General features: G+C 37.7%; 1 protein-coding gene across 3 annotated transcripts; it reads left to right on the top strand.

Moving 5' to 3' along the window:
• The first annotated feature begins 10575 nt into the window (after window positions 1–10575).
• On the top strand, window positions 10576–33140 carry Igbp1 (immunoglobulin binding protein 1). Of its 3 annotated transcripts, none has more exons than XR_010046583.1 (7): window positions 10576–10809; window positions 11171–11464; window positions 19140–19335; window positions 21311–21390; window positions 22188–22300; window positions 22387–22490; window positions 32656–33140. XR_010046583.1 is itself a non-coding variant. In XM_003471014.5 (6 exons), exons 1-6 carry the CDS (start codon window positions 10619–10621, stop codon window positions 32799–32801), a joined length of 1020 nt encoding a protein of 339 aa, XP_003471062.1. In that variant the 5' UTR covers window positions 10580–10618; the 3' UTR covers window positions 32802–33140. The 3 variants fall into 3 exon arrangements, 1 of the variants encoding a protein (XP_003471062.1); XR_010046584.1 differs by having other exon boundaries at window positions 22716–32716; XM_003471014.5 differs by lacking the exon at window positions 22387–22490 and having other exon boundaries at window positions 10580–10809.
• Window positions 33141–72089: the final 38949 nt, after the last annotated feature.

Consider the following 72089-nt stretch of genomic DNA (forward strand, 5'->3'; position numbering starts at 1 on the left):
AAACTCTTTGGTGGCTCCCCACTGTCCATTGGGTTAAGTCCAGTCTCCTTTACTTGGTACATTCACCCCTTTGCTATCTGGTCTCTGCTTATCTTGTATTTTTTCTTTCCTTTCACTCTGTCCACAAGAAACTTACATTTCAATCAAAATTACTGACAGTTACTGAAATGACTGTACATAATTATTGATTCATATATCTTTTTATTGTATATACCATTCTTCCATCCTGCAGTGTACTTTCTAGCTTGCCTCCCTGGCATAATTTGACCTGTGCTACAAGCTGCAACTGAAAGGTGATGTGTTTTGTAGACTTCTTTGATCTCCCTTGCCTTTGGCCTTCTGGTCATCAAGGTAGCATCACCCTCATGCTCCCTGGACAGTTCCTGCTGTCTAGTGTGGTTTATCCCCACTCCTTCTGATTTTTCTTTAATTGGATCTTATTCTATACCAAACACCCTGTAATGTTTTACATGTTATCTTATGGAATTTTCACACCTACCCTGTGATTTTGGTACCATAATTATCCCTATCTTATGGCTGAAAAAAAATAGGCTTGAAGATCTAGGTCAGTTGCCCAACATCACCTAGGACAGTCAATCAGGGAATAATGGAGCTCTAAACCCAGGCTCATCAAAAGACTTAACAATGGGTGCTAAAGTACTTAGTCTTTTCCTAGCAGCGGACACAGTGACTCCAGAAGATGCTTGCTGAAGCTGAGTAGGTGTAGAGATGAAATCACCTTAGAATGGACCATGTGTCCTGATATCTTATGAAATGCAGATGGTACATTGGGGCAGCCCAATGGCTAGTACCTGTGAGTTCTTTCATCTGAGACAGAGAGCAGGAACAAATTATTGCATTTCTAAGGAAAAAAGATAGGAAGCTTCAGGTACCGACCCTGCCTATTTGAGAAGTTCACACAAAATCCTTTGGCCTTCCCTAGGCAGAGGAGGTCAAACAGTCCTAGACAAAACTGAAGAGAGAGATTAGAGGAAATGGGCGGGGTGGGGGGGGAATGGGAGTTGAGGCAGCCAGTCAGGCTCCAACTGCCGCCTGCTGTTTAGCCTATGAAAGATAAGTGATTAAGTCTAGGTCACAAGCTTTGGGCATAAACTGAATGAACTGGGGCCTCACTGCACTCTTTTATTTACTTTTTCAGCCATCTGTTTACCTATTCATTCTTTATTCATTTAACAAAAATGTGTTGTACAAGACACAGTCTGTACACTAAGAATATAGCAGTGAACAAAGCAAATTACTATTCTCATTGACCTCAGACTGTATTGGTAGGAGACAGGCAGAGACCTGGAGGAATAGCTCAATGGTAAAACATGTGCACAGTATGCACAAGGCACTGGGCCCAAGCTTCCACATCAAAATGATAAAATGAATAAGTAGGTGACAGTGTGTTGGATGGTGATAAAATCAGGTGGAGGAGAGGGACAGAGGCTTTTCCATTTTAAATAAAGCCATATTTAGAAGGTGGGATTTGAGAAAAGACTTAAAGGATGTAAGGAAGGCAGCTATGAAGATGTCTATGGAAAGCTGGTTCCAGAACAGGCAAGCAGCCTGGGAAAGATACAAAGGTATGAGCATGTATAATGCAACCAAGAAGCAGTTAGAAATTCAATGAGGCTAAACAAGGAGTGTGAGCAAGAACAATAGGAGAGGAGCAACAGAGAGGTAGGCAGGAATTAGATCATGTGAGCTCTGGAGACCTATTTTACATATTGAGTGAGCAAGATGAGAACCCATGGAGGGTAATTTGCCCAGGATCACCAGTCTAGCAAGCGGCACTAGATATTTTGTCTCAGAATCCTTTACTCTGTGGTACTGATAGAGATAGACATATAGATAAGTAAACAGAAATGGTAACCTGAAGTAGAGCTACCCAACTCAGATCTGCCCAACTGAGTTTTGAAAAAGTACAAAAGCAATTAAATGGAGGAAGCTAGATAGTCTTTTCAATAAAGAACGCTATGGCAAAATTGTACCATCACAGACCAAAAAATATACCTGGCCTTAATTAACCTCATACTTTTTACATAAGTGAACTCATCATTGACCATGAACTTAAAATACAAAACTTTCAGAAAAAAAATAGGGGAAAAACTTTGAGACCTAGAGTTAGGCAAACAACCTAGATGACCTGGAAATAATCTATGTATCTTAATCAGGTGACTGAGTAAACAAACTATTATACATCCACACCATGGAATATTACTCAGCAATAAAAGGGGATAAAGTGTTCAGTCAACAACATGGATGAGTCATCAGGGAATTATGTTGATTGAGAAAAGCTACTCTCAAAATGTTACATACTGTACATAACATTCTTAAAATAACAAAATTATACAGACAGAGAGCAACAAATTATTTGGTTGCCAGAGATAATGTGTGAAAGAAAGAAGTTTGATAAGTGTGGTTATAAAAGGACAATATGAGGAATCTTTGTGATGTTTGGACAATTCTGTATCTTGCCTAGGATGGTAAATGCACAAATCTCCAAATGTAATAAAATTTTACTGAACACATACATGCATAAACACACAAATAAGTGCATATGAAACCAGTAAAATATGTATAACCTCTGTAAATTGTATCACTCTCAGTTGATTGATTTTGCTGTTGTACTGAGGGATACAAGATGTCATTGTTGGCACAAAGGTAATGGTGCACCGGACCTGTCTGCAACTTCCTATGAAGAATTTTAAAGTGGCAATGTAAAACAAATACAACTTAGAAGAAACTGAGAGAGATTCTAAACAATAAACTTAGAAAATTAGGAAAAAAACCAACAGGACTGGTACTCAGTGATAGAACTCTTGTCTAACATTTAAAGAGGCTTTAGGTTCCAACACCTAAAAAAGAAAGGTTAAACAAATAAAAATCTTAACCGATTCACTGGCATTCATACCCCCCAAATCAGTTCTCCAATCAAAGCCACTTATGATCTGATCTTAATGAATGTTCAGGACGATACTTAGCTCATCACTCTTATTTTACAGATGGGGAACATGAAGCACAGAAAGACAATATACTGCTTGTCCAAGTTCACAGAGCAAAGGAAAATGGTGGAAATAAAATGCACTTGGTTCCCAGTTTCTGTGAGGGTGATATGGAATTCAGGGTGAGGGGTGGGAGAAAATAAGGCCAAATGTCTTTCTTTTTTTAGGCCTCTCTTATTTAAACTCTGTGTTATGAATTCAAGTATGTAAGGTTCTTAGCTCAGTGCCAGGTTCATAATCAGCACTCTGTAAGTTGCCATAATTTCCTCCCTCCTTTGTTGAGAGAGGGACCTCTAGGTAATCACACTTGGGAGGAACAGAGAATAAAAGTGCAGTCACTGCAGGCAGCCACCTCACCTTCCAGTCCTCTCTGAGTTCTAGATCTCTAGTATAGATTGAACCTGATGATGTCCTGGGAGTAAGGTTGAGACTGTAACCATGGAGATGAACGGGGAAAGGGGTTGCCGTGGTGACAGTCTGCAAAGTAGGGGTGTGACTTGGAAGAAAGGTTGGGGAACATAGAGTTATTCTAATGGAGATGGGAAAAGGGCTTTCTGAGGCTCACTCAAGGTTGGGGGCAGGGGAATTAGAAAAATGAGGCAGCTTATCTCCATAGTAACAGATGGGAAGTGGTGGGGTCACTCAGTGAAAAGCTGGAAGTGAAGCTTTCTGTCTCTGATTACAGAAAGCTGCTGGAAGTTCTGTTAATTTTTTTAAATGCTTGTATTTAAAATTATTAAGTGTCCCTCTATGCACTACCGAAAGTCATCTTGTTATTAGGAAATTCCTTTAGAAATGGCTTGTCAAACAAAAGTATTCCAAGTCCTTCTCATCTCAAACAAAGAATTGGACAAGACAAGCCAAAAACAGTGCCAAAAGTTGATTTCAAATGAGGAGTGAATGGGTAAGGGGAAGCTCTACAGAGCAAACTTAGACCAAACACAGAGTGAAAAGGATAAAAGGTAACAGCAAAAGTACTAGGGCAGGCTATTGTAAGAAATGTCAATAGCGGCTGGTCCGATGGCAGTGGGTTATCCGAACTTATTAACATTAGTGTCACTAAAGTTGGTATACCACCCCCCCACACTGCTAAATTTGACTGGCTTAAAAAAAAAGAAATCTCAATAGCAAGCTCTTCCTGGTGTCTTATCTCTTTTAACCATCCACATCTTGTAAGAGCTTACAAGAAGTTCTACCTACCAGGTCCTGAGAGTTATCTGGCACCTGGTATCTTATAATTGACAAGTCCTGCTTATTCCCCCAGCCATGCCCTACCTCCTGTATCAGTCAATCTCTCTTTTCACCAGTGTGCTCTAGTGTATCTACTATAGATCCATTTTAGAACTGCTGTGGACAGCAATTGAGATGTTTATGTAAGCTCTTTGGAAACAACTGCTCTACAAATAGGTGTGCAATATTCCCTACTCACTTTTCATAATCCATGAGGGGTGAAATTTTTGTGTGCCCCATTTATTCCAGGCCTAGAACAATACCTTGCACATAATAAATATTTGATAAATGTATGTTCAATGAATTAATCATCTACTTCTTGCTGCCTCCAATGTAAATTCCAGTAATTGTGAAATGCTCCAAGTTTCCTGCATATGTTGTAATTGTTTGAGACTCAGTTTATGCATTATTTCCTGTGACAGGCTTTCATGAATTAACTGGCACAGCTCCACCCAACCTTGTTTCCATCATACTCTTGGTATCACTGTAACAGCATTTGCCACATGACGTTGAAATCACTTGTTGTTTGTCTCTCAGTCACCTAACAGTTCTAGGCCTCAGGAGCAATGACTGAATATTTCTACCCCAGAGGCTTAGGACAGTGCCTGAAACAGAAAAGGTCCTCAGTAAATATTCAATTGCCTTCCTGTTGCTTATAACACAGCTTTGTCTTACCATTTTCTACTACCATATACTTAGTACATTTTCATTTTCTTCTTTATCTTTCACTAGGTCTATAATGTCCCCACTTGTATGGTAGTGCATAATGGCTAAAAACATGGGCAAGGTTGGGCTCAAATCCTAGCTGAAGGTACCACTATTGGACCAGTCACTTTAACCTTTCTGAGCCACAGTTTCCTCATCTGTAAAACATGAGTATAAAAACACTTTTTATTCATATGGCATCTGTGAGGATTGAGAAAATGCATGAGAATAATTTAGGACAATCACCTGGTTGAAAGCGAGCACTAAGAGGTGACGTATTATTATTACTGTACAAATTCAGTCATTCAACACTAAGTCTTACTTAATAGATGTCAGGTACTGAGCTGAGGGAAGCCAAGATGAAGAAAGTCTTCTCCCTGGCCTCAACGAGCTCTAGATCTATGAAAAACAGGCAGAGATAAAGTAACCATTGTGTAGTACCATCACAGGGAGATGAAGGAAGTACTGTAAAAGCTAGGGTGCATTGCTTGCAATAGAAACATCAACAAATACTTCCCAGAGGAAGTAATTATTGAGCTAAGTGTGAGTAATGAATAGAAATTTGCCAGGTACATGAGGAAAAAGACATTCCAAACAGAAGGTACTCATGTAAATACTTGAAGGCCTAAGAGAACGTGATAGATTTGGAGAACTAGGAGAGTTCCCTAAAGAGATGGCTTAAGAGCCGTGAAAGAACAAGAAAAGTATGTCCATAGGCAGATCAGAAAGGATCTTATCAGTTGAGTCAGGGAATCTGTTCTTTAACAGAATATCCTTTTGGTCCAAAGGATATTCATTTCATTCTTCTGACACTTTTTTAGTTTTTGTGGTATTAGTGATTGAACACAAGGCCTGAAACACTGAACTACATTCTCTGGCCTTTTTTTTTTTTCTTTTTTTTTGAAGAGGGCAAGATGTTGAGACAGGCTGTCACTAAGCTTCCCGGGCATGGCTCAGACTGGTGTTTCTCCTGCCCAACTTCCTCAATAACTGAGATTACAGGCATGTACCACTGAACTCAGCTCTTGTAATATTTTAAACACATTTTAATACTGACAAGTTAGTACTTGTTTCTTTCATTGAGCTCTGAGCCTCTTAAGGGCTCAAACCCTGTGTGATGTTTTTCAAATTTGCTGTGCCTAGTTTTCACGTAGAATACACCAAATATAGAAAGGTAAAAGTGAAGGACTTCTCCAAGGTAACATAGCTACTTGGTAGCAGAGATAATGTAATACGGGTGGTTAGGGTATTTTTAAGTGCTGCTTTACATTCCTCAGATTTGAATAAGAAGTAGGAACTGAAATATTTCATTTAATGCAGTCTTCACTATATTGAATTTTTGCTGTTCATGAACATTTTGTCACTAGTCAGGGACATTCAAATCTCAGTTATAATTCATGAGAGACTTTAGAAACTATGGAGTAGGTAATACATAAATTTTGGTAAGTTGTAGTGTGGTCTTGGCATTACATGGATACAATTTGATTTCATTTAAAGTGGTACCTTGGTGCTTATTGTTAATCAATCAGAAGGCTCCACAAGTACCAAAAAAGATGAGCAGCAAACGAATTATTTTGGCTGGAAAGGGTAGCGTATCACAAGGCCATCGACATTAACAAGTTTTAGCTTGCACCTCAAATGACAAGTTCTGGGACAAAATTTTTGTCTCAAAATGTGCCAAGTACCAAATTTGATGAATTTCAAAGCAGTCAAGTGCCAAAGTATGACAGTAGTGCTATTGTTAGCATCAGAGGAAGTATGACCCACTTAAAACAGCAATGGACACTCTAAGGCAGGCCAAGGCAAGTCTAACCTGCCAATCCAAGATAACAAATCTGTACTAAGCTCCAGTATAATGAATGGATACCCATCATTACTGTCAGAAAGTATCACTGGGAAATACTTGAAAGGTCATTTATCTAATTTCTATAGCCATCCGTTAAATACTTTCTATTTTTCTCCCATACTCTAGTATCTCTCCATTCCAACTCAGTCTACAACCTATTGCCCAATGAATCTTAGCTGTGTGATCGTGAGCAAGGTGCCTGACTTCTTGGGGCCTTAGATGTCTTATGTGCAAAGTTAATGGACTGTGATAGGTTTAGCATCAAGTCCCTTAAAAGTACTTAAGGTGGCCAGGGGATTAACTCAGTGGCTTAAGTGCCTTCTTGGCAAATACAAGGTCATGAGTTTGATCCCCAGAAGAAAAAAGCCTAGGGTGTCACTGAGCAGGTTGAGGAAAAGATGGGCCATCAACTGAATTGGCAGGCTTCCGTGTATTCTTTTTAAACACATCAGTCCCAACTTTTTGAGAAATCTCCAGACAGACCTCCACAAAGGCTGTACCAGTCTACACTCCCACCAACAGTGCAGGAGAGTTCCTTTTCCCCCACAGCCTCTCCAGCATTTGTTGTTGGTTTTCTTGATCCTGGCCATTCTTTCAGGAGTGAGATGGTATCTCAGTGTGGTTTTAATTTAAGTAAACATTACATTGTCTCCCTAGTGTAACAAACTGAAAGAGTAAATCGGATCCAAGATGTACAATAGATATTGTGAAAGTGAAAAGGGAAGAAACTACTCAAAAGGAAAGACCAACTGGAATGAGGGAAAAAAGAAAAGAAAGAAGACAAAAGAAAAAAATATATATACATAAACACACAAGGTACTAAGACAATTGTACTACTAATTTCTATTAGTTCATTGAAAAGAAAGATTGGTGCTTATATTGTTTGATCAATTTTTATAACTATACTTAGTAATCCAAGCAACTACTTTGAAGATATGCAATATATTAGCTATTGTTAATCCCCTACTAGTTTGTTTTGAAACTCTATCTCATTATTTTTGTTTTTTCTCTTTAAAATAAAATAAAATTGATATTTCAAAAAAAAATAAACACATCAGTCATTTTAGAAACTACAGTTTTCTTGAAAATTTAGTTTGGAAAAGAGTTATACTACTACAAAAAGTTTAAGTACAAAATAGTTTTATAATTTCTAAGGACCCATTTCCTTTAAACTAGGATTTTGAAAAATCTCACACACAAAAGAAAATTAATATGATAAAGTTTTTATGAACAGAAATATAATAAATAACTCATTTGTATTCCTTTTTATCACTTCTTTTTACAGTAATCTTGAGGTCCTTTCAAAGATGAAATGCAATGCTTAAAATGAAAATTTTACTATGTAATAGGGACTCTGAAAGTAATTAACAACTCCCACAAATATTTTGAAAATCGTAGAAAATGGTTTGTAAAGTTCAGAACCATTCAAATTCTGCATATTTTTCCACTTAGGTAACAGTAAAAATATGTATTAATCCAAGTAAATGCCAGTAAGTTATTAGCGTCACAATTATTGTTTTCAACTCTCCTCCACAAATACTGTGTTTTTATTCATGGTCAAGGTTGATCCTTAAAGTTCAGTTTACTAGAGTGACTACAGGTACTGTACCAGAAAACAAAATAAGTAATTCACCACAGCCTCACTTGTTCCTCATATGATAAAGCAGGGGTTGCAAGGAAAGGTTTAATAGAATCACCTGGGAAGACTTTTCAACCTTCACATAGGCCCCAGTGTTCTCTCTCTCTTGTAAAGCACGATTCTAGCTTGGAGCTTCGCAGTGTCCTACATGAAAGTTTTTCTTCATCTTTCTAAATCCTACCCCAAGGAAGGTTAATGGAGTACAAATAATTGAACGCAAAAGACAGCAGCTTTGTCACAAATTGTTGGGTAAGTCATTAACCTTTCCTCTGATAATTGAGGTTCCTTCTTTCCCCTTTGAAATTCTATTTCTTCATGTCATGTCTGAGCAGCCGTTTGAACTCCTAGCATGGAATGATTTGTCAGTTCTTGGATTTCCAACAGCCTATGCAACACTATCCTATATTGTCCTCTACTTGCTTTTATATAAAAATGTTTTTCCTTCCCAACCATATTTAATTTTTTTTCTAGTACTAGGGATTGAACCTAGGACATGTTTTATTTTTTAAGATCCAAGCGCATTTATTAGAAAAGAAGCAAGTGATTATATCCCCATCTTTCCTTGAGAAATAAAAAAATAACAGAAAAAAACTCAAAAATGAATAGAAGAAAATAATAAAGATCAGAAAACATAACCCCTTATCAAATTGCCAACATCAGTTTTCCACATAGATTAACATTTAGTTTAAAATATATTTTAAAAAGTTTATTTTGGGCGCAGGTAGTGCACCTTCTATCCAAATCTCCTAAGTCAACGCAGGGAATATCTGAAGGTAATCAGTTAAGTATTTATACTGATTTGCTGAAAGCAATGATGTCTTTCCTTTCAAAGTCCTGGAATTGTATTTTACATCAGTATTGTCTAGTAGAAATATATGACCCACAAATGTAACTTTAAATTCTCTGGTAGTTATTCTTTTTAAAAATGGAGAAACAGGGGTTGGGGATTTAGCACAGTGGCGTAAGGCCTGCTTGGCAAACGCAAGGTTGTGAGCTGTACCAAAAAGAAAAAAAAATGGATAAACAAGTGAAACTAATTTTATGAATATTTAACCCAACATATTAAAATATTATGATTTCCACACAGTCAATGTAAAAAATTGAAATAGTTTACATTTTTTGTGTGTAATGTCTTCAAAATCTGGTTTGTAGTTTATACGTACATCACATCGCAATTTAGCCACATTCAAATAATAACCACATTCAAATGTTTCTTAGCCATCTATTAAACAGCCTGCATGATTGGGACACTTTCCAAACGGATCACAGTACTCCTTTTTTAGAGGTCCAAGGATGAATTAGATTCGTTTTAGTAAGTGATATAATCGCTATTATACAATGTGGTGGGTGCTGTGATAGGGACGCACAGAAGAAACCCTAACTAGTTAGGTCAGGTGTGGGGGGGGGCGGGGAGTCAAAGAAGGTTGCACAGAGGAAGTAACTTTTGACCTGCGAACTAGGTGGCCTGAAAGAGACCGGCTGTAGGGAGATATAAGTCCCAGGTTATCCCTTTATCTGCGCTAAGGAAAGGCTCTACAGGGTGCCAGCCCAGAGGGCGTGAGGGAGTATGTGGAAAGGAAAAGGTAACTTTAAGGGGAACAGGGTAGGGGAGAATTGGTTGGGCGGAACCCGGAGCGCTATCTGGTGGGTGATGAAAACCGGAAGATGGCGCCAAGTGTACTTCGCATTCGGGTGACCAGACCTGCGAACTGTCAGAGCGGCGTGGCAGCTGGACTGCCTGCCTGTCGAAACTCCTCAATTTGAGGAGCCATTCGCGAGGTAAGGCACACTCCTGACTTGTTCGTAAAGCCACCCCGTCCCCGCACTCGCCCTCACACGTTTTCTCGTGCTCGGAATTAAGGCTTGCCACCCCGGAGTCTGAGACCCCACGAAACTTCCCAGCCCAGCGTCAGTCACGAGATCATGAAATTGTGCCTAGGGTTTTGCTTGTGTATTTGTTTTTAACAGACGCCTATGGCTTGTAACAGGTTTCCTGGTAAAATGAGTCTGTGGAAACGGTTGCTAGGGCCGGCGAATTGCTGCTCCCAGGAGTCAACCAACGCTTTGGTAACAATTAAGGGTCTGGCCAATGCAGCGCCACTTCCGGTGTCTTTGTTGCTCGCGCGATTCACTTTAGCGAGGTTGCCTTTGACCCCGGAAGTCAGCCTCTCTGGTTCCTCCCTCTCCAAGATGGCAGCTTCTGAAGACGGATTAGAGTTACCTCGACTTCCTGAGCTGTTTGAAACCAGCAAACAGCTTCTGGAGGAAGTAGAAGTAACGAATGAACCCACTGGCTCCGGGACAATCCAGGATAAAGTGTTCAAGGGACTGGACCTACTTGAGAAGGCTGCCGAAATGTTATCGCAGCTCGATTTGTTCAGGTATGGGGGAAAGGGTAATAACGGCAGAGAGCGAAGATAATACTGATAATTATCAAGGATGGAGCCACTGTGGCTGGGTGTAAAGCACCTTTAAGACCTTTATGTATCTACTTCTAGCTGCGATCTTGTGTACATTGTTTACATTGTCCATCTCTCATCTGAGATGGTTGTTAACCCTCGATTCTGCTCCCTAGTGTCCTCTGACTGCATAGGCATTGGGTGTGAACACAGCCACTTAAATTGAAACTGGCTGCTGTTGACTTTGTTTCACTCTCTCCCAGTCCTCCTCTTTCCGAGCAAGCAAAAGTCACAGTTCGAATGCTAAACCAGGCTTTACAGCCTCCTTTTTTGCTCTTTCCAGCCGAAATGAAGATTTAGAAGAAATTGCTTCCATCGATCTGAAGTACCTGATGGTGCCAGCGTTTCAAGGAGCCCTCACCATGAAACAAGTCAACCCCAGCAAGCGTCTAGATCATTTACAGCGGGCTCGAGAACATTTTATAAACTACTTAACTCAGTGCCATTATTATCATGTGGCAGAGTTTCAGCTGCCCAAAACCAATAACAACACAGCTGAAAAGAACACTGCTAGTTCCTCCGTGGCCTATGCTAACCTCGTTACTATGGCTTCTCAAAGAAAGGCTAAAATAGAGAGGTGGGTCAATAGCTATGATTCAAGGGTTACCCAGGGGCAATGCACCTAGGCTGGGGCAATGCGTGTGTTTTTGTGTGTATGGGAGACAAAATGGTGTATGCCTTGGTTCTTATTGAGTATAAGCTCTGAGGAGAGCAAATTTTGCTGAGTTTTTCAAAAAGCCTCTGCCTTTGTTGAAGTGATTTTTGTCTAACCACTAGACCTCTACTAGCTTATGGTTTTGAATGGCAACAATGTACTTTAGCAAAATGTTTTGCAACCTCTACCACATTACAGCCTGATAATATACATACACGGTAAATATCTTTGAAGGGCATACATCTCAGAGGTGTTGTCTATTAATGTTTTATTTATTGAGTAGCTCTCTTCTAACAAGAAAACTGAGGGGCTGGGGATTGAGCTCAGCGGCATAAGCGCCTGCCTTGCAAGCAGGCAGTCGTGAGTTCGATCCCTGGTACCGATAAAAAATGAAAAAGACAAAAAAAAAAAAAGAAAACTGAATCAGAAATATAATAGCTTAAACTGGGAGGAATTCATAGTCTGGTGAAGAAAATGCATATAGAAACAATATCAGAATAAATTTATGTGATAGATGGACAAGGTACTAGGAGGGCACATATCCAAAGGTGCAGGGGAGAAAAGGCTCCCTGGAAAAGGTAATTCCTGTCATGAGTTATGGATAAATAATATTGTCCAGAGGAACAGGAGAGGAATGCATTCGGCCAGCAGAAGTAATGGCATTAGTAAAATCACGGGGACGTTAACCACTTACCAGTCCAATTATTTAAATACAGGATGATCACAAATTGCAAATTTTGTGATCACAATTTTTCGTGATTTTTTATAAGGTAACAGGAAATATAAAAAGGATATTTATTGAGTACACAAATCTACTGGCTGTCATCACACCTGCCCAAGCAACCCATAGAATAATCAACATGTAAACAAATGTGTTGCCCAAGTAACCATGGGGTAAACAGTTAAGTGATGCTGAAGCACAAAGGATATGAAAGAGAGCAGGAAGGAATGATGTTGAAGAATATAGGGTCAAGACACATGTGATTGGAATGCGAGAAAGACTTGTTGCTAAGAGTTTGGGAAGGTGTTTGAATTCCAATTTCGTCATTTAATTACTCTTGATTTAGAGCAATTTACTTGCTTTCCCCAGCTGTAAAATTGAAATCATAATAGTTCCTTCCTCACAGAGAGTCTTATGAGGACTAAAAGAGAAATATATATAAAGCATTTCATACAGTATCCGATAGAATAACCATTCGAAGTCACTTATGATTGTATATTTGTGGCTAAGAGTTGCAGAATCAGAAACCTGGGTTTGAGTCCCAGCTTATTTATAAGCCTTTGGATTTTGGATAAGTTATTTAGCCTATCTGAGCCTCAGGTTTCCTCCTATGTGAAATCTAAGTAATAATGATACATATTTTGTAGGGTTAAGAAGCATAAATGAGATAAACACTTAAAGCTGCATAGTATCTAATACCTAGTATTTTATAATTAACTTATAAATTATATTATTATATTAACTTACAAATTATTATTATAGTTCATTTTAGATTTGTCACGCTTTTTAAGTTGGTCTTTCAGGTTGGTTGGGCTTACTTAGGTTGGTAACTGGGATCCACTGAAAAATTTTATTTCTTTTATAAAAGTAACATGGTTATATTTGCATTTTAACTATCATACTAGACCTAGTTAGATCACATATGATGACAGTTCACCAGGGCAATGACAGAGCGATACAGGAAATATATTTAGAAGGAATGACTGCAGAAAACTTGATGAACTAATTGACTGTGGGAGGTAAAATAGAAGGAAACAGCAAGGAAGATGTCCATGTTTCTGATTAAGGTGGATAGCTGTGGAATTTATTGAGACAGAATTGAGGAAGACCAGATCAGGGGATGGGGAGAATATACATTCAATGTTAGCACATGTTGAACTGATATCTGGAAGACATCCAAGTAGAGGTATCTGATAAACATGAAGCTCAGAGGTGAAGTCTGATCTAGACTACTAAAAATTGGTTGATTTATTCAAGTATTTATTTATTGAGATCTTCTCGTGCTGGGAACTGTTTTAGATATTAGAGAATCAGACAAAATCACTGCCATCAAGGAGCTTATATTCTAGTGGAGACAGAATAAGCTACTAAATGGTAAGGTAAGTTCAGGAGGTAAGGGCTGTGAAGAATAATAAAATATGGTTACAAAATAGTGATTGACAGTGAATGACTTTTTGGGAATATAGGATAGACTGTATAAAGTAGAATTCATTATCTCATCCTCTATAAGAAATTGAGAGCAGCCCATTAACATAAACAATGAATTTTGTATCCATATAATTATTCAAACATGACTAGAGGGCTGGGCATTTAGCTCAGTGGTGTAAGGACCTGCCAGGCAAGCACAAGGTCATGAGTTCAAGCCCTGGTACCAAACATGATTATAAATACCACAGAGATACAGTGTTGCATAGAAAGATAAGGGAGTTATTATATTTTATTGGAATGAAGAGATGATGTTAGAATGTCACTACATATAAGTTGAGTCTTAAAGATGTCCTGAATGTAAAAGTATGCAAAACAAGAATATTTTAAAAATCAAGAATAAGCATTAGCACTCATAGATGTTATTGTTACCTTTTTGGTCTATTTTCTTTCAAATATATAGTTATTTTAGCTAATAAATTGGAATAATACTGTAAATAGAGCTTTTTATCTTGTTTTTTAACCTAATATAGTTCCCAATGTATTTTGAAGCCATCATATTTAATGGTTATGTAATATTCCATTCTGTAGTTAGTTGTACCATAACTATTTAAGCTAATCTGTTGTCAGATATTTAGAATATCTTTTTGCTATCCTAATACTATCAACAAACTTTTTTTTTTGGTATGAAGATTGAACCCAGGATCTTGTGTACTTCTGTCATTGTTCCCTGGGGATAGATTTCTAGAAAGATCAGTGACTAGATAAAAGATACTTGGTAACAATGTTGCTTCTACAATAACAAAGTTTCATGGCATGTGGCTCTGCATTAGTCCTGGATGGTTATTTAGAAAGTTAGAAAATCTGTTTAGGCAAACAGAAGGTATCTTATGTTTCTTTGGCCTGCAAGCTTGATCATTGAATGAACATTTTTTAAAGCTTACAGATAGCAACACATTTATGCTATTGGTTCCCATGTTCATATCACTAGCCCAGTCCCCAGATCCATACTTTAATACCCTTGAGTGTTTCAGACATCTCAGACTTAACATGCCATACAGTTAAACCCTTCACTTTTTTTGTGTTCTTGATGCCTCACACACAACAGGTGAGTGCTCTACAGTTGAGCTAAACCTCCAGCTGAAACCCTTGACTTTGTGAACCCAAGTGTGCCCCCCGGTCCAGGTCTTTACTGTCTCAATAAGTTCACCACAATTTGCCCAGATTTGTAAGCAGTAAACCTAAGTGTTAGCTTCAACTCCCTTTCTCCAGATTTCTTCATCCAGTCTATTAGTTCTATCTATACAGGGTATCTTCTGTCCTGTCACTCTGCATCTCCACTAGCGTATTATCAGAATGTCTCTCAGCCAAACCACTGACTACAGTGCCCTCCATGATCTGGTGCCTGTCTCTTTAGTCTCACTGAGTGTCATTCTCCCCTAATTCATTAGTGCTTGCCTTTCAGTTCTTTAGACTGATGCATCTCTTTCCTTCTAAAGACTCTCTACATGTTCTTTTTGCATGGCATGCTGTTCATATAGCAAATTCATATTTTTGGTTACAGTTTAAATATCACTCTTCGGAGAGGCCTTTCCAGACTAGTCTCCTTAAGGAATTAACATATTTCATTATTTTGTTCCATGTTTGTTTCTTTAATGGCAGTTATTTCATGTGAAGTTGTTTCATGTGTGTGTCTTTCTGGGGTTTTTTCTCCCTACTAAAATACGTACTCCATGAAGGCAGAAGCAATTTCCCTCTTCAGTGTGGTATGGCTGGCACAGAGTCTGGCCTGTAGGAGGTCCTCAAACATTATTTACTGTTTAACAGGAGAAACAGTGTGAACAAAAGCCCAAAGGCAGGTAGATTAAAATACATTTAGGGAATGGATAATAGTCTAGTTTGGCAAAAGCTAAGAGTAATATAGGCAGAGGTCTGCATTGGGAGATTATGTGTATATAGAATATTGAAAGAAAAAGGAGGCAAAAAGATAAGTTAGCAGTACTCCTAACTAGGATCAAGTGACGCAAATGAACTTGTAGCTGTTGGAGACTAGATTTGCAAGAAGTATTTAGAAAACATTGGGAGCTGCCATTTCCATGATCAGGTAGAAATCTACAATTAAAACTTAATAGACTGCTTTTTGATTGATGTAAAAAAAATTAGGAGCCTCTTTGGTGAATATGGATGACTTTGCCAAGGTAAACTTTGTAAAAGATAAAAAAGATAAGGACTAAACCTTGGGCCAAGCTAAAGGAGAAAGAAAAAGGAAAGAACTCAGGTAAGAGACTCACCAAAGTACAAATAGAACGCTTTACCGAAGCATGGGGCAAGACGCAGATATTGAATCCACTGAAACCTCTTCCTATGTATCTTTCCATACTGTAGCATTTAATTCATGTTAATCATAGTGTACCAGTTAGTCTCTAGATTTGCAAATCTTCAAGGTCAGAGACCTTGACTAATTGTATCTTAGTATACTAATTGTATCCCTTGGTGCCTAAACCAGTAATTGAATCATGGTAAGAACTTGTAGGTGTTTCGGGAGGGACAGATAAAGTAGTAATCTGAAAGATGGAAGCAATATGGTATAACAGGAGAAGATTCTTTGGAATCACAGTCATGAGATGACCAATATCTGACACAGTTTAAATGGGGCATCGTATTTCTTTACACCTCCTAGCCTCAATTTCCTTATGCCAATTTCTGTATTGCTGCTTACAAAGCATTTCATATGCATTTTTCCATTTGATTCTCTTACCCCATGAAGTAGACCTTCATTTTCAAGATACAGAAATGGACTTTGAGAATTGACTTGAGTGAACTTTTAGCTAGTATGGTTTAAACTCAGGTCTTCAGTTCTCATACTTTCTAAAGCATAGAAAAAGAAGAGTCCTCATTTGTTTTTTGTTTTGTTGTTTTTTTGAGACAGGGTCTCACTGTGCAGTTCAGGCTGGCCTTGAGCTCATTTGTAGCCCAGGCTGGTCTTGAACTCAGAACGATCCTCCTGCCCCAGCCTCCCAAGAAGAGTCCTCATTTGAAAAAAAAAAGTGTTGAGTAAAAGTGTTTCTAAGATGAAAAGGCACCAGTTGAGGGAAACATTGTAGCTGCTAATGACTAGGAGGTGAGAATGCAGCCTGGAAGGATATGAGTAGGAGACTAGATGGATAAGAAAAGTGGAGTAACAAAGATAGCTCCTTTAAAGACAAAAGAGTAAGGAAGAAAGGGTGAGCAGATCTCTGTGGCACACCTTTGCAATTTTAGCTGCTTGGGCAGTATGGAGTCTCCATAAAAGATGAACAGAAAGGTAAAACTTGATCATAAGGGTTTGTAGTTTACCTATTTGACATAAATTTATAATTTCTTACCTCTCTTCATTAGCTTGGAAACAGAACAAGGGAATAATGAAAGTTGCCCAGTGTCAGAAGTTTCATAGGGATAGGAGAGATTGTAAATTTCTGTATCATGTCCTACCATGGGTGATCTAGGACAGAGCCAAGTCTAGAACAGTGAAGCCTAAGTTTCCACCTTGGGTAGTGTTGCTAACTGTCCTCTGATTTCACTAAGGCAAAGTTTATCTTACTAGTTTTCAAAATGAGCACTCATTTTAAGAAAGGCTTTTTTTTTGCCAAGATAAAAAGATTTTAAAAATATACTTAAAAATTAGGTACTGAGGAGATGGAAGTCATAGAAGCAAGGAAGAGAAAAGGAAAGGATCAGAGTATGAGCTATACACAAGGAGGATGGAAAAAGCAAATGAACCTTATTCAGAGGACCATTAAATGATCCAGAATCTACCTTGGGTTGTACACATTCCTGTTGTTTGTCCTGTGATGTAGGTCCCTCCAGGAAAGAGTAGGGGGGTAGCAGTAGAACTGATTTTGATTTAAGCATCCAGAAGTAATATCCTAATAGCATTCATGAGCTAGAAGTTGACCTTTGTAGTGTTTCACTCAGAAGGCTCCCATGATGATGATATAAAAGTTGTTTGTAACAGAAAATACTAATGCCTTCTGATTTGGGTCAACATCTGCAGAGGAATTTATGGTTCTGGAGGTCTGGAGTGGGGTTCTGAGCAAACAGATCAAGATATTTTTCTTGGAAATCTTGGTGTTCTTTGACTCATCTCTGTCTCAAGCCCTCACATATAGTAGGTAAACTTGACCTGTTTTATATTTTAAATAAACCTACATTTCACTGCTTCCAACACTGCCTGCCTATTTCAAGTCACTGTCTCACGTTGTTTGTGGCATTATCCTCTTAGTTGCTTTCCTTTCTTGTACCCTTGTCTCCCAGCCCTCACTCCACCCAACAGAGTGGCATTTTTAAAAAAAACCTTAATCCGTTCTGTGCAGGTCACGTATTCTATTGAGAAACCTCTAGTGACTTTCAGGTACCATTCAGAATACCTCGTGGTATTTGGTGTTTGGATATCATAGCTTATGAAGTTCTACATGTTATTTTCTTGGCTGCCTTTCTGACCTGATTTCCTATTAGTCCTCATTCCATTCCACCTACACCAGCCTTATTTCCCAAATATGCCAGGCCTGGTACTCTTCCCTCCCCAGGACCTTTGTGTTTTAGAACAATCTTGCACATATTGGTATAGCTTGCTTCCTGGTTTCCTTGAAGCCTTTACTCAAGTATCATTTCTTGAGAGTGGTCTTTCCTGACCACCTTATATATAATAACATTCCTATTTTCGCACTATCACTATCCACTTCACCATGCTTTTAACTGCTTTATAGTACTTATCACCACATGACTCTTCTATTTTTTCCTACTAGAATGAAAGTGAAAGCAAGGATGTTCTTTTATAAACTGTTGTTTCCAGCACTAACAGTACTTGTCACACAATAGGTACTCTGGAAGTATTGAAAGGTGGATGATGATTATGATAGAGTGTATCCTGAAAGAGGCAGCCAAGGTGGTTATGAGTCCTTGAATTTTAGATAAGGATGAGTCAGAAGAACTGGGAATGTTTTGCTCTGAACAAGAAAAGAAATGACCATTTTTCAAGCTGTTTCACAAAGAATTCCTTTATCAATGGCAGATAAAATGAGGCCTAAGATTCTATAATGTTTTGAAGGTAAAACTTGAATAAAACACTTAATGGGGATGCACTGAGTGATACTAAACACTCAGCCAAATAAAGGATGATAGAATCAAATGGCTAAGATATTCTCATCCTTTGATTGCAGGACTTGTTGAGATCAGGTCACATCTATATTTTTCTGGCTTCAGAATGTTATATCTCAGTTGCTCCTGGCCCTTCCTTGACTTTGTGGTCTGGTTAACTCTTGTAACAAACTCTGGGTTATAAAATAAGTATTCCTGCCGATGTGGAAATCTACATGCTGGACATTTGGAAAGGTAAAATATTACTGTGGCTTTCTTTTGAAATAATTTCTCTTTTATTTTTAAGTTCATGAGTAATGCTTTTCTGTGAAACAGGTACAAGCAGAAGAAAGAGGTGGAACATAGGTTGTCTACACTAAAATCTGCTGTGGAAAGTGGTCAAGCAGATGATGAGCAAGTTCGTGAATATTACCTCCTTCACCTTCGGAGGTGGATTGGAATCAGCTTAGAAGAGGTTGAGAGCATTGACCAGGAAATAAAGATCCTGAGAGAAAAAGACTCTTCAAGAGAGGTAAGCTTAGTCACTGCTCACATAAGAAAAGCTGCTGTCAGAGATTTGAATATTCTTTGGGAAAGTAATCAAATTTAAATCTTCATAAGTTTTCATAAAATCATTGTTCATATTAGCATGAGTAAAAAAGGCTGGTGGTTTACTGAAGTTTCGTTTTCTTTAGGTTATAGTAGTATTTCCAGTGCTTTCTAATCTATACACACTTGTAGTTATTTTTAATTTTGTGATGTAGCATGGGGAACAAACCTTCCTGAAATAATAAGTGGTTTTGGCTGTGGGAGGTTGTAGCTGTTAGAGGAAGGCGTAAGGAGGGAGAAAGGCCTTGAAAATGTGCTTAACTGTAGTAGAAAATGATGGGGATGTGTAAAAAAAACTGGAGAAAACAGAAAGAAAAAGGATAAAGCAAAAGACCAGGGAATGTGTTTAAGTTGTGGAAGAAATTAGAATTCAACCTTATATAATAATTTGCTCATACCTTTAAATCTCCCAAGTAGAAGGCTAGTAATAGAGGAGTTATATCTTCATTGACAGAAGGCCCAGAATACTGGTAAAGAAAATGATATAACACATATTGGCTGTCTTTGAAAATAACCCTTTCTTGGTGCTCCTGCTTCAAAAAAACAGGCTCTGCTTCCACTTGGCCTTTGGTATAGAATACAGTGTGAATTGAGCTGAGTTTGTCAGTGGGTCACAGGCATTTATTTAAATCCTCAGAGAAGCCGCTTCCAAACTTAATTTGTACTAACTAGCCTCTGAAGCGCTTGCCTCAAAATAATGTCAACCTAATTCTTTGAATTAAAGGATTAAAAAATGAACAATTAGTATTCTAAGGCCATGTAAGGCCCCTTATCTAGATGAGTAGTTTTCAAATATTTTGAGGCTGGGCTCTTCTAAGTCCTACCCTGTCCCCTTTGGTGTTTTGTTTTTTTAAATGCTCTTTCATGTGGTATTGGAATTGGCTCTGGAAATGTTGGAGTTGGAACCAAGTGAGTACCTTTGCTTTAGCCATGCTTTGTTTCAGTCTGCCCCTAGTAGGCCAAAGTTCCATGAAATCTTTTTTGTATACCTTCATATAAAAACTGCTAATCTATCCTTCCCTCTTTTGTTTAGGAGCATCCATTTTTAAAACACCTAAGACTTCTTGACAATTAATAGTTATAGTTCTATTGGAAAGGGTTGTAGAAAGGTCTTAATAATTCAGCTTTTCGGGCTGGGGCCAGGGATTTAGCTTAGCAGCGTAAGTGCCTTGCTGGCAAGCACAAGGTCATAAGTTCGATCCCTGGTTTTAAAAAAAAATGATGCTTTCTTGGGCTGAGGATTTAGCTCAGCTGTATAAGCGCCTGTCTGGCCAGTGTGAGGTCATGAGTTCGATCCCTGGTACCAAAAAAAAAAAAAAAAATGATTTTCCTTTGAAAGCCAGGCTGAGGAAAAGGGCATCAAATTTAGCTCAAGGCATTTAGATAGATCATAGAAGGGGACTCTAGAATTTCCCTTTTTCGAGAGGGTATTTTAAAGCCAACCAGTTTTTCCCTTGTGGTAAAAAAGATCCCTAGGAGACGTTTTCCTTTCTGTCTTCTTAGCAAGCTATTCAAGCTCCCTCAGGAGAATTATATTTTAAAGACTACTAAGTAGAAAGCAGGTGAATCTTGAGCTTTTGCTCACTAGAATACTTTTTTCCCCTTAAATCAAGAACAGATTTATTTATTACTTATAATTTCTAGAGGCTGGTAAGTCAAGGGGCCCACATCTGATACAAACCTCCTTTTGCAGCCTCTCATGGTATAGAAAAGGCAGGAGAACATACATGGGCATGTATGCACACATGAGAGGGGCGGGGAACCCAACCTGTCTTTTCATCAGGAACCCACTCCCATGCTAACTAACCTGTTTAACACCAGAATACTTTAGAGCAAGAGTATGCATCATAGTATGGATCAAATGGCAAATGTACCTCTGAAATTAATTTTTTTATCAGGCATCAACTTCTCACTCACCTCTTCAGGACAGACCTCCAGTGAAATCCTTCATACTCACTCGTGACAAGGCCCAAGCCAAGTAGGTAGTACTAGAAAGTGGTTTGCGTTTGCATTTCCTGTTTTTGTGGGTTTTGACAATGCATGAGTAATACATGGAATGCACATTGTGGGAAAGTTATAACTTCACCTATGGAGGCTGTTCTGTCATGAAAATCATATTAACTGTACTAATTGGGTATGGTGGCATAGGCCTGTAATGCCAGTACTTGGGAGACTGAAGCAAGATTGCCATAAGTTCAAGGCCAGCCTGAGCTACATAGTCAAGGCTAGCTTGAACCATGTAACAAAACCTTGTCTTAAAACAAAACAAAAAAACAGAGTGATGTTTAACATCCCGATACTTTATCCAAGTTATCTTTTTCAGACATTTGCATAAGGAATCTAATAAAGCAAGAAGATAAAGAATCTAATGATGTACTTAGAAAATTTTTCTATTATTGTCATTCTTGATACCTTAGCTGCAGTTCTCAAAAGGGCATTATTGCATATTTATTATTTAATTTTGAGTTATTGATGCTATTCCTTAAGTTGGCAAAAAATTCTCTGAACTTTTCAGAGCAATTAACTACAAATTCCATTTCACAATGGCATCACTACTCTGTGGGGCTTTAGTTTCTGGGATTACTTATTGTGAGATGATCTGGGCTATTTTTCTTTTCATGAAAAGTCTTTAATGCCTCTTTTTGGTGCCTCTTTTTATACATCTTCATAGGAGGGAAACAAGGCTGAAACAGATATAGACCTTGTCATTTAAAATGAGACTTTTTAATGCTACTATTTTTCTTTAGTTTTCTGAAGGCAATGTGATTTTTACAGAGTATTTGGAGCTGGTTATCCAAGTCTGGCAACTATGACAGTGAGTGACTGGTATGAACAGCATCGGAAATATGGAGCATTACCAGACCAGGGAATAGCCAAGGCAACATCAGGTATGAAGAGGGGGGAGGCAAATACTTGCTCTATTGTCTCCTTACTCCCTCAAATTAAACTCTGATCAAGTATTGTCACCCTTTAGGAACAGAAGTAGTCTGGGCAAAGATTCTGAGTAATTGAAAGATTCTAGGCCAAAAAAGAAGAAAGAAAGAAAAAGAAAAGAAAAGAAAAGAAAAGATTCACCAGGTATGCTGGCACATGTCTGAAATACCAGCTACTTGTGAGCCAAAGACAGAAGGATTCCAAGTTCTAGGCCAACCTGAACAACTTGGCAAGGCCCTGTCTCAAAATAAAATTTAAAAAAGACTACACATATAACCCACTGATAGAGTGCCCCTGCGTTTGATCTCCAGTATTACAAAAAAAAAAAAAAAAAAAGAATTTGTATTTGTTTTTGTTTTTGTTTTTTAGCAGCATAGTTTTGGAATCTTTCTAAATATCATGACATAAGAATAACAACCAGATAAAAAAACTAAAATCCATGGACAATAGTTCCATTTCTGGTATGATGGAGCAAGTTGTACCAGGCCAACCCCTCCAGGTAATAATTACAAATTGAACAAAATACATTTTTTTAAAAAACACAATTACCTAAAGACTCTGAGGGTGACTAAAAGCAGGATAAAATGGAAGGAAGTCAGCACTTAGGAGAGAATGGGACTTGAAATTGCTTGAGAACAGGGACTTTGACTTCTTATATCCTTGGTGTCCAACTTGGTGTTGGGATCATAGTAGGAACTCAAAAGTGGAAGAGTTGTAAGAAGAGAGTGGCCATCAGAAAGTTGAAAGCACTCTGGTAAAGCAGAAAAATCATACACAGATCTGGAGTGACCAGTCCTTTTCCTGCCACGTAACAATTGACACATCAGCCTCTCTGAACTTGTTTTTTTCTTCTGACCCTCGTAAAAGCAGACATTCTAATTCCGACTTTAAAGTGAGAGCATGATCTCTGAAAACTGATTTACCACACCATAGTTAATAAATGATTGGGCTAGGATTTAAATTTAGACCTTCAAAATCCTAGTTTTAGTACTACTTCCATTTTAGCATAGAAAAGATTACCATTTAAAGAGTTTCCTGATTTTTTTTTAATTTTTAAAATTTATTTTTATTATTACTGCTTTTAACCTGTGGACAGACTGCAGTTTCTGTGATGCAGATTAGCTGAAATGTAGATAGAAACTTGTGATCTTATTGTTTGAGGAATAAGAACTGAGTTCAGGGTAACCATAGCAGCTAAAAATAAAGGATGATATCCATCCTGGAGAGGAGAGAACTACAAAGGAAGAGCCTTATTTCTGTATATAGACCACATCAAAATCACTGGCTGACTCCTGAACTCTGTTTACAGAATGGACTCTCTATGCACCTTAGCTAACACTAAAATAACTCAATGGAGAACTCAACTGTTTCCCCATGCAAGATAGAACTTGGCATTTTGGTTCTAGACAAGTTAATTGCCTTCTAGAATTAAAAAATCTGTATTCTAGAGCAGTGAAACAGTACAGTGCTCCTCAGCTTAGGATAGGTTCACATCCTGATGAACCCATCATAAACTGAAAATGTTGTAAATTGAAAATGCATTTAATACACCTAACCTATCAATCATCATAGCTTAGACACAGCACTCTGGAGTACAGATCAGTTAGCCTTGTGATCTCATGACTGACTATTTGCCATGGTTTATTTCTGCCATCAACAGAATCATACTGCATATTGCTATCATGGAAAAGGATCAGTTTAAAATTCAGAATAGTTTTTACTGAATATGTATCACTTGTGTCACTGTGTAGTCAAAAAATAATTTGAGCCATCATAAGTCAGGGGCTACCTGTATATTATTCATAATGTCTAGAATTCAATCTTAAGCTATTAGACATGAAAAAAAAAGCCAGAAAATGTGACTTATTTAAGAGGAAAGGCAATCAATAGGTACCAGCCCCAAGATAATTCAGGTGTTAGAAATAGCATACAAGGACTTTACATAGCTATTATTGTCCTTAAGATCAGAGTAGAAAAATGCTTGTAGTGAATGAAAAGATAAGTAATCTCAGGAGAAAAACTATACCCTAAATATTCTGGAACTAGAACATAAAATCAACTACATAAGGTTCTACAATAATAACCTGGGAGAAGAGAGAACACAGTCAGCTCAAAGTAAATAAAGGAAACAAGAAAGAGAAGTCTAGAGGTGGTGATGGTAATCCATAATCCATGGAAATCGAACATGTATACACCTCCATGACTTAATTGTTTTACTCCTCAGTATATATGTAAGCTAAAGGAGACCATAATTTTTCATGGCATCATTATTTGCAGGACCCCACAGTGTACACTACTCAAATGCCCATAAATATTAAAATAGAGACGTGAATTTTTGTGTATTCACACAGTGGACTTCTGTGTGGCAGTAAAATTAAATTATAGTTCTTCATCAAATCTAGCCAAATCTTGCAAGTCTAATTATGATTTAAAAAGCCAGATTTCATTCCATTCATATAAAGTTTAAAAACTTCATGTGAATTACATGATTCCATTTTTATGGAATTCAAAAGCAGAGTGAAACTTCTATGTGTCACTCAGTGGAATTGGATCTGAGGGGGCTTCTGAGGAGTAAGTAGTATTTTGTAACTGGGTAGTGATTAATGGACATGTTGAGTACATGTGAAAATTCATTAAATTAAACTTGTATTCATGAAGAAACATGAAATACTTCAAAAATGCTAAAAACAAAAACCTCATAGATATAATTATGAAAATAGCTCTCAGTGTATCCCCATGACCCATAAATAAAAGCAAGTAAGGGCAAATCACCCTTAGGCACAATATGAACAGGTTGTTGGTATCTGTAGGAAACTATCTAAAAGACTTGACAAACAAAATTCTAAAATAGTATATTCACTAAAATGTGTGGCAGTCTGGTTTAAACACTTGAAGCTTAGAGGAGTTTTGTCTTCCAGTAAAAACTAAATGAATGAGTATAGGGGTCAGAAAGTCAGAAAGAGATGGAGCAGTTTAATCTTTAATACACTCTGGAAACTAAACCACCAGCTCTCCTTCCAAGACAGGGTACCACACTGCAAAGAAATTTCTGAGAATAGAATTAAAATTAAGGAGGTCAGAAATAATACAGAAGAAGGAAAGAGAAGATCCATGTAAAAGTAGGAGAACCAGAAGCAGGAATTTTAAGCAAGTCACCCTATTTCTTTAACATATGTAAAAACAGCAGAAATGAGGCTACTATGAAGTTTGAAAAGCCTCTCTGAATACATGTTTGTAAAGGATCAGGAGAACATTTCACATTTTCTTGTATGACAAACTCAATTATAAATAAAGAGCAAAATAAAAGATAATGGGAAGTAGAGGATCAGGAAATGAAAAGAAGAGGAAGGGGAAGAAAGGGGGATATAAAAGTAATTCAGAGTGTTATGTACATGTACCAACTCTACACAAGGAATGTAAACATGTACTACACACATGTACTAATAAAACATTTTTAAATGATTAAATTATGTTTGCACAACTCTTAATATATCACAACCCACTGAACCTATTTTAGTGTATGAATTTTATGGTATGTGAAATAAATCTCAAAGTTGTTTTTAAAAATGAACAGAATTATCAAGATTAAATCACACACAAAATTATTTTAAGGGGAAAAGATCATTTGAAAACACTGCAGAAAGATGTACTCAAAAAACAACAAATCTTAATCTGAACATATTTTTTTAAAATGAGTCAGAAGGTGTTTTGAAAATAACAAAACAGGGAAGGACCACATAAAGTAGAATTAGAGAAACTTTAGAAATGTGGTAACAACTTCTGGAAAGGAATAATTTCAGACAGGAAAGCTAAAGTAGAAGACAAGAATGAATAAACACAAAAAATGCTCTACTGAGGTAGAAATGGAATATTTTTAAAAGCTAAGGAAGTGAGATTTGAGATAAAGTGACATATTAAAGATGGCAAAAAAGATCTGGCATATGAATAATGAGAGTATCTGAAGAACAACGCAAGGAAAAAGAATAATGCTAAAAACTAATATTAAGGAAACTTTCCTGAAAGTAAAAAAAAAAAGATGAAAAAGCATACAATATAGCTGAGAATTTTGACCCAAAATGACCAATGCACACATTCTAAAAAATTATTAGACTTCAAAGAAAAAATACTATGGACATCTCAGTAAAAACAGCACATGACTGACTTACAAAGAGACTTACATTACCTTTAAGTTTTTCTATACTCATACTTTATGCCACAAAAATATAAATTTCTCTCTCTCTCTCTCTCTCTCTCTCTCTCCCTCTCTCCCTCTCCCCTAAAGCTCATGTAAACATACATTGTAGGAGCTTGTTTGCTTCCTGTAAGTATGGTGGTCCACTTCCCGAGGTATGAAGGAGCCAGAGAAAATAATTTGAAAACAAAACAAAAAAAATTATTAAAGCACAGGGCTGGCGACACAGCCTCCAGTAGTCAGTATGGAAGACTACACACCTTACAGCTAAAGGGCAGGGTTTTATCCTGTAAAACTGCAAACATCTGCTGGTCTCACAATGCAGGCAGGGTGGGTTCTCAGCACACTACAGGACAGGAACATGGAGGTTGCATTTCTTGGGAAGAACGAGGTTCAGGTAGGGGTTGGGCTAACAAGCAAGTTTAAATTAGGCAAACATCCTCTGGGGAAGGCACATGCTGCAAACAAGCAAGTTTAGATTAGGAAGACATCCTGTTCTTCTGTTAGAGTTACCTTTGATCTTTCTCTTGCCTCTGAGGAGATTTATGAGGGTTTTATATATATATATATATATATATATATATATATATATATATATATATATGACCTTTAAGACGTTAGAATCTCCTCACTTCTCACTATTCAGTGTTTTTGTAATTATTCCTTGACTTAATTTCAAAGAGGACTGTTTTCAATCCGGCTGGTCCTTTCTTTTGCCTGTGGAAAAAATATATAGTAAATATTTAAGATATCCAAAAGGTTAGAGAACAAAAAGCCTTATAGTACTGCATATGAATTCCTGGAAAATTATGCTTAAAAGTAAAAGCACATACGACTGATCTATCCACCAAAGAGGTTCACAAGCTAGGCGTGGTACTTGTAATCCTAGCACTCAGGAGGCTGAGGCAGAGGAACACTATGAGTTGGAGGCCAGCCTAAATTACAGAATGAGACCCTGTCTCAAAAAACAACAAAAACAAAGGCTTAGAAACAAGAGCTAGCCCAGTAGTGATGAATATACCTAGTAACCTAGATTGTATATGAAGATACCATTCCCATTCTAAGAAAAAAATCAAGATATCTTAGATAGCTAATTTCAGGTATAGGACAGGATGTGTCTGAGATTAGTTTGGAAAAATTAGGCATGAACAATAGGGAAGAAACTTTCAAAGACTACTAGGATTATATCACAAGGACTCAATAGCCAGTTTGATGTTTTCATTGGCCAGTTGGGCTTAAAAAAGTGTATGAATTTAGTGACTAGGGATATAGCTCAGTGGTAAAGCACCTGCTTACCAAACACAGAGCCCTGGGTTCATTCCGAGTAGCACACACAGCAAAAACAATTGATAGTAGTAGTGAGTACATTTAGTGGCCAAATCTTGATTGCTTTTAAAATTTTTATTCACATACAAATTGTACATGTTTATAAAGTATCATGTGATCTTTCAATACTGTGTATATCAGTGTTCAAATCAGGATAAATCTTTTTCCACAGAGATACGTAATTTGTCATTGTAAAAACATTCAAAATCTATTTTGCTAGCTTTGTGTCTTTTGAGTGCTGGGGATGGAACCCAGGGCCTTTAATTTGGCAGGTACTATACACTGAGCTGAAACACCAACCCTTTTCTAGCTGTTTTTTCAAATACACAGTAGATTAACATTGTCAGTCACCCTGCTGTGTAATAGAGCACCAGAACCACTTTTCCTACCTGATAATACCCATTAAGCCTTTCCCTATATTTCCCACTTTCCCCAATCTCTGCTAACCACCATTCTATTCTTAAGTCCTATGAGATCAAATTTAATTCCACTTGACTGAGTTCATGTGGTACTGTTCTCTCTGTGCCTAGCTTATTTCAGTTACCATGGTGTCACATTTGATGGGATCTCAACCTTTTTATTGCTGAATAGTATTCCAATGTGTATATGTACATTTTCTTTATTCATTCCACAATAGGTGGCCACTTAGGTTGATTGCATTTTTGGGCTACTGTTGAGTTCTGTAATAAACATGGGAGATTTCTGTTTAACAGACAGATTACACTTCCTTTGGATATATGCCAGGTCTGGGATGGCTGGGTAATGTCATTCTGTTTTTAATTTTTGAGGAACCTTTTCACTGTTTTCCATAGTTAACATCTTAATTTTACTGTAAATTTAAAATTTTAAAGTTGTTTTTTGTGTTTTGGTTTTGTGTGTGTGTGTGTGTGTGTGTGTGTGTGTGTGTGTGTTTACTGGGGATTGAACTCACGACCTCACGTTTACCCAGCAAGCGCTTGAGCCACTGAGCTAAATCCCTGGCTCTAATGTTAAATTTTTTAAAGTATTTTTAAAAAGCATTGCAGTTGATTGAAACCTATTAAATATGTTTAATGTCTTATTTTTCTCTCATTGCTGAGACAAAATACCCTGTGCCACAAAAAAGGAAAGGTTTATTTAGCTCACAGTCTGTAGAAGTTTTAGTCCATAATAAGCTAGCTCCAGGGCAGGGCGACATGGCATAGTAGCGACAGTTCAAGACAGCAGAAGATACCAAAAACAAAAAGAGCAAAAGTGGGTGGGGGAAGCAATCTTTTTTACCTCCCTTATATTGTAAGCCAGCCACCTGCCCGTGAGTGGGTATAGCTCATCATCTCCTTGCCTTCCTCTTGCACAGGCTCAGTATGTTTAGAAAGTGAGGACCCTGGCCCCCTGCTGAGTCACTTACACTTCTGAACTTCTCAGGCTGACACAATGAACATTTTACAGGGATAGGAGCATGCCCTGTAAATATTAGGATATAGAACTGCTGAGTTACTTAGTTAAGTTTCTAAACTTCTCAAATTGACACAGTATATCAGATATTACAAACCACCCCTTGGCAACTTGGCAGTCAGACACATTTCTTTAAACTAGTTTCCAGATACAATGACATGCTTATTATCATTTCACAACTTGAATATTATAACACAGATTTAAAACTCCTTAAGAACCAGTACTAAGTCTATCAGCGTTACATTACATTAGAATCATAACATCCCACCTGTGGCCCTCACAGACTTACGCACATCCCTTTATGCAAAAGGCATTTGACTAAGAGTTGCCAAAGTCCTAACAGGTTCAGGCACAAAGTCCAAGTCCAGAGTCTTCTGAGATGTAAGGCAAACACTTAGTTGCAAGCCCCTGTACAAATGAAAAATTAGACAACGTCCACCATTCAGCGGCACAAAATAAACATTTTCATTCCAAAAGTTAGAAATGGGAATACAAAGGATTGGTACCAAAACAAGTCCAGAATCCAGCAGGGCAAACAGCAAGTCCTGTAGTTCCACATGCAGCATTTGAAGCAATCTGTGGCAAATTGTGAGCTCCAAAGGGCTTGAGTGACTCCACCCTTATGGCACTTCTGGTGGTCACAGTTCCCACAGCTTCTCTCTTAGGCGTGCTTTGCTCCCTCCTTTTATCTTTCCTTAGATGATCCACATTCCTGGCTGAGGTTTCCACTGAACCTTCAGCTTCACACTTGGAGCTTCACACACTACTCTCTCAGGAGCACACTGCCTGAAATTGGAGTGGAAGCCGTTTTAACTTTTAACTCTTGCTTTCTGTATGCACCCAAAACCAGCACCACATGGGTGACACCAGGGTCTGCTGCCAGCTAGAACAGTATGCAGGTTTCTTTCCTCTTGGCTGTAGAGATCAAGTGCCTGGATTGCTGGTCATTCTGAATCAATTTCTTTCTTTCTTTCTTTCTTTTTTTTTTTTTTTTTTTGGTCTTTTTGAGAGGGTTTCTCTATGCAGTTCAGGCTGGCCCTGAGCTCACTTTGTAGCCCAGGCTGGTCTTGAACTCAGAATGATCCTCCTGCCCCAGCCTCCCGAGTGCTGGGATTATAGGCATGAGCCACCACACCCAGCCCTGAATCAATTTCTGAAGAACAGATTTTCTATGCTGCCACCATTCTGGCACACGGTGCTCTGAGGCTTTCTGAAAGCAGAACCTTACACCTTTGCACTTTTGAGGCTTTCAGGGTGGAAACTTGCTGCTGCTTATGATGTCCTCTGGCTATCTTATATTCTCCTGTTCCTTCTCAGCAATTGAGAGATCTCCTCAGCTGTACCTTTGCAGACAACAACACCTTTGCTGGATCTTTCTGTCCAAACTCACAACATTTTAAGTCATCCTGCTGGGCTCCTTGCTCTTTGATTTTCAACATAGATGTGGCTCAAAGCCCCAATCAGCAACCATGCTACAGCCTCAACATTCAACTGCTCTGAAATTTCTTCTGCCACACTAGTTAATCTGTCACCCTCAGTCTCAGACTCAGGCAAAATCTTGACACAAGGAAAATGAAGATAAGCTTTCTGCCAAGCTATAACAAATCATCTGGGATCCAACAGCCAGTATAGTCCTCCTTAGCAGAAATGTCCCAAACCTGATTTTTACTGGCAGGATTTCTATGAGCCTCTCTGGTCTTCTGAGCTCTGACCAGAATCGCCAATACAGAACAGCATTTCAGCTCTGCTCTTTGAGGCAATATCTCCTAACCTTTCCAATTTCTAAGCCCATAATTATATTTTAAAACAAAAACAGATTGGTATAATAGGGAACCTGGTAAATGATAGGAAAGAATCTTGTATTCATCTTTTGCACTGGCTGACTAAACAGTGATAAATGAGGGGAAGCTCCTCTTTATAAAAGTACTCCAGTTATAGCTTCCATGGCTTCTCTCTCAGGCATGCTTTGTTCCCTCGTATCTGTCCTTAGATAGTTGCCTGATTTCATTGCTTTTAGTACTGTGGTGAGGCAGGACATCAAGATGGGGAGCATGTAACAAAGCAAAGCTCCTCGTCATGATGGCTGGGAAGCAAAGAGGGAAAGGGGGCTGGGGCCCCACTATCTGGTTCAAACACATCCCCAAAACTTGAAGACTTACCATCAGGTCCCATATCCTAAAGGTTCCACCAGCTTCTTCAATGGAACATTGGTTTATTTCTTTAATATATTTGAGTAGTTTCCAGTATTTTTTTATTTTACAATAAAGAGGTTGAAAAGAATACCAGAGGGGCTGGGGATTTAGCTCAGCGGCACAAGCGCCTGCCTTGCAAGCAGGCAGTCGTGAGTTCGATCCCTGGTACCGATAAAAACGAAAAAGACAAAAAAGAAAATGAAAAAAAAAAAAAAAAAAGAAAAGAATACAAGTTGTTAGATCAGATCCCCACACATTTCATTCTTTGTTATGTAGAATATTTCTCATGGCAAATTCAGGGTAGCCAGAAAAATACTGCTTTGGATTCACCAAAAAAAAAACAAAACAAAACAAAACAAACAAACAAACAAACAAAAAAAACCATGCAAAGAGAGATAGCAGTTTGTTCATTTCTTTTTAGTGTACACATTCTAGTAAGTTCCATTAGAACCTCAGAACGGATCTTAGCACATACAAAGCACATAAGCATTCTCTTCTTGTGGGTCCAACTGCCCTGTGGTTTTCAGTCTTAACAAAAATTGTATTACTAGGCCAGGTATAGTGTACACCCGTAATTCCAGAAGTCTTGAAGGCTGAGGAAAGAGGATTACAAGTTCAAGCCTAGCCTGGGTAACTTAGCTACTTAACTTGACCTTGTCTCAAAACGTAAAAAGGGCTGGAGATACAGATCAGTGTGAAGGCCTTTGGTTCAGTCCACAGCTGATGCATACATACACGTAACTGTAATAAAGGAAATGAGTGGAATAGGAAAAAATCACCTGTAGTCCCTCTTTCCTGGTGATTCATAAGTCGTAAAACCATAAATATTTTTCTTTTAGTTGGTTGTTGATTTTACTTTTATTGATAGTGATGTTTTTATTTTGAGGACAGGAGTTTTGGGCCATTAGCAAAAATTCTTTACCAAAATGGAATTCATTCTGGAGGGGACACTTCTGTGTTTTTAGCTTCTTGTGAAAACTACCAGAGCATCTTTTCTTACTATTTAGTATGTAATACATAAAGCAACAAAAATACTCTTCCCCACCTCTGCTGGGCCCCTTGTTCCCTTATCATCTGAGATTATATTGAGAGTGCAGGTGAACTCCCTACATTTTTGTTAGCATACTCTCAATATCATGCCCTTTTTTTCATTTTCTGACTTTAGTTGATTTCAGAAGAGTGGCTCAGCAACAGGAAGATGAAGAAAAGGAAAAAGAGGATGATGAGAAGGCACTCCACAGAGCGCGGGAGTGGGATGACTGGAAGGACACCCACCCAAGGGGCTATGGCAACCGACAGAACATGGGGTAGTCTTCCCACAACATGATAGGACTCTGGGGCATGGATCTTTCCTGCCAAAGAAACTGCCACCATGCCTTCCCCGGCTCCTGCTTCTCCTGTGTACAACGAAGGCAAAGATGCTGACTCTTTTGCTTTGCGTTCAATAAAGTGTCAAGCAATTAAGTGTGTATTTGTACCCTAGGTAATAACCAGTGAACTTGTTTTCAGATTACTAATTCTCATCATGGTGTATTCTGATTTCTTAAGTGGACAGAAAAGTACACTGAGAAATGGCTCTGTATAATCAATGGTGTATGAATTCTCTTTAAAATGAAATAATAAAATCTCTCCCATGAATCTGTGCAGAAATGTGGTTACCTGCTGCTTTCTTGTAAGGGATGTGGTGTGCAATGAGTCTATGGGCTTATGATTGAGATCCCAGTCACCTGCCTTTGTCCAGGGCAGGGAATTTTCCAGCATCAGAGCCTCCCAGACATTTACCTTCTACCTGGGCACATGGTGTGAGCTGCAAGCAACACCCCTCTCTTAAGAAAGTGCAAAAGCCAGGACTTTCCCAGCCACACAGAACTGTTTCAAGAATTAGAGCCGTAGGTGAACAGACCATTGAGGATTAGAGGCTGTTTTCCAATCCTACCTGATTTAGCCTTATTTGCTTTGGCTAGAAGAGACAATTGCTCCAGAGAAGGTGCTGTGAGAGATTGTGTGATAGTGGCCAGGCCCTCATGGAAACATTGACCTAACCGTCAGGGTAAAGCATCAACCTCAGGCTTCAGTCTAGCTCTTACAGTGGTCACCTTAGACCCTGTTGGCCCCCCTTGCCTATGTCATGTGATATCTGGCAGGCAGAACTGGTGTTCCGATGTGTCATGGTTTGTTGGCTGGTTAGGTGCCTGTGTGGGGGTGTGGAGGAGGAGGAAAGCACAGATGACCTGAAAGCTGACTTTCTGGAGTAGAGACAAGACACTGTCCTCAGCTCTATGAAAGGAGCCATGTGTTGAAATAAATGATCTGTACAGGAAACAGCCTTTATCCTATGGCTTTGATACACTTCGGTTTTCTTTTTAAGAGATTACTCATCCCTAACTTCTGCAATCTAACAGGAGAGGGGTTTGAAAAGGAGACTTTTCTTGTGGGTGGAAAGGGCTGCCAAGTGATGAGAAGGTTCCGTTTTGTGGGCAACGACAGGAGGACTACTAGTAATATATTTGTACACTGCTGACTCCAAAGTCTCATCTTATTCTCATACATAAGCACTCCAAACTAGTGGAGCACAGATTAAATTCCCTACAGATTAGTAAGCAGATGATGTTTTCAATTTACCTCCAATTGTTGCCAGGCTGCCTTTAGCTATGTCCTGTTTCCTGCCTTTGACATTTTTATCCTGAGTTCATTTCCCAAACCTGGCCAGGTTGGGGTCTCCTCTTGGTCTGGGTCCATCTACGGTTGGACCTTCCAGAAATTCCAGCTCAATTAAGCTCCCATACTCTTGATACCCTAGAGGCAAACCAGACAAGGTGGGTTTGAATTCTGGCCTTACAAAATGCAAACTATGTGACATTGGGCAATAAAACCAGAGCTATTTGCTCAGTGTATGTAGATGACCCGTCTTCTGGGGCTGTGAGAATTATTGGATAATAACAGTCATCTCTTAAGCAACTAAAGAATAAAGGCTTTCTGTTGGTATCAGCTTAATGGTTGTCATCTGTCCACTAAGAAGGGAAAGGAAATGGACAGATGTTAACTCCCTAGTATGCACCAAGTGCCATCCTGACTGTTAACATAGTGACTATACAAAAAGGTTGCATTATTCCCAAAGGCCAGAGAAGCTGAGTGGGCTCCTGAAGTTCACACTTGTAAAACACCATGCTTGTCATTTGCCTCGTGCTTACCAGTTGGAAGCAACTTTAAAAACCCAAACTCCATCCACCACTTTATACCCAAATGGATTTCTATGAATTCCTTCTTAGCTGACTCACCAAACAAAAGGTTATGTCAACTGGCCTGCCTCTGCACTGGGGGATTTAAAGCCAAGCGAAGGACATGAGCAGGCCCACCTTTCTCCATCCTCCCAGCTTCATTCTGCCAAGAGACTTGCCAAGAGGCAGTTAGCCTGCTGAGAGACCAAAGAGCACCACCTTTTACACTCCCACCAGAGCCAGGCCTTTCAAGTGTCCTAGACTGAACTCAGTTTGCTGGTCTCTCAGAAGCCAGGACTCCTCAAAGTTTCAACTGATAACAATACTGCTTCATTGTTGGCAAAATACTTTCAACATTGCTGATTGTGCATATTTAGGAGTGTGCTGTGTTTATGTGCTTATACAGATGCCACTGATTTCATTCTCCCAGCATGTCAGGAAAGATATGGTACCTTCATTTTCCAGAGGAAGAAACTGGCACTGAGAGATGAAGAGCCTACAGACATAGCAACTTAACCAAAGTGCCTGCCCTCTCAGGGCAGGAAATTACGTTTGGAAGGTGAATGTGCGACATTCTGCCTTAACATCATCACATGCTGATTTTTCCTTTCTATTTTTGCTCCTCTCAACATCCTTTGAGGAACGCATGTTAGGGAGCTGATTGTAAATTTAAAAAATGGAGCTAAGAATCTTGAAGTAGTCTCATTTTTTCTAATACCTCCCACTCCCAAGCTGAGCAACCCCTTCCTCCAAAAGTCTACTTCTCCATTTAAAATGACTTGAAAATGGAAAAATATTTAAAACTAAAACCACTTCTCTGTGTCACCTGAATTCACAAATCCAAAAAGTTCTCTTCCATTTCCTCTGGGCCTCAATTTGGCTCATCTGTTGCCATATATATATATACATATATATGCATATATATATATATATATATATATATATATATAGTACCATGTTGCTACCATGATCTTGCAAAACAGCTCTCTCCAACACTTGCTCATGGTTTCTTTATACATTCCTGTCAACCTACTGAGCCAAGATGCAACTGGAACTAGCACAGTTCACTCATGTTCCAAAACACGGAAACATGAGCCTCAGTCTCAGCTGCGTCACTATATCTGACCCAGTTCTAGATGCAGCCAACTCGTACCCGCTTACTCACAGGCCACAGTGAGGAATGAATGAGACCAAATATGCAAAAGCACTTTGAAAAGTTATAAAACACTACAGAAAAAGAGACAGATTAAGTCAGAGGGGGAAATGGTGACACATACTTGTAAACCCAGCTATTCTGGGAGGTGGAGCCAGTAGGATTGCAAGTCTTATTCCAGCCTACCCTGTTTAGTGAGACCCTATTGCAAAATGTTTTAAAAATTCATTTTAAAAAGTTTGAAGGAAAAAAAAATTTAAAGTGCTGGGGTTGTACCTCAGTGTGAAAGCCCTTGCTAGCTTCAATCAAAAAAGTAGTCAGCTGTTGGTAAAGTAGGGGGACACAGATGGAAGTATATATATTTAATATATATATATATATATATATATATATAAAACTTTATATATATATATATATATATATATAAAACTTTATATATATATATAACTTTATATATATATATAATGCAGTGCTTGAAGTCTTTTAGAATTTTTATATGAAAATATTTCCAAATATTTGGAAAATGGTGTTACAGAAATATAATGAATGCCTATTTACCTATTAGCTTCAACAACTTATCAACTCCTCACTAATCTTATTTCCTACTTACCTCTTTTCTGTTATTAAGGAATTGTTTTTGTTGTTGTTGTTTTGGTTTGGTTTTGAATATGATGGCATTGCAATTTGTTAAAGAAGGGTCTCTTTCTGTTGCCCAAGCTGCTGAGAAAACCCTTGTGTTTAAGCAATCCTGCCTCAGTCACCCAAGATCTGGGACTACAGGTATGTATCACTGTGCCAGACTTGTGATTATATTTTTTCTTTTATTTTGAGAGAAAAAAATAATAAAAATAATGTTACAGAATTTCAAAACAACGTAAGAGGTTAACAATGATTAATATTGCATAGTTATCTTCAAAGTAGTTGCTCAGATTATAAGAAATAGGCATGAAAAACTGATCAACAGTATAAGCACAAACCTTTCTATTCAATGAACTAATAACAATTAGTAGTGTAATTATCTTAGCTATCTTATGTGTATATACATGTATACTTTTTTCTTTTACCTTCCTTTCTCCTTTCCCCCATCCCAGTTGTTCTTTCCTTTTGAGTAGTTTGTTTCCATTTCACAATATCTATTGTACATTTTGGGTGTTATTTACTCTTTTAGTTTCTTACACCTGGGAGACAGTGTGATGTTTACATATGTGAATATAATTTATTTAATTTATGAGTATGGTCTCAAGTTGCATCCATTTACCTATGAAAGCCTCAAGCCTATTCTTCTTTATGGCTGACTAGTACTCCACTGTATAAAAATATTACATCTTAGCCGGGTGTGGTGGTTCACACCTGTAATCCCAGCACTCGGGAGGCTGAGGCAGGAGGATCATTGTGAGTTCAAGACCAGCCTGGGCTACAAAGTGAGCTTAACGCCAGCCTGAACTGCATAGTGAGACCCTGTCTCAAAAAGACAAAAAAAAAAACAACAAAAAAAAACCTACATGTTTCTTATCCATTCCTTGGTTGATGAATATTTGGGTTGTTTCCAAGATTTAACTATTATAAATTGAGCCGCTATAACGTGGGTGCATATATATTGCTGTAGCATGATGTTTTTAATTTTTCTGGGAAAATGCCCACGAGGGGAATCCCAAGTCAAATGGGATCTCTATCCTAGTTTCTGAGGAATCTCTACACTGATTTCCACAGTGGTTGTACTAATTTACACTCCCACCAAGAATGGGGAAATGTTCCTTTTCCCCACATCCCTTATTTCTTGATGACAGCCATTCTTTCTGGGGTGACATAGAATCTCAACGTTGATTTAATTTGTGAATGACCAATGATGGTGAATGGTTTTTCCTATTTGCCATTTGTATTTCTTTATCTGAGAAATGCCTATTCATCTCAGATGCTAATTTTTGGATTGGGTCTTTGAATTTGAGGGGCCTGATTTTTTCAGTTCTTTATGTGATCTAGAAAGAAGTCCTTTGTCTGAGGGACAGTTGACTAAAATTTTTCCCACTTTGTGGGTTTGCTCTTCACTCTGTTGGTGATTCTATTGATGTGCAAAAACATTTTAATGAGGGGCTGGGGATTTAGCTCAGCGGTGCCTGCCTTACAAGTGCTTGGTTGTGAGTTCGATCCCTGGTACCGATTGAAAAAAAACAAAAGCACTTTAATGAGATGAGATCCCAGTTGTTGATTCATTGAAGTATTTTCTGTGCAGTTTGGGTTTTTTTCTGGAACTTTCTGCCTATTCCTATGTCTTCAAGATTTCTACCTATTCTTCCAGTAGATTTACTGTTTCTGTTTTAATATTTAGATTTCTGATCCATTTTGACTTCAGTTTAGTGCACAGTACTAGACATGGGTCTAATAGACATGGGTCTTAGGCATGTGGGAAGCCAGTTTTTCCAGAACACTTTTTAAAGAGGCCATCTTTCTTCCAGTGAACATGTCTGGCTCCTTTGTCAATAGTAAGGTGGCTCAGTATATTTGTAGTTGTGTCTGCATCTTCTAATCTATTCCACTGATCCTCAGGTCGGTTTGTTTTCCAGTATCATGCTGATTTTATCACAGTAGCTTTGTAGTGTAATTTCAAGTCAGGGTTTGTGATGCCTTTGTGCCTTGCCTTTGTTGCCTTGGATTGCCTTTGCTATTTTAAGTCTCTTCTGTTTCCAAATGAATTTAAGAACATTTTCTCTAGATCTGTGGTATTTTAATGGTATTTTGATTGGGATGGTATCAAATTTGTATAACAATTGTAGGAGAATGGCTATTTTCACAATGTTGTTTCTTCCTATCCATGATCAAAGGATATTTTTCCATCTTTCTGGTATCTTGTTTGATGTCCTTTTTAAGAGTACTTTAGTTTTTAATACATAGATTTTTTACTTCCTTCATGAGATCGATTCCCAAGTATTTCATTTTTGGATGCTATTGTGAAGGATGTAGTTTCCCTCATTTCTCTCTCAGTGAGTTTATTGTTTGTTTACAGGAATGCTATTGATTTTTGAGTGCTGATTTTGTATCCAGATATGCTACTGAATTTACTTATCAAGTCTAGAAGTCTTTTGATGTTGTTTTTGGGGTCTTCTGTACAGAGTATCATATCATCTGCAAATAATCATAATTTTTTGTTTCCTATTTTTATTAGTTTTATTTCTTTCTCTGTTCTAATTGTGCTGGCTAATATTTTTTTTTAAGAGGAAAAAGAGAAAAACACAAAACAAAACAAAGCAGTGTAAGGTTACACATAATACAGAACTACAAAAAAAAACATAACAGTAAGAAATCTCCTGTTAATAGATTACATATCATCATCTTGGAAATAGTTGCTCAAATGACAGTATCAAAGAATACAAAGTAGACATTCAAACAGAGAGACTGCAAACAGCTGTGTTCAATGATCCAAAAACATTAATATAGTCAGCTATTTAACACCCCTAAACACACTTGCTGTTATATCCGTTAGAGCTCTTTTTTTTTTCCTCCCTCTCTTTTTTACAACAAAATTTACACATTTTGGATTTTATTACTCCTTAGTTCTTATTACTTTTGGGGGGGGGAGAATAAAGTCAAATATGGCAAAACAAAGCTGTAAGTCAAAACCAAGGATAGACATAGCACATGATGTAGAACAGAATACAAGGTTATTAACAATGGTTATCAACGTTGTCTCTTGTTTCCTTAAAAGGAATTGTCTATCTCATTAGATATTATAAAGTTGGACAAAACAGTGGAGAACAAGACCAATAAAACTTAGGCATTGTGAACATTACAGGACTTCCAAAGGAGACAATAGTCAAACCAGAATGGGCATCTTTGTGAATCTTATTGCCTTCAAATTAGTTGCCTATACCCTCAGACTTGCTACTATCGCACAGAATGGAGCAGAGTCTAATCAGTCAAAACAAGATCGTGGATATGGAAATATTTGAAGCTATAGTATATGAAGTTTTATCCAAATATTTTAAGGAAAAAGACAGACACTATGGTAACTACTATTCTTTAAAAAAATTATTTAGCTATTTCTTATGTTTATTTTAATTAAGGGAAAAATTTAAAAAATTAGGATATATAATAGTAACTCTTTTCGATCTCCTATTAACTTATTTTGAAGTCCTGTAATGCTGGCTAATATTTCCAGGACTATATTGAATAGGAGTGGTGATAGAAAATATCCTTGACTTGTTCCTGATTATAGAGTCAAAGCTTTCAGTTTTTATCCACTTATAGATAAAAATATTATATGATGTTGGCTGTTGGTTTGTCATAAATATATTTTATCAGCTTGAACTAAAGACCATCCATTGGTTTTTATCATAAATGAGTTTGGACTTTGTCAAAAGCTTTTTGTGCATCTATTGGGATTATCATGTGATTTTGTCTTTGTCTCTATCAATATGATGTATTATGTTTATTAATTTGTGTATGTTGGACCATCCCTGCATTCCTGGGATGAATCTCACTTGGTCATGGTGTATAATTTTCTTAATGATTTGCTTCATTCTGTTTGCTAGTATTTTATTTAGAATTTTTGCATCTATGTTCATTAGGGAAATTGGCCTGTAGTTCACTTTTCTGGCTGGGTCTTTCTCTGGTTTTGGTATCAGAGTAATATTTGTCTCCAGGAATAAGTTAGAGAGACTTGTTTCCCTTTCAATTTCATTAAGAGTTTGAAGAGTATTGGCATTAAATCTTCTCTAAAGTTCTTGTAGAATTCAACCATGAATCCATCAGGACCTGGGCTTTACTTTGTTGGTAAATTTTTAATTACATTTTTAATTTTATTAACTGATGTTGGGTTATTTACAATTTTTATACCTTCTTGATTAAGCTTTGGAAGTTCATCCATTTCTAAGAATCTGTCCATTTCTTCTGCTTCTTCTATCTTATGCGAGTAAAAGTTTTTGAAGTAGATACTGATAATCTTCTGACTTTCCACAAGATTTGTAGTGATTTAACTCTTTTCAGTCCTTATTGCATGAAATTGAATTTTTCTTTCCTTTTTTTTATAAGGTTGGATAGGTCTTTCAAAGAAAAACTCTTTGACATTAATTCTCTCTATTGTTTTCTTGGTCTCAATTGCATTAATTTCTGCTCTGATCTTTACGATTTCCTCTCTTGTATGGGCTTGCCTTGAACTGCTCTTCTTTTTTTAGAAGCTTGAAATGCAGCTTTAGGTTGTTTACTTTTTCATGGTCTGTTTATCTAATGTGAAAATCCACTGCTATAAATTTCCCTCTTAGCACTGCTATCATTGTGTCCCACATGTTCTGGTTGTATTTGCATTTTTGTTTGATTGTAAATATTGTTTAATGTCTGGAGCAGCTGAGCTGGCTGAGCTAAAGGCTGAGCTAGTAATCATTCTCACCTGAAGAACTGAGAGCATGAATTTTCTGAGGCACATCCTGAGGGCACAGAGTGCCCCAGGAGAACAGGTGTTCCAACCCTGAGAACACAGGGAGGGAAAGCAAGCTAGTTAAGCAAATGAGTGTCATGTGACAAATGTATGAATAAATGCATTTTGGTGGTTGATCAGTTCTTTTCCTCTCATCTGGAGAGAGGGCTCCACGGTCTCAGCTTTCTGTATATTGTCTCTTAGCTTTATTCCTCCATCCTCTTGCCATTGTTCCCCCAGGAAACTTTGAGGGTTGCACAGGATGTGACAGCTTAATTTCTTCTTTAATATAATCAGTGACCCACTCGTTGTTCAGGAGGATGTTATTTAATTTATATGTGTTTATATGGTGTTTTGCCATTAAATTCCAAATTCATTGCACTATGATCAGATAATAGTCCTGAAATAACTTCAGTACCTTTGCATTTACTTAAGCATGTTCTATGGGCTTGTATATGTCTGTTTTAGAGAACATCCCATATGCAGCTAAGCATGTATATTCTGATGTTGGGTGGAACACTCTGTAATCCTCTACTAAGTCCATTTGTTCACAGATTTTAGTCAATTCTGTTATTTCTTTGCTGATTTTTTTGTTCAGTTGATCTGTCTCTTTGTGACAATGGGGTATAAAGGTCTCCTGTTACAACTGTGTTATTGCTTATTTGATTTTCATGTCAAATAATATTTTTCTTATATAGTTGTGTGCTCCCATATTTGGTACTCATATACTTATGATTGTTTTGTTGTCCTCTTGAATTTTTCCCCTTACAGGAATGTAGTGACCTTGTGTATTTCTTTTGATCATTGTCAGCTTGAAGTTTACATTATCTGCAAACAGAATAGCTATCCATGCTTTTCTTCCAGGTTCCTGTTACAATGGAGTATTGTGTTTCATCTTTTGACTTTCATTTATGTATGAGTATGTTATTGACTGAAATGTATTTCTTGTATATATCATATTATTTGATCTTGTTTCTTGATCCATTCTGCCAATGTTTCTTTTAATGGTGAATTGAGGCCATTTACAAAGATGGTTATAACTGATGTGTATTGGCTTATCTTTGTCATATTATTTACTGTTATAGATTTTCTGTTTTTCCTCTCTGTTTAATTGCTTGCCCTGCTTGTTGTTTCTTTCTAATATTGTTCTTGGAATTGTGGTCATTTTAATCTCTATCTAGAATATCTTTTAGTGCTCTTTATAGGATTGGTTTTATGGTCATAAATTTCTTCATTTGTCCTTTGTCCTGGAAGTATCTTATTTCTCCATTAATTCTGAAAGATAGTTTTACAGGGTGTCTTGGTTACTTTTCTCTCATTGCTGGGACAAAACACCTAACACCCAAAATGATGGGATGAAAGGTTTACCTAGCTCACAGTTTGTGGAGGTTTCAGACCATAATCACCTGGCTGCAAGGCAGGGTGGCATGTACTGAAGCAATACTTCAATTCAGCAGCCAAAGCCAAAAGGCAGCCAGAGCAAAAGGAGGAAGAACAAGCCTCTTTTTTGCCCTTATATTGTACACAGGCCACCCCCATGCCCCAGGGCAGGTATAGCACTCACAAAATCTCTGTACCCTCCTCTTACACAGGATGAGGATATTTACAAAGTAAGAACCCTGGCTTCCTGCTGAGGCACTCAGTTAAAACTTCTAAACTTCTCAAGTAGACACAAAGCATAAAATATAACACAGGATGCATCAATCTGGGGTGGAAGTTGTTTTCTTTCAGGACTTAAAATACTTTACTCTGAGCTTGTTTTTTTTTTTTTTATTGGTACTGGGGATCAAACTCGTAACCTCACACTTGCCAGGCAGGCACTACGCAGCTGAACTAGCTGAACTATATCCATGGCCTCCTTCTCAACTTGACAGTTTGTGTTGAGAAGTCAGCGGTGATTTTAATGCATTTTCCTTAGAGGTGATATTTTTAAATCGCTTTTAATATTCTTTTTTGTGCTGAATTTCTGGGATCTTGATTATTATGTGTTTTGGTGTAGTTTTATTTTTTCATACCTAATTAGAGTTCTATATGTCACACTTACCTGTATGTCAGATTCTGTTCCAGTACTTGGGAATTTTTTTCTATTACTTCTGCAAATATTCTTTTTATGTCATTTGTATAGAGACTTGCTTTTTAATTGACACTTATCAGTCTAATATCATTTTCCCTTGCATCATCCTACAGCTGTTGAATTGTTATTTCCTGGTCCCTTGTTATTTTTTTAAAATTTTTTTTTGTCTTTTTGAGACAGGTTCTCACTATGCAGTTCAGGCTGGCCCTGAGCTCACTTTGTGGCCCAAACTGTTCTTGAACTCACAACGATTTTCCTGCCTCAGCCTCCCAAGTGTTGGGATTACAGGCATGAGCCACCACACCCAGCTTTACTTGGCTATTTTTAAGAGATCTTTGTTTTTGTGAATGCTAGCCATGATCCTGTTCAGGCTCTGAAAGTTTATCTTCAGTTTTGTTCAAGCCATTTTGCCAGCTTTCAATGGAATTTTTAATTTCCTGAATATCTCTGTGAATCTGTTTTGTGCATTCTTTTTCTTTCCTATAGTGTTCATTCAAGGTCTTCATCATTTTCCTATGCTCCTCTGTTTTTTATTCATGTGTTCTCTAGATATGCTGAGCAGTTCCTTCATTGTGGTTGTCATTTCTTTTGTTATCTGAGAGATTATTTCTGATCTGATTTCTTCGATAGCCTCATGGATTTGTTTCTTTATTTTTGTTGCTATCATTTCATAAATTTATTTGTGTGTCTTCCAAATTCCTCTATGTTAATGTCTCCTGGACTTTTTCAGGGCAAGATGGAGATCTGAGATTGCATTTTATTTCTGTGTTTTGTCATTTTTTATTTCAAATAAATTTTTTATTTGAATCCTTGAATTTTTTAGTAGGTAGTTATATCACTAGTATCAAGGCCTCTCTAAAAAAATATGTTCTTTAAGGATGTCTTCTCTGTGTAAGAGATCCTTGGTTTGTGTCTATCCCAAGAACCTACCTTCCCAGTTATTTAAGAATAGGATGCTGGTATCTGTTTGGTTCAGACCTCAGTCCTTTGGAGTAGGATTGTGGTGAGGTTATCACAGGGCTTCCCAGTATTGTTACAGAAAGGGAAACAACTGATTACAACACAAATGACATCCTAGCTAAGGTAGTATAATTAGCAATATAATTAGCATCAAGCACATTTTAGAAATGGACAAACTGGGGCTGGGGATTTGGCTCAGCGGCATAAATGCCTGCCTTGCAAGCAGGCAGTCGTGAAAAAGACAAAAAAGAAATGGACAAACTGTGGTAACTGTTGATTAGACCATAGAAGCAAATTCTATAGTTATATAACAGAACCAATCATAAATTAGGAGTTTATATGCAAAGTGTTTCCCCTTGGCGAAGTCATTTTACCCTGTGGTGGGGAAATTTAGGAAAGATAGTATATAAAACAAAGATGAGTGGACAGGAAATAGAAGCAAGGCTGGAGGACAAAGGATAATCATGTAAGGATTAGCAAGTGAGAAAAGAGGATAGATAAGAAAGAATGAAAAAGTAATCTTAACTCAGTCTTTGGGTTTGAGGGATGGGATTAGTTTTCTGTGGCTATGGTTCTCAGCCCTTTAGAAAAGAGAGAAAAAAAAGAAAAAAAGAAAAAATTAAGAAAAAAAGAAAAGAATAAAGAAAAAGAAAAAGAAAGCAAGATTAAAAACAAAAATAAAACAAGACGAAATTAAATTGTGAGAACTCTAGACAGAGGCATGCATGGGGCTGGGCTAGACCCAGGCCCCCCTACGACTCCTATCATCTCTGCTGACAACCATGTGGGATCTGGGACCTCCAGCCAGAGGGGCACACGGGGCCGGGCCAGAACTGGGCCCTTCCCATTCCTGGCCACCCACCTCAGGACCTAGGAACTCCAACCTATTACATGCGCCCTGCAGTCCCACCACTGCCATCTGGGACACCTACACCTCCTGGATCTAGCATTGCTGGTGATCTTTGGCTCACACAATTCCCCCTAGAACCTGGGGTATTCAATTCACCATGCAGTATCAAGGGGAGACTCAGTAAGAAGAACTCAGCAGGCTTCCATCAGTGAGGTGAGTTTGCCTCTAAAATAAGAATAGAGTTTGAGGGAGCTGGGGATTTAGCTCAGTGGCATAAGCGCCTGCCTTGCAAGCGTGTGTTCTTGAGTTTGATCCCTGGTACTAATAAAAAAAAAAGAATAGAGTTTGCCACCTTCAGTGGATAATCAGGAACAATAAAGAAGCCCCTTCCAGAAGTAGGCCATAGGCAAGCTTGGCAAGTGGGTAGGTGAGTCCTTCTTCCACACAGAGAATATCAGGTAGGTTGAGGAGGATGCCAACAAGGCCTCCCCCAACCTGGAGAAAATTAAGGAGGCCTGTGCAACACCCAGAGACATAGTAGGATCCCAGAAGATACAAGCACTATAAACAAGGAGATCTGGTGACTCTGAACAACCTGAACACATTATAACAGCAGGAACTAGGAGTTGATTTCCATCAGTACCACCAGGCTTGTAAGCCTAGGAAGAACATAGGACTTACCCAACAGACTCTGCAGGGGAAATTCAGGTGACTGGCCCACCTCTTCATTGTGGGACCAAGCAATTGGACAAACATCAACCTTACAGTAGGACCCCAAGATACATGCTACCAAAAGTTGAGACTAGTGGGACTGAAGAACCAAATATTAACCCAAAAGGGACAAATAGAAAAATGAAAAAGCAAAATGCAATCTCAAACATATAGTCCACCAGGAGCAAGTACAGGAGACATTGAAATAGAGGACTTCAAAAGTAACACACCAAAAATCTCTGAAAAGATAGCAAGTGAAATGAAAAAATAAATCTATAAGGCTATAGAGGAAATCAAATTAGAAGTAATCTCTCATGTAAAAATAGAAATAACAACCTTAGTAAAGGAGTTGCTCAGAGCAGCTAGAGAAGAAAGAGATAAAAAAATAACAGGAGCATGGGAAACTGATTGAAACCTTGAATGTTGTTATATAGAAAACAAGCAGAATTCACGAAACAAACTCAAAGAGACATCTAAGACACAAAAAAATTTATTGAAGGCAGGCAAAACCATTTAAATGAAGCTGAGGATAGAATTTCAGACCTTGAGGACAGGATTGCTGTTAGCAATCATGAAAGGATAGAACTTTTAAAATTAACAAAGAAGGATGAAATGACAATTCAGCAGCTTCAAGATGATGACAGGAGAAATAATATAAGACTAATAGGCATTAGTGAAGATGCAGGAGTCAATTCAAATGAAATAACTAAAATATTAACAGAAGTAATAGCAGAAAATTTCCCAAACATGGGGAAAAATCTGATATGCAGATAAGTGAGACATATATAACACCAAACAATCACAACCAACATAAATATACACCCAGACATATAATATTTAAGATCCCAGACATGCAGCATAAAAACAGAACACTAAAAGCTGTTAGAGAAAATACACAACTCACCTAAATATTGGAATGAGGTATTTCAAGGACTGAAAGAAAACAATGTTCAACCCAGATTGATGTACCCCGAAAAACTGTCTTTCAAATTTAATAGGGAAACAAGATACTTCCATGACAAGAACAACTGAAGAAATTCATGTCCATTAAACCAACCCTAGAAAGAGTGTTGAAAGACATACTAGATAGAGATAAAAATCACCACAATCAAGAGAACAACAATACAAAGATACCACCAGGTAGGACAAGCAATTAAACAACGGGGAAAAGCAGAAAGCAAACAACAGGAACATAACATGGGAAAGTCTAACCAGTGCATACCAGTTATATCCATAAATGTAAATGGTCTCAATTCACCTATCAAAAGAAATAGGATGACAGAATGGACCAAGAAACATGATTCCACAATATAATATATACAAGAAACACATCTGAGCCAAAAGGAAACTCACAGATTAAAAGTCAAAGGATGGAAAACAGTATTCCATGGAACAGGAACCCAGAAAAAGCAAAGGTAGGGCCTGGGGATTTAGCTAAGTGGCATAAGCACCTGCCTTGCAAGCAGGCACTCATGAGTTCGATCCCTAGTACCGATAAAAAACCAAAAAAGACAAAAAGAAAAATTAAAAAAAAAAGCAAGGTTAAGTATTCTATTTGCAGAAAATGTGAATTTCAAACCTAAAATGATAACAAGGGATAAAGAAGGTCATTATATACTTGTTAGTGGAAAAATTCAAGAGGAAGAACTAACAATTATACATATATATGCATCAAATCAGGAGCATCCAACTATACAAGACAAATACTAATGGACATGTAAAACCAAATAACAAGAACACAAAATAGGGGACCTTAATACCTCATTGTCACAAAGAGATAGGTTAAATAGACAAAAAATCAGCAAAGAAAAAATAGAACTGAATCATACCTGTGAGTAATTGGACTTAGTAGATGTGTTCTACCCAACTACATCAGAATACACATTCTTCTCAGCTTCACATAGGAAATTCTCCAAAATAGACCATATATTATTGCATAAAACATTCTTAAGTAAAGGAAAAGGGACTGAAATTATCTCATGCATAATATCTAACCATAGTGCACTAAAATTGGAAATTAATGGGAAAAGAAATTGCAAAGCCTGCATAAATACATGGAAATTAAATAACAACCTTCTGAAAAGCAAATGGGCTACAGATGAAATTTAAAAAGAAATAAAGCAATACCTACAATTTAGTATTATTTTTCTACCCTTTTATTCTTTAATCTCCATGTATTTTTTTTTCTTTTTTCGTTTCCTTTTCTTTAAATAAAAAAAAATACCTACAATTCAGTGAAAATGCAGAAACAACATACTGCAATCTGTGGGATGCAATGAAAGTGGTCTTAAAAGAGAAATATATAGCAATAAATTGTCATATCAAGAAAACAGGACAAGCACAAATAAACAACATAATGCTTCATTGAAAGCTTCTAGAAAAACAAGAGCAAGTTAAAACCAAAGTTCATAGAAGGGAGGAAATTGTATGTAAAGGTTCTCAATAAAATATTGGCAAATAGAATGCATCAAATCAAGAAGATTATACATCATGACCAAGTAGGATTTATCCAGGAATGCAGAGATGGTTTAACATACACAAATCAATAAATGTAATATACCACATCAATAGAGCCAAAAGCAAAAACCACATGATCATCTCAATAGATGCAGAAAAAGTTTTTGATAAATTCCAACACTTGTTCATGATAAAACCCTACAGAAACTCAGAATTGATGGTATCCACCTCAATCTCATAAAGGCCATCTATGACAAACCAACAGCCAACATTACACTAAATGGACAAAACTGAAACCTTTCACACTAAAATCAGGAACAGGACAAGGATGTCCACTATTACCATTCCTATTCAATATAGTTCTGGAAATTTAGACAAAGTAATCAAACAAGAGAGAAAAATAAAAGGAATAAAGATAGGAAAGGAAGAAGTTAAATTACCACTATTACATGATACTTTATATAGAAGACCCAAAAAACTCCATTAAAAGACTACTAGAGGTACTAAACAAAATTCAGTAGTGTAGCTGTATACAAAGTCAACACTCAAACATCAATAGCATTCCTGTACACAAACAAAATCTCACCGAGAGACAAATTTTGGAAATATCACCTTTCACAGCAGCATCTAAAAAAATGAAATACTGAGGAATCAACCTAACCAAGAATGTAAAAGACCTATATGCTGAAAATTCTGCTATGCTAAAAAAGGAGATTTAAGAGGATATTATAAAATGGAAGGATATTCTTTCTCTTGTTTAGGGAGAACCAACATTGTGAAAATGGCCATACTCACAAACTGTTATACAGATTTAATGCAATCAAAATACCAGTAACATACCTTATAGATCTAGAGAAAACACTCCTAAAGTTCATTTGGAAACAGAAGAGGCCTAGAATAGCAAAGGAGATTCTGGGCAACAAAGGCAAGGCAGGAGGCATCTCAATTGAAACTATACTACAAAGCCATAGTAATAAAATCAGCATGGTACTGGCAAAGCCATAGACCTATGGATAAATGGAACAGATTAGAAGATGCAAACACAATTACAAAGACACTCAGTCACCTGATATTTGACAATGGGGCTAAACATGTTCACTGGAAGTAGGATAGCCTCTTTAATTAATGGTGTTGGAAAAATTGGCTTGCCATATGCCAAAGACTGAAACTAGACCCATGCATATCATCATGCACAAAACTAAAGTATAGATGGATCAAAGATCTAAATATTAAAACAGAAACACTAAATGTACTGGAGGACAAGGTAGATATAAGTCTTGGAGACATAGGGGTAGGCAGAGAATTCATGAAGAAAATGCAAATTGCATAGGAAACATTTCAAAGAATCAACAACTGGGATCTCATATTATTGAAAAGTTTCTGCACTTCAAAAAAAAATCACCAACAGAGTGAAAAGAAAACTCACAGAATGGGAAAGAATTTTAGCCAGCAACCCCTCAGACAAAGGACTTATATACAGAACATATAAAGAACTGAAAAACATCAAGACCCCCAAATTCAAAGACTCTCTCCAAAAATGGGCATCTGAGATGAACACATATTACAAATGACAAATGAATACATGAAGAAATGTTTACCATCACTGATCATTCGAGAAATGCAAATTAAAACAGCACAGAGATTTTATCTCATTCTTGAAAGAATGGCTGCCATCAAGAAAACAACTGATAACAAATGTTGGTGAGGCTGTGTGGGAAAAGGAACACTGCTCCAGCGTTGGTGGGAGTGTAGACTGGTGTAGCCACTATGGAAATAAGTCTGAAGATTTTGCAGAAGACTAGGATTGGAAGTTCCATTCAACCCAGCTATTCTTCTCCTGGGTATTTTCCCAGAAAACCTGAAAAGGTCATGTCACAGTGATACATGTACACTTATGTTCACAGCAGCACAATTTGTAATAGCTAAATCTTGGAAACAAGCAAAATGCCCATCAACTGCAGAGTGGTTGAAAAAGATGTGGTATTTTTATACAATGGAATATTACTAAGCTATAAAAAGAATGATCTTGAGGCCTTCATATTGAAATGGAGGCAACTTGAGACTATCCTCATAAGTGAAATAAATAGGAATCATATTTATAAATATCACATTGTGTCTCTAGTGTAAAAAGTAATAAGAACTATAGGAGTAATAAAACCCACAATGTGTATTTGCTATTGTTAAAAAGAGAGGAAAAGAAAGTGCTCTAAAGGATATAACTGCATATATGTTTAAGTTTGTAAGATAGATGACCATATTATTAAGTTTTTGTTGGATCATTGAGCAGAGCTGTTTGCAGTCTCACTGTTTGTCCACTTTGTATGCTTTAATTTTGTAACTTGAACAACTATTTCCAAGATGACAGTATATAATTTATCAACTAGTGATTTCTTAGAGGTTTTTTTTGTGGAATTCTGTACTGTTGCTACCCTTTTTTCTGTTTTGCTTTTTTAATCTTTAAAAAGATAAAATTAAATTAATTTTAAAATAGGGGAGGTGGCCCACCCACGTACTTCTATTCTGCATGTCTTTGTCCCTAAGCATACTGCTGATTCACATAACTTACCACCTGCTGGCTGGTATTTCAGACTTTTCCATCCTGTTAGTCTCACCTGTCCATTGTGAGCACCATTATTTGTGTTCCTACAGTGTGGTTCCTGTTCCCCTAGTTTCCTGCCTCCCTAATATAATAGGAGAAGCCAGTTACCTGAAGTCCTTCAGCAGGGCCAGTTGTCAAATCCTGAATTCTTCCCAGGATAGTTGCTGGGTCCCATGGTTGTGATTATAGTTTTAAAGGAGAAGTTTTAATCTTTTGGAGATATCTTCTGAAATATTTATAGATAGAAGGAGATGATGCCTAGAATCATAAATTTACTGTAATCCCTGTTCCTTTACTGCTTTCACAATCTATCTTCTATATACCAGCACCAGCCAGGTTTGTGGCATGATTTTCTTTGTATACTGAAACAACAAAAGAGAATTACATGAAGTGGAACCTGAGAACTGGGTTACATATCTGTCTGCCACACTACCTTTGACAAATGTTTCTAGGAACCCGCAGGGATCAAATGAAGGTGACACTCTGGAGGCACAGTCCTTTGACAAATATGTATAAGAGGATAATGAAGAGTCAGTCTCTTGTCCCAACTGGTAACAAACCTCTCAAAAAGAATAGAACTAAGCCATGTCATAAGCCAGCATTGTCCAGTAGGGTAACAGAAATAGCACTAATACCTACTGTGCATTGAGCATTACTATATATTAAGAAGAACTTTACATACACTATTCCTAGTCCTTACATTGGCCCAAGAAAGATATTATTATAGCCTGAATTTATAGATGAGGAAATTGAGGCTCAAAGAAGTGATGTCCTAAAGATCACTTAGCTCTGAATGGGCTTGGATTCCAGGTCACCTTGACTATGAAAGCCACAGTGTCTCTAGGAAGCACAAAGCACGTGGACAAATGAAGGGAGGATCAAATCACTTTGGTGGCATAGTGCTCTGGGGATAGTCTTTCTTCTTTCTGTCTAAGTTTTGAGCAACAATTCTACCAGCTTTGTCTGTGGGGCCCTTCAGGACACATCTGGGACCTGATCACTAAGGAGAAGACCTCCTACTCAGAAAGGCCCTTTTTCAGGGCCTTTACTCCTCAACCTACAGGGAAACACTCCTGCTCCCAATGCCGAGCCCACCTGCTCTCTCTATCCAGCCCTCATTGACTTTTGGACAGGTGAATATTTTAATTCCTGCATCCCAGCCTCTTTCTCAGTCTCCTGCATGGTTCCTATACCATTCAATGTCCCAAAAGGCCTCCTGGGCCTTCCAGGGCAACTAAAACCAGTCCTAAGCCTTGAGGGCAGAGTCTGACAGAAGGGGTTCCCACCTTACCCCTGAGGTCCTTCAACACTGAGAAATAGGTATAGCTTCTGCTATCATAGTGTCCTTGGCCTTGACTGAGAGGCATTGAGACATTTGCAGAATGACTTTTTTTTGCCACCTTTGTGTAATTTCTCTTCCTATTTCCTTGACTATTTTTTGGATGAGTTCTACCTCACTTACAGATTTTCTGATCACATGTTATGCTGATGCCTATCGTTGGTGCTTTTTCCTCAGAGTTCCAGATCTATATCCTGGAATCTGCTACTCTGCTTTTCTTGATAAACAAATGGAATTGGAATTCAACAATTTTTAAATGAACTCATCCCTTTTCCCAACCTTCTGTCACCATTAGAGCTTTTTGTGTTCCTTTCACCTCTTTAGTGCTCATCCAGAGAAGCACAGTATTGTTTTCTGGCTTCTTTCTCCCAACAAGCAAACATTCAAATGTTTGCTGAATGAATTATTGAATGAATGAGTTTTATCATGAATCATATTTCTTTTCTTTTCTTTGTACTGGGGATTGAACTCACAGCCTCGTGCTTACCAGGCAGCTGCTTGTGCTGCTGAGCTAAATCCCTAGCCTTATGAATCACTTTTCTTCATCAGGGAGATATAAAGTAATCTAGCCTCTTTCTTTTCATATTCAAACAACTTCACACAAACGATAATTCCTTCACCTTAAAGCTGCAGTCATTTTTCTCACAGACTAATAGATCATTTTGCGGAAGAAACAACTTTTTCACCAAGTACATTCAGTGTGGAGGACTGCTTTATATTTTACTTTTAAAGCTTACCATATAATACTACTGCCTGCCTTCTAGTGACTTTCAATGGCTGAAATTTAGCCTGTAATGCTGTTATATAATTGTTTACTCAATCAATCCCAGATTTTGAACATTTGGATTTGCTTCCAGGCTTTTAATGCTTGTTCCTTTGTTCATTTAACAAGTAAATGATCTTATTTTCCTGTGATGGATAAAATATTCCTGCAGGGGGAGAAATGTTGGGATGTTACAGGCCAGGAGTGGGAAGAAGATTTTCCACTGAATACTCTTTTGAATTTTGAATTGTGTGAATATACTGGCTATTAAAAATATACTAGGACACAAAATCAACCCACAAAAATCAATAGCATTTCTGTACACCAATAATGAACTCACCAAGAAAGAGATTAGGAAAACAATACCCATTACAATAACATCAAGAAATATGAAAAACCTAGGAATTAATCTAACAAAGGAAATGAAATACTTCTAGGGTAAAAACTGCAGAACTCTGAAACAGGATATCAAAGAGAGTATCAGAAAATGGAAAGGTAGCCTGTTTGTGGATATTGAACCAATATTGTCAAAATGGACATGTTACCAAAATTAATATATACATTTAATGCAATCCCAATGAAAATACCAGCATTCTTCACAGATCTAGAAAAGACAATTTTAAAATTTATATTGAACCAAAAGAGACCCAAAATAACAAAATCAATCCTGGGTACCAAGAACAAAACCAGAGCAATCACATCCCCAGATTTCAAATTATACTATAAAGCTACAATGACACAAACAGCATGGTACTGTCATAAAAACATGTGGCCAGGCATGGTGATGCACCTCTGTAATCCTAGCACTCAGGAGGTTGAGGCAGGAGGATTGCCATGAGTTCAAGGCCAGGCTGGATTACATAGTGAGATCCTGTCTCAAAAAATTGTTGAAAAATAAACAACTGCCTCCCAAAAACAGATATGTGGATCAATGGAACAGAACATAGATTGCAGAAACAACCCCAGACACATTTGGCCATGTGATCTTTGACACCATGTGAGCTTTGACAAAGGGACCAGAAATATACACTTGGGGTCTGGGAGAGTGCGAGGCTGAGGCTGAGGCCGAGACTCCCGCCGCCGTCTCCCGACTCGGGCCTGCGCAGGCCAGGTGCACGGTGCCTCCATCTTGGGCGGGAGCCCGCCCGCCCCCTCCGTGGCCCGCGCCTCGCAGCCGCCGCCGCCGCCGCCGCCGCCGTCGCCGTCCCCGCTCCGGCCGCCCGCGGGGCCAGGTCCCCGGAGCTCTGACGCTTGCGCGCCCGTGGCCACCTCGGAACAGGTGAATTTCTTGAAAAGCATCCAAGGGAAATAAATGATGATACGACCACACCAAGTGGGGAGCAGAGACCAAAGTAAGACCTAACGAGGAGGGGGCTGAAAATGGCGGCAGGCTAGGGGATCGAGTGAAGAGTCTCTCCAGAGAATTCATACGCGAAGCTAAAAAAAGACAGCATGGAGAGGTCCAGACAAATCGATAGTGATTCTTATTAACCAAGACAGTACAGCTGGAGGATTTAAAGCCGTGCTGTGACCTTCAACGCCGATAACGGGAGGCTGCAAATCCTGCGCCTTTAAATCAACAAACTGACTTGTGGACCCAGCACGAAAAGCTGAATTGCTTTTGGGGGCTGCGGGAAACTGAGACCCGGCCTGGGACTCCAAGTAGCAGCCAGCTCTGCACCGCTGCACCAGAGCGGATGTACAAAGCTCTGGCGTTTCAAATCTAAACGGTGCACAGATAACTGACCGGTCAGCGCTGAGCCGGGAGTGCGGGAAAAGTGGACAGCTTGGTGTGCGGCGGCCCCGGAACGAGGACTTGCACCGGACTCAGGTGAGTACCGAGAACCCCGCGGCTGTTGGGTTTGGCCAGAGGACAGCTGGCCCGCCACCACGGGGAAATCAATAACACAGAGTCTGGTGCAGACATATTAGCCTGGCGGCAGAAACCGCAGCTTGGTGACATCACCAGGTCCCCTTGTAGGGAGGGCTGGTGGAAGACATCTTGAGTCCTGGCAGAGCCTGATTACTTGCTGGCTTCAGCTCCACACAGAGAACTTAGTGGGAGCCATCTTAGTTTTGGGCAGATCTGCTATTCTGGTACTCCTGTTACAGAGAGGTTTGGAAGAGAACGGCTGGGACTTGGGCAGAATCCTGTGCCATAGTGATATTACTCAGCTGCTTCTGATACAAAGAGAACTGGCAGGAGCTACTGGGGCTAAACCAAGCCTCTGCTTGAGGCCCAATAAGCGGATACAAAATAGTCACAACTCAGTGACAACCAGAAAGTACAGCCTAATTTATGAACTAACTGACACAGAGGCTAGAGACTAAACTGTACCGCCCCTGCATCCCAGCCTACCCCAGATAACAGCAAATTGGGGAGGACAGCAAAAACTCAAGCCAGCACGCTCCTGAAAGGCCCTAAGCAATTCGGAGAGGGCCAGAGAACTCCAGGACAGTCTGAAAGAAACCAGAAACATGACAAGAGATAAAAATAAAAAAAAATCTCCAGCTGTTCAACAGGAGAAAATAAGCCCAAGAGTACTAAACACTGAAGAGAACAAACACAGTAACCATCCTCTACTCGACACAGCATCAGCCGAAATTAAAAAGTACCTACATGATCTCATAGAGGAATTTAAAGATGTACTCCTGATCCAAGTGAGGCAAGATATAAAGAGATTAATTAAAGAAATGACAAGCCCCGCCCAAGAGAACACAGATGGAAGAACTGAGGAATTCAGAAAAGAAAGAGAAGCATCTGAAGAAGAATTTAAGCATAACTTAGAATACATGAAACAGATCCAAAGAGAATATCAGGACACTAAAAACTCCATTGAATATTGGCAAAATGCCTTGACAGAAACTAAAGACAACCTTCTGAAACTTGAAGAGAGATTTGGGGCTTATGAACGTGAAAGAAAAAGCCTCTTAAAAATAACAAGGAACCAGAAAGAAGCAATTCTAAAACTGGAAGATGACAAAAAGATACATAACCTAAGAATAAAGAATGTGAGTGAGGAAGCAGGAATATCCAAAAATGAAATACAAAAAATATTCACAGAAATATTAAAGCAAAAATTTCCACGTATAGCAAAAAGAAATGATATCCAGATAAAAGAAGCATACAGAACGCCAGGTACCTACAACCAAAACAGATCTACGCCTAGGCATATAATAATCGAGATCCCAGAAATCCACCAAAAAAACAGAATATTAAAAGCAGCCAGAGAAAAGATGCAGGTTACCTATAATGGGAAATCTATCAAAATAACAGCAGACTTATCAACACAAACTCTTAAGTCAAGAAGGGAGTGGGGAGAAATATTCCAAGTCCTGAAGGAAAAAAATATGCAACCGAAGTTCATATATCCGTCAAAACTCTCTCTAAAAATTAATGAAGAAATAAGATACTTTCAAGACAAGGAGGAACTGTGGGAGTTCGTGGCCACCAATCCAACCCTACAGAGAGCGCTGAAGGACATTACAGAGAAAGAGAGGAAGAGATATCAGGATTCCAGCAACAGTGGCAGGCCTCAGTGAACGGGGCAGACAATGGAATGAGGGAATAAGGTGGACAAATTATAGCAGAAAAGTGGAGCAGCAGACATGAGGCAGAGACGGTAAGCTAGTCTTTGGTAGAGACAGCTCCGAAACTATATTAAAAAAAAAAAAAGCAGAGGTCATTGCTAATGGTGTATAACGATTTAAAAGACACAGTAGTCCTAGTGCCATATTTAGATTGAATTAAATTTGTTCTGGTCTGTCCACTCATGTCAGATTTGAGGACACAGACCTCTAGAACCAAAAATAGCAGGTTATACCATGGTAACTATCCTTACTTTCCTATTGACTTAGGCTGAAATCCTGTATTACTTACATTGTCTTACTATGACTGATCTTAATTGTATCTGAATCATAAGACTTGGTTGGCCTTGACTGATCCTATTTGAAATCGGTATGCGTGTTAGAATCAACCCTAAAAGTAGAGGAAACTACTCTGAGCATGACAAGATGTAAAGGATATCCATACTGGTATGAATCAGTAACAGCTCTCAAATACTACAATGCAGTCAAAGTTTAGTTTTTATAAAAATAGGTGATAGTATGTTTAACTATAATAAGCCAGTGTTGTGGACAAATCTATTGAAAATAACAAGAGAAAACATAGTAGCTACGGAAGATCATTTATATTATAGTTTTATATGTCTTATCCATTGCATGTTTTTCTAGGAAATTGTTTCGCTGTCTTGTTATGACTTGGTTTTCCCTATAATACAGAGAGGATAGGAACAAATACTCTGAGGAAGAGACCTGAAAAACCCGAGGCTTATTTTGTAGCATTATAATATAAATTCTAGCAATCTATTGTTTGCTGATTAGAATGACATTGGACTGGTTTCTTCAGCTCAACTTCAGCATATGCAGAGATGGGGACGGCTATCACAAAGAGAATGAGAGATGCGATGGTAGTTGCTATTGTCTTCCCTAATTTGGAACTTGAGGACCTAAAAAGACATCATCATCCTGTAATGATTTGATTAGTTCTATAATATGCAATAAGTATATAAAGTGGGTGAAGTTAGGGACAACTATTTGTAAGAAGCTAGAGACAGATAAGGAAGATCTCCAGTGGACTTGCTTTGAAATCTGTATTTCTTTAAATTGTTTTTTTTTAAATGTTCTGTTCTGTTTTGATATGGTTAACCTTACCCTCTTAGAGATGTAAAACAAATAGGTGGGACTGATAATCATATTACGGAGCTTTTGTTCGATCATAGAGCAGAATGGTTTGTAGGGTCACTTTTTTGAATGTCATTCTAAATACTTTAATTCTATAACCTGAACACCCATTTCGAAGATGACAATTCGTAACTTATCAACCGGCAATTTCTTACCTTTTGTTTGTCTGTAATTTTGTATTATTTCTACCTTTTTTTTTTATCTCCATGTATTTTTTTTCTTTTCGTTTCCTTTTCTTTAAATAAAAAAAAAAGAAATATACACTTGGAGGAAAGATAGACACTTCAACAAATGGTGTTGAGAAAACTGACTAAAGATATGCAGAAGATTGGCCCTACATACATATTTCTCACCATGAATTAAGACTTAGATATTCAAAAAGAAATACTTAATCTGATAGAAGATAAAATAGGTAAAACTCATGAGACATAGGCACAGAACCTCAACAGAACCCTCAATGCACAAGGAGTAAAATCAAGAATCAACAAGTAGGATCATATCAAATTAAAAGTTTTCTACACAGAAAAGTAAACAACCAAAAGAGTGAAGAAACCAGCTATAGAGTGGGAAAAAATTTTCCAGCTACTACTCAGAGTACTAATATTTAGAATACACAAAGAACTCGGAAACATCAGACTCCCTGAATAGATACTTCTCAAAAGAAGTAAAAACAATAAATATATGAAAAATTAGTCAATATCTCTGGGTATTAGCGAAATTAAAGCCAGTGTAACACTGGATTCCACCTTACTCCAGAAAAATAACTATTATCAACAAATCAAACAGTAAATAATGCTGATGAGGCTGGGCATGATGGTGCACGCTTGTAAAATCCCAGGATTCAAGGCCAAGGCAGGAGGATCACTGTGAGTTCGAGACCAACATGAGCTACAAAGTGAGCTCAAGGCTAGCCTAAAGTGAAAACCTGTCACAAAAAGACAAATCATAATCATAATCATGATGATGGTAAAGTTACAGGGGAAAAGGAATGCTTCTACTTTATTGATAGGAATGTGAACTAGAACAACTGCTATGGAAATCAGTATAAATATTTCTCAAAAAACTAAAACTAGAAATTCTATTTAACCCAGCTATTTGCCATCTACATAACTTCTCAAGAGTTAAAGACACCATATTACAATAACACGTGCATTCCAATGTGTATAGCAGCACAACTCGTAGCTAAATCTTGGAAGTGTCCGATGTGTCCATCAACAGGAGAATGGAAAAACAAAATTGGTATTTATACATAATGGAGTACTATTCTGCCATAAAGGACAAATTTGAATCATTTGTAAGAAAATGGGCACTCCTTGAGACAATAATGTTAAATGAAATAAGTTAGGCACAAAAGCTTAAATATCACATGGTTTCTCTCAATAAAAAATTCAAAATATAAATAATTTAAAGAGAAAAATAAAAGACAGATAATAGGAAACAGGGAGACAGATCTATTACCACGAGATAGAAGGAAGGGGGAGGGTAGGGATAGGAAGGGGAAATAAAAAGAATTAAGATGTACCAACTCTCCACAATGAATGTAATCATTATGTACTGCAAAGGTATACTATTAGATTCTTTTAAATTAAAAAATATATTCTGAAAGCTTACTGTTCATTAAGCATTGCACTAAAAGTGGACTCTAGAAATGGGTTTACACAATGTAGCACCTCGATCTGTGTTCCTCTGAAAGTATGTACAATATACTTTTGGGACCTAGAGAGACAATAAAGTCTCAGGGAACAGCACTGTCATGAACCTTGAAGGATGAATAGGAATCAGGAGGACTGATAAGAGACTGTCATAAACAATGAATCAGAAGACAAAAAGGGTACTTTCTGAGATGATGAGCCTATGTTGGGTGTGGTGTGAAATTGAGGAGAAAGGAGACTTTTTCAGTACTGAGGATTGAACCCAGGGCCTTTGCACTGAGCTACATTCCCAGCCCTTTTTTATTTTGACACAGAGTCTTGCTAAGTCACTAAGTAATGCAGGATGGGCTCAAACTTGCATTCCTCTTGCCTCAGCCCTCCAAGGTGCTGGGGTTATAGATGTGTGCCACCATGTCCAGTAAAATAACACTTTTAAGAACTGAAATCACGGGGGCTGGGGATTTAGCTCAGTGGCATAAGCACCTGCCTTGCAAGCAGGCAGTCGTGAGTTCAATCCCTGGTACCGATAAAAAGGAAAAAGACAAAAAAAAAAAAAAAAAAAAAAGAACTGAAATCACTGTAGATGGCCTCCAGATAGAGGTCTCGAGTTTGGACTTGGTCCCCAATGCAGTGAGACCTTCAGAGGGCTCAAAACAGGCCAAAGAGAAGATGAGACCAGTTTGGGGTTTTTTTTGTTTGTTTGTTTTTATTTTTTGAGATAGGCTCAATATATAGTCCAGGCTGGCCTTGAATTCACTAAGTATCTCAGGCTGGCCTCAAACTCTCAGTGACCACCCTGCCTCATCCTCCTGAGTACTTGGATCACAGATGTGCACCACCATGCCACACATGACAGCAGTTTTTTTTTTTTTTTTTTTTTTTTTTTTATGACAGCAGTTTTTGACAGCAATCCTTAACAGCATTGTGGACAGTACAGGAAGAGAGATCAGCTGGCAGCAACCTGCTGCAGTCCAGGAGACATTGAAAAGGGCATAAACTAGGAGGACTAACTTCGCATGAGGTTATCTGTTTTTTTTTTTTTTTAAACAGGCTATGAGTGTGGCAGGCTGCAGCGGCCCAGGACAGGAGCTATGGGCATTTACTGGGACCTGCACCATGCTGGGACCTGGAGCAGCAGGAAACCAAGCAACCCCGCCCCCTGTGAGTGGCTGTGAGCATGGCAGGCTGCAGCCCCAGGATGGGAGCCACCAGAGTTTGCTGGGACCTGCACCATGCTGAGACCTGGAGCACCGGAAAACCAAGCAACCCCTCCCTCCCTGCCTGTTTTCTTTTGTTGAACTTCTATATACATGAAAGTATGGTCAGCTATTTTGAAGAGAATGACAGACTCTGTGACAGCCATTAGTGACTTCCCTATTGTCTGGTTTTGAAGACTCAAAACACCTTCCTCATTCTGTTCAGATCAGTTTTTTTTTTTTTTTTTGTCTTTTTAGTTTTTATCAGTACCAGGGATCGAACTCACGACTGCCTACTTGCAAGGCAGGTGCTTATGCCGCTGAGCTAAATCCCCAGCCCCTGTTCAGATCAGTTTTATACTATGTTGTTTTGTATGAATTCTCTGTATGTGAAGACATGGACAACTATTTGGAAGAAAACAAGAGACAGTGTGATAATTAGTGAAGATCTCAGGTCTATCTTTGAAATTTATATATCTTACATAGCTTTCTTATGTCCTATTTTGTTCCATTATGTTGTGTTTAATTTTACCCCCTTTATTTATTTTTTTTTCTTTTTCTCTTTTTATCGGTACCGGGGATCGAACTCACGACTGCCTGCTTGCAAGGCAGGTGCTTATGCCGCTGAGCTAAATCCCCAGCCCCCAATTTTACTCCCTTTAAAATAGAAAAAAATTTAAAACAAAAATAATAAAAACAATTTTACAGAATTTCAACACGAAGTAATAGATCAACAATGGTCAACATATTGTGGAAAGCCAGTTTTTCCAACATCATTTATTAAACAGGTTATCCTTTTTCCAGTGAATGTGTTTATCCCCTTTGTCAAATATCAGGTGACTGAGTGTCTTTTCAGTTGTGTTTGCATCTTCTAATCTGTTCTATTGACCCGCAGGTCTATTTCATTGTCAGTATCATGCTGATTTATCACTATAGCTTTGTAGTATAATTTCAAGTCAGGAATTGAGATCTCCTGCCTTGCCTTTGTTGCCCAGAATCTCCTTTGCTATTCTAGGTTTCTTCTGTTTCCAAATGAATTTTAGGAATGCTTTCTTCTCTAGATCTGTAAGGTATATTGATGGTATTTTGATTGGGATTGCATTAAATCTGTATAACAGTTTTGGGACTATGGTTCTTCCTAAACAAGAGCAAGGAATATCCTTTCATTTTCTAATATCTTCTTCAGTCTCCTTTTTTAAAGTAGTATAATTTTCAGCATATAGGTCTTTTACAGTCTTGGTTAGGTTGATTCCTCAATATTTCATCTTTTAAGATGTTACTGTGAAGGGCAATATTTCCAAAATTTATCTCTCAGTGAATTTTTTGTTTGTGTACAGGAATGCTACTGATTTTTGAGGGTTGACTTTGTATACAGCTACACTACTGAATTTTATTACCTCTAGTAATCTTTTAATGGAGTTTTTTGGTCTTCTATATAAAGTATCATGTAAATAAGTGATAATCTAACTTCTTCCTTTCCTATCTTTATTCCTTTTATTTTTCTCTCTTGTTTGATTACTTTGTCTAAATTTCCAGAACTATATTGAATAGGAATGGTGATAGTGGACATCCTTGTCTTGGTCCTGATTTTAGTGTGAAAGGTTTCAGTTTTGTCCATTTAGTGTAATGTTGGCTGTTGACTTGTCATACATGGCTTTTATGAGATTCATCAATTCTGAGTTTCTGTAGGGTTTTATCATGAACAGGTGTTGGACTTTATCAAAAGCTTTTTTTTGCATCTATTGAGATGATCATGTGGTTTTTGCTTTTGGCTCAGTTGATGTGGTGTATTACATTTATTGATTTGTGTATGTTAAACCACCTCTGCATACCTGGGATAAATCCTATTTGGTCGTGATGTATAATCTTCTTGATGATTTGCTGCATTCTATATGCCAGTATTTTATTGAGAATCTTCGCATCAATGTTTATTAGTGAGATTGGCCTAGAGTTCTCCTTTTTGGTTGGGTCTTTCTCTGGTTTTGGTATCAGAGTAATACTTGCCTCTAGGAATGATTTAGGGAGGGTTGCTTCCTTTTCAACTTCATAGAAGATTTTAAGGTGTGTTGGCATAAAATCTTCTCTTAATTTCTTGTAGAATTCAGCTGTGAATCCATCAGGACCTGGGATTTTCTTTGTTGGTAGGTTTTTAATTACATTTTCAATTTCAATAACTGATATTGGGGTATTCAAAACTGTTATACCTTCTTGATTGACCTTTGGTAGCTCATATGTTTCTAGAAGTCTGTCCATTTCCTCTATGTTTTCCACCCTATGTGAGAGGAGATTTTAAAAATAGGTATTCATGATCTTTTGAATTTCCATGGGATCTGTATTAATTTCTCTCTTTTCAGTCCTTATTGCATGAATTTGAGTTTTTTTCCTTGATAAGGTTGCCTACAGGCTTATCAATTTTATTTATTCCTTCATTAACCATCTCTTTGATTCATTAATTCTTTGTATTGTTTTTTTTTTACTTTCAATTGCATTAATTTCTGCTCTGATTTTTATAATTTCCTCTCTTCTATGAGCTTTGGATTTGAATTGCTCTTCCTTTTCTTGAAGCTTGAGATGTAGCATTAGGTTGTTTATTTATGTTTGTTCCATTTTCTTGATGTGACGATTTATTGCTATATATTTTCCACTTAAGATGGCTTTCATTGCCTCCCACAGGTTATGGCATGTTATATCCACAGTTTCATTGGGTTGTAGGCATTGCTTTATTTCTTCTTTAATTCCACCTGTAACCCACTGGTTGTTCAGAAGGTTTTCATTTAATTTTTATGTATTAATCAGGTTTTGCAATTTCTTTTGCCATTAATTTCCAATTTCAGTGCACTATGATCAGATATTATGCATAGGATAATTTCAATCCCTTTGCATTTGCTTAAGTATGTTTCATGGATTAACATATGGTCTATTTTGGAGAATGTCCCATGTGCAGCTGAGAAGAATGTGTATTCTGATGTCGTTGGGTGGAACACTCTGTAAACATCTACTAAGTCCATTTGCTCATTGGTATGATTCAGTTCTATTATTTCTTTGCTGATTTTTTATCTAGTTGATCTGTCTCTTTGTGACAGTGGAGTATTAAGGTCCTCTATTACAACTGTGTTCTTGTGTATTTGTTTTTCATGCCCATTTTTATGTATCTTATATAGTTGGGTGCTCCTGTATTTGGTGCATATATATGTATAATTGTTAGTTCTTCCTCTTGAATTTTTCTGCTAACAAGTATGTAGTGACCTTTTAAAAAATCTACTTCAATTATATTAATTTTGAAGTTCATATTGTCTGCAAACAGAATAACTACCCCTGCTTTTTTTCTGGGTTCTTGTTGCATGGAGTACTGTTGTCCATCCTTTGATTTTTAATCTGTGAGTTTCCTTTTGGGTCAGATGTGTTTCTTTTTTTGTCTTTTTCTTTTCTTTTTATTGTTACCGGGGATCGAACTCACGACTGCCTGATTGCAAGGCAGGCACTTATGCTGCTGAGCTAAATCCCTAGCCCCCAGATGTGTTTCTTGTATACAGCATACTATGGAATCATGTTTCTTGGTCCATTCTGTCACCCTATTTCTTTTGATGGGTAAATTGAGGCCGTTTACATTTATGGATATATCTGATATGTACTGGCTCAACTTTGTCATGTTATGTTTCTGTTGTTGGTTTTCTCCTTTCCCCCTTGTTTAATTGCTTGCCCTGCCTGGTGGTTTCTTTCTGTTGTTGTTGTTCTGGATATTGTGGTCATTTTTATCTTTATTTAGTATGTCTTTTGGTACTCTTTCTACAGTTGGTTTTATAGACATAAATTTCTTCAGTTATTCTTTGTCAAGGAAGTATCTTGTTTCCCCATTAAATTTGAAAGAGCGTTTTTCTGGGTACATCAATCTGGGTTGAAAGTTGATTTCTTTCAGGGCTTGAAATACCTCACTCCAAGCTCATCATAACTTGAGGGTTTGTGCTGAAAAGTCTGCTGGCCTTTTTTTGATAGATGAGTTGTGTCTTTTCTCTAACAGCTTTTAGTATTCTGTTTTTATGCTGTATGTCTGGGATCTTAATTATTATATATCTGGGTGTAGATTTATGTTGGTTGTGACTGTTTGGCATTCTATATGCCTCACTTATATCTCCATATCAGATTTTTCCCCACGTTTGGGAAATTTTCTGCGATTACTTCTTTGAATAGTTTACTAATGTCATTCACTGTGACTCCTGCAGCTTCACTGATGTATATTATATTGTTTCTCTTGGCATCATCTTCAAGCTGCTGAATTGTCATTTCATGGTGCTTTGTTATTTTTGAAAGTTCTATCCTTTCATGATCGCTAACTGTGATCCTGTCCTCAATGTACAAAATTATACCCTCAGCTTCATTTAAATGGTTTTATCAGCTTTCAATAGAATTTTTCATTTCTTGGATATCTCTTTGAGTTAGTTTCATGCATTCTGTTTGTTTTCTATATTGTTCATTCAAGGTTTCAATCAGTTTCCCATGCTCCTGTATTTTTTTTTATCTATTTCTTCTCTAGCTATGCTGAGCAACTCCTTTACTAAGGTTGTTATTTTTAACATTATTACTGTTTTATTTCTTTATGTGAGAAACTTTGTAATTTGATTTCCTCTATAGCATCATGAATTTGTTTCTTTATTTCACTTGCTATCTTTTCAGAGATTTCTGGGATATGACTTTTAACGTCCTCTGTTTCAATGTCAACTCTACTTGCTCCTGATGGACTAGATGTTTGCGATTGCATTTTGCAATTGCATTTTGTTTTGTCATTTTCACGTTTCATACTAATATTTGTTCTTTCAATCACACTAGTCTCAACTATTGGTAGTGTGTATTTTAGGGTCCTACTGTGTGGTGTTTAATTGATTGCTTGGTCCCACAATGAAGAGGAGGGCCAGTCACCTGAATTCCTCCTGCAGGACCTGTTGGATGAGACCTATATTCTTCCTAGGCTGACTACCCTAGGAGTATTGATGTAAGTCAGCCCTTAGTTCCTGCTGTTACTATGTTTTCAGGTTGTTCCAGGTCACCAGGTTGCCTTGTCTATAGTGTTTGTTTCAGCTGAGACCTTATTGTGGCACTGGATGTCTCATAAGCCCTTTTAATTTTCTCCAAGTTGGGGGAGCCCTTATTGGCACACTCGTCAACCTATTTGATGTTCTCTCTGTGGAAGAAGTCACCTACAACCTTGCCAAGCTCTCCAAGGTCTTACAGCTGGAGGGAGGTTCACTACTGAAGATGTCTGTTTTAGGGGCAAACTCATCAGACTGACAGAAGACTGCTGAGGTTTTTTGTTTTGGTGAAGGTTTACTGAGTCTCCCTTCAACCCAGCACAGTTAATCTACTGCAGTCAAGGTTTTGGGAAGAAGAGTGGAAGCCAAAGATCAACAGTAATACTAGGTCCAGGAGGTGGGGGAGTTCCCAAAGCAGGCCAGGAGGTCTGAGGGCAGCAGGCTGGTAGTGGGGTGTATAGGAAGTTTCTTGCCCTTGTGCACCAGCAGAGGCGGGCCAGAAGGTTGTGTATTATTATCTTCAAAGTAGTTGTGTATTGTTATCTTCAAAGTAGTTGTTCAGATTACAAGATCTAGGCATGAAAAAATGAGCAATCAACCAAACAACTAAAACACAAACTGTTCTTTTTAATGAACTGATAGAGATTACTAGTATAATTGTCTATCTTGTATATTCTTATGTATATAACTTTTCCCTTTGTTTTGTCCTTTTCCTTCCCTCAGTTGTTCTTTCTCTTTGTGCAGTTTGTTTCCCTTTTACATTCACGATATTTATTGTACATTTTGGATCTTATTTACACTTCCAGTTTTTTACAGTATCAAGACAATACAATACTTACACATCAAGTCTAATTTATTTCACTTATGAGTATGGTTTCAAGTTGTATCTATTTATCTATAAAAGCCTCAAGTTTGTCCTTCTTTATAGCTGAATAGTATGCCATTGTATAAAAATACCACATCGTTTTTTATTCATTCCATGGTTGATGAGTATTTGGACTGTTTCCAGGATTTAGCTATTATAAACTTTACTGCTATGAACAATAAACCCTTGAAAAACCCTTGTCTCAGGAAGCTTGTGGATCTCAGGCAAATGGGAATGGTTGGTCATTCCACTGTGAGCCTTAAGAGCCACTGGATGTTGCTGTTATCCAAAGCCTCACCTGGCCTGAGAGTTATCTGATGCAGTGCTACCTGGGAATTTTGGAACTACTTTCTCTGCTATACCCTATACCCTCATAGGCCCCTTCTCCACCAGTGCCTCTGGACCCCCTTTTGCTATGTTCTAGACCCAGTGACTTCCAGATGCATGCCAAGATTTAAGGAAAAAAACCCATTGACCACTTCCCAATCTTCTACTCCCCTCACAAATTTGAGGCTCCTTCAAAGTAAACTATTCCCTGTGCCATAGGATTTTTTTTATTTAAAGAGAAAAACAAAGCAGACAAAGCAAGACAGTAAAAGGCTACAAGTAATACAGAATTTCAAGAGAAAAAATATACAGTAAGAATTCACTAGTAAATATATTACATATTGTCATCTCAGAAACAGTTGTCCAGGTTACAAAATTAAAGCATACAAAGTGGACATTGATACAGTGAGATTGCAGACAGTTCTGTTCAATGATCCAACAAAAACTCAGTAATATGGTTTTCTATCCTACACTCTTAAATACTCTTACAGTTATATCCTTTAGATCACTATCTTTCCTCCCTATTTTATGCTAACAATCACACATTTTGGGTTCCATTACTCCCACAGTTCTTATAACTTTTTCTTTAAAGAGGAAAAGAAAAATAATATATAAAACAAGAAACAAGACAAAACAAAACAGAACAAAAAAACCCCAATGTGACAAAACAAAACAGAGTCAGTTAAAACAGGAGGATGGACATAGTATATAATACTAAAAGAGATTACTAGGTGATCAACAATGGTTACCATTATGCCTCTTGTTATCCTACAAAGAGGTGCCTATATCAGCTGGTATAAAAGAACTGAACAAAACAGTACAGAATAAGACCAGTAAAACCCACATTGGAGACCTTGCAGGACTTCCAAAGAAGATAATAGTCAAACCATAATGGGCATCATAGAGTATCTGGTTGCTTTCAAAGCGGTTGCCTATACCCTCAAATTTGATACTGTTAAACAAAACAATATAATAAAATCAGTCAGAACAAGATGTGGAGAACAATACAAGGGTTCAAATCAGGTTAATAGGAAAAAAAAGTTACTATAATATATCCCGCTATTTTTAATTTAGTTTTCCCTTAATTAAAAGATACTAAGAAATAAATTAATTTTTAAAAACAGAAAAAAAGGGGGGATTGAGATTAAAAAAAGAGCATATGAATAGCACAACACAGGTCAGAACCAAACAATTTAAGTATCATTGTGTTTCACCACCAGATAGCCTGACATTAATAGTAGTTACCATAGTATCTCTTTCCTTGAAATATTTGAGTCTAACATCGTATAGTATAGCATCAAACTTATCAAGACAGTGTGAAGCCGTTCAAGAGAATGAAAGTATTTAGAACCGGCTAACAGAAACCGAACTTCGGTTTCTATGTGATCTCTTTGCCTATAAAAATTTTGCTTATACTACTGCATACATTAAAATACAATAAGATACAACATGTTAAAACTAATGGAAACAGACAAACAACAACTTGATGGGGCTTCAAAACAGGATGATATTAAATCAGCACTAGCTATTACGCTGTCTTATTTTCTTCAAAATAGCTATTCGTAGTATCACAGACAATAATACAAAACAACCCAGATTAAAACCATTCCAATTAATGAGTGAAAACATTATATGGCTTCAAACTAGTGTGACTGGGGACCATGATTACCACATACTTTTATGTATTCTTATCATTACTTACACTAAGGAAATAATTCGGTATTTATACATGTGAGTTTGATTTATTTCACTTATGAGTATGGTCTCAAGGTGTGTCCATTTATTTATAAATGTCTCAATGTGCTCATTCTTGATAGCTGAGTAGTACTGCATTGTACAAAAATACCACAACTTTGTTTTCCATTCCTCAGTTGATGGACACTTAGGTTGTTTCCAAGATCTGGCTTTTACAAATTGTGCTGCTATAAACATGGGTGCACATATATCACTGTGGTATGATGCTTTCAGCTCTTCTGGGAATATGCCTAGAAGTGGAATAGCTGGGTCAAACGGGGCTTCCAGTCCCAGCTTTCTGAGAAATCTCCAGACTGACCTCCACAATGGTTGCTAGTCTACACTAGTCTACACTCCCACCAACAGTGCAGGAGAGTTCCTTTTTCTCCACAGCCTTTCCAGCATTTGTTGTTGGTGGTTTTCTTGATCTTGGCCATTCTTTCAGGAGTGAGATGAAATCTCAGTGTGGTTTTAATTTGCATTTCTCTAATGACTAATGATGATGAACATTTTTTCATATATTTATTTTCCATTTGTATTTCTTCATCTGAAAATCATTTATTCATCTCAGATGCCCATTTTTGGATGGGGTCTTTGAATTTTGGGGGTCTGATTTTTTTAATTCTTTATATGTTTTAGACAGAAGTCTTTGTCTGAGGGGCAGTTCACTAAGATTTTTTCCCAGTTTGTGGGTTTTCTTTTCACTATGTTAGAGATTTCTTTTGATGTGCAGAAACTTTTTAATAAGATGTGATACCAGTTATTGACCCTGGGAAGTATTTCCTGTGCGGTTTGAATCTTGTTCATCTATTCTCTACCTAGCCCTATGTCTTCAAGGTTTTTACACAATTTGTCTTCCAATAAATTTAGTGTTTCTGTTTTAATATTTAGATCTTTGATCCATTTAGATTTTATTTTAGTATATGGTGATAGGCATGGGTCTAGTTTTAGTTTTTGGCATATGGAGAGCCAGTTTTTCCAACACCATTTATTAAAGAGACTGTCATTCTTCCAGTGAACATGTTTGGCCCCTTTATCAAAGATAAGGTGGTTGAGTGTGTTTGTAGTTGTGGTTGTATCTTCTAACCTATTCCACTGATCTTTGGCTCTGTTTTGATTCCAGTACCATGTTGATTTTACTACAGTTGCTTTGTAGTATAACTTCAAATCAGGGATTGTGATGCCTCCTGCCTTGCCTTTGCTGCTTAGAACTGTCTTTGCTATTCTACGTCTCTTCTCACTCCAGATGAATTTTAGGAGTGATTTCTCGAGATCTATGAAGTATGTTAATGGTATTTTTATTGGGATTGCATTGAATCTGTATAACAGTTTTGGGAGAATGGCCATTTTCACAATATTTATTCTTCCTATCCATGAGCAAGGGATGTCTTTCCATTTTCTGAGATCATCTTCAATTTCATTTTTCAGTGTATAATAATTTTCCCTGTATAGGTCTTTCACTTCTTTCGTGAGAATAATTCCTAAATATTTCATTTTTTTGGTTGCTAGTGTGAAGGGTGTGACTTCTCTTATTTCTCTCTGTGTGATTTTGTTGTTAGTGTATAGGAATACTATTGATTTTTGGGTATTGATTTTGTATCCAGCTACATTGCTGAATTTATTTATTATATCTAGGAGTCTTTCAATGGAGTTTGGGGGTCTTCTATATAGAGTATCATATCATCTGCAAATAGTGATAATTGAACTTCTTTTCCTATCTTTATGCCTTTTATTTCTCTCTCTTGTCTAATTGCTCTGGCTAGAATTTCTCGTACCATATTAAATAGGAGTGGTGACAAGGGACATCCTTGTCTTGTGCCTGATTTTAAAGTAAGGCCTTCAATTTTTGGCCATTTAATATGATACTGGCTCTTGGTTTTTCATAGATGGCCTTTATTATGTTGAGGTAAAGACCATCTATTCCAATTTTCTGCAAGGTTCTTATCATAAACACAAAAGCATACTAGGACTTCAGAGTAAGATGATACTAAATCAGCTCTGGCTATTCTAATGTCTTCTTTTCTTTAAAATAGCTATTTATACTATCACAGATAATAAAATCAAACAAAGTAGGATAAAACCATTCCAACTAATGAATGCAGACATTATAAGGCTTTAGAGCAATGTAATGGGGAATCAAAATTCTTAGGTACTTTTACCATTTCTTACACTAGGGATACTATTCAGTATTTATACATGTGAGTTTGATTTATTTCGCTAATGAGTATGGTCTCAAGTTGTGTCCATTTATTTATAAATATCCCATTGTGGTCATTCTTTATAGCTGAGTAGTACTTCATTGTATAAAAATACCACAGCTTTTTTAATCCATTCCTCAGTTGATGGACACTTAGGCTGTTTCCAAGATCTGGCTATTACCAATTGTGCTGCTATAAACATGGGTGCACGTATATCACCGTAGTATGATGTTTTCAGTTCTTCTAGGAGTATGCCTAGAAGTGGAATAGCTGGAATAAATGGGACTTCCAATCCCAGCTTTTTGAGAAATCTCCGGACTGACCTCCACAGTGCTGCACCAATCTACAGTCCCACCTACAGGAGACCTTAACACACCATTGACACCAAGAGACAGATCAACCAGACAGAAAATCAGCAAAGAAATAACAGAACTGAATCACACCTGTGAACAAATGGACTCATAGGACGTATAGAGGATGTTCCATCCAACAAGATCAGAATACACATTCTTCTCAGCAGCACATGGGACATTCTCTAAAACAGACCATATACTAGCTCACAGAACATATCTAAATCAATGCAAAAAAACTGAAATTATCCCATGCGTCTTATCAGATCATAGTGCCATGAAACTAGAAATTAAGATAAAAGAAACTGCAAAAACCACAAATACATGGAAATTGAATAACATACCCTTGAGTAATCAGTGGGTCACACAGGAAATTAAAGAAGAAATTAAACAATATCTACATGCAAACCAAAATACAAATACAACTTACCAGAATCTGTGGGATACAATGAAAGCAGTCCTCAGAGGAAACTTTATTGCACTGAGTTCCCACATCAGGAAAACAGAATGAATACAAAAAAACAATCTATTGCTACACCTCAGACATGTAGAAAAAGAGGAGCAGGTCAAGCCCAAAGCCAAAAGAAGGGAGGAAATTATAAAAATCAGAGCAGAAATTAATACAATAGAGCCTAAGAGAACCTAAGCTATTTAGAACCTTCTGGAAATGAGTCATTCTGAAGGCTGAAGGTAAATCTCTGAATGCAGAAAGAAGAATTGAAGAGCTTCTTTTTAGAGAGAGCTCCCTCAACTTCCTCTGCCCTTTCTGAGCTCCCCACCCCCTTATTCATCTTTTCCTTCCACTTTCCTTCTGTCTTTGTTTTTCTGTTGCTCCTTTGACGTCTCTTAGAAGTCCAGCTTATCTCAACTCCACATTTCTTGGGATGGGGGACTCACTGTCATCTTTCTGGGGGCTGCCCTTCCAAGGCATTTCCATTTCACCATTTTCTCTTCACCAATGCATGTTTTCCATAAAAAC

The sequence above is a fragment of the Cavia porcellus genome, unplaced genomic scaffold (assembly GCF_034190915.1).
Source record: "Cavia porcellus strain 051 isolate PalLab524CR breed Dunkin Hartley unplaced genomic scaffold, mCavPor4.1 scaffold_3, whole genome shotgun sequence".
Classification (NCBI taxonomy): Eukaryota; Metazoa; Chordata; class Mammalia; order Rodentia; family Caviidae; genus Cavia; species Cavia porcellus.

Bases quoted from the DNA above. Each gene is read 5' to 3' on its own strand.
- Igbp1 (XM_003471014.5), top strand. From the start codon at position 10,619: ATGGCAGCTTCTGAAGACGGATTAGAGTTACCTCGACTTCCTGAGCTG. The intron at 11,465-19,139 runs GTGGGTCAATAG...TCTGTGAAACAG, and splicing joins AGAAAGGCTAAAATAGAGAG to GTACAAGCAGAAGAAAGAGG. The intron at 22,301-32,655 runs GTATGAAGAGGG...TTCTGACTTTAG, and splicing joins AATAGCCAAGGCAACATCAG to TTGATTTCAGAAGAGTGGCT.